This window comes from Carcharodon carcharias, chromosome 2, assembly GCF_017639515.1.
Source record: "Carcharodon carcharias isolate sCarCar2 chromosome 2, sCarCar2.pri, whole genome shotgun sequence".
In the NCBI taxonomy this organism is placed as follows: Eukaryota; Metazoa; Chordata; class Chondrichthyes; order Lamniformes; family Lamnidae; genus Carcharodon; species Carcharodon carcharias.
Window position 1 is genome coordinate 101,963,759 of NC_054468.1, and position 72,089 is coordinate 102,035,847.

At 43.7% G+C, this 72,089-nt stretch overlaps 1 protein-coding gene across 1 annotated transcript; it reads left to right on the forward strand.

Annotated features, from left to right (window-relative positions):
• Window positions 1-19,279: 19,279 nt before the first annotated feature.
• Window positions 19,280-51,259, forward strand: amotl2a (angiomotin like 2a). The gene is made up of 12 exons (XM_041175638.1): window positions 19,280-19,458; window positions 24,070-24,911; window positions 27,988-28,237; window positions 31,050-31,194; window positions 31,878-31,970; window positions 39,474-39,619; window positions 39,718-39,867; window positions 40,566-40,756; window positions 42,001-42,138; window positions 42,934-43,133; window positions 47,841-48,050; window positions 48,418-51,259. The coding sequence occupies exons 2-12, from the start codon at window positions 24,094-24,096 to the stop codon at window positions 48,504-48,506; spliced, it is 2,430 nt and encodes an 809-aa protein (XP_041031572.1). The 5' UTR covers window positions 19,280-19,458; window positions 24,070-24,093; the 3' UTR covers window positions 48,507-51,259.
• Window positions 51,260-72,089: the final 20,830 nt, after the last annotated feature.

Below are 72,089 nucleotides of genomic sequence, written 5' to 3' on the forward strand. Positions count from 1 at the left end.
GTACACACACCGGCATTCTGTGATGGTACACACACCAATGTTCTGTGATGGTACACACATTAGCGTCATGTGATGGTACACACACCAATGTTCTGTGATGGGACACATGCCACCATTGTGTGATGGTACACACACCAGTGTTCTCTGATGGTACACACACTAGAGTTGTGTGCTGGTACACACACAAGCGTTCTGTGATGATACACACATCAGCATTCTGTGATGTTACACACAACAGTGTTGTCTGATGGTACAAACACCAATGTTCTGTGATGGTACACACACCAGCATCACATGATGGTACACACACCAGCGTTCTGTAAAGGTACACACACCAACGTCACGTGATGGTGCATACATCAGTATTATCTGATGGTACACCCACCAACGTGGTACACGAGGATTGCGTGAGGTTACACAAACCGGCAGTGTGTGATGGTACGCACACAAGCATCATGTGATGGTACACATGCCAGCGTCACGTGATGGTGCACGCACCAGTGTTCTCTGATGGTACACACACCAACGTGGTACACATGAGGATTGCGTGAGGTTACACAAACCAGCATCATGTGATGGTACACACACAAGCGTTCTGTAATCGTACACACTCCAGCGTTATGTGATAGCACACACACGAGGGTTGTGTGATGGTACACACAGCAGCATTGTACGATTGTACACAGAGCAGCGTCCTGTGATGGTACACACCAGCGTTGTGCAATGGAACACATACCAGCGCTGTGCCATGCTACACACGGCACATTGTGTTACAGCACACAGACAAGCTTTGTGTGATGTGCCAAACACCAGCGTTCTGTGATTGTACAGACACCGGCATCGTGTGATGGTAAACACACCAGCACCCTGTAATCGTTCAGACACCAGTGTTCTATGATGGCTCACACACTAGCATTCTGTGACGGTACACACATCAGTGTTCTCTGATGTTACACACACCAGGGTTTTGTGATGGTACACACATCAGCGTTGTGCAATAGTACACACACAAATGTTCTGCGATGATACACACATCAGTGTCATGTGATGGTATACACTAAATCGTCTGATGATGCGCACACCAGCGTTCTGTGCTGATACACACCCCAGAATTTTGTGATGGTACACACATGAGGATTGCGTGATGGTACACACAACAGCATCGTGTGATGGTGCACACACCAGGGTTCTGTGATCGTACATACACTGGTGTTCTGTGATAGTCCACACACCTGCATTCTATGATGTTACACACACCGGTGTTCTGTGGTGGTACACACACCAGTGTCTTGTGATGGTACATGCACCAGTGTTCTGTGATGGTGCACACCAGTGTTCTGTGATGGTACACACATCAACATTCTACAGTGGTACACACATAAGCATTCTGTGATGGTACACACACCAATGTTCAGTGATGGTACACACACCAGTGTTCTGTGATGGTATACACACCAGTGTTCTGCGATGGCACACACACCAGTGTTCTATGATGGTACACACACCAAGGTCATGTGATAGTACACAGACCAGAGTTGTGTGATAGTACACACCAGCATTGTGTGATGGTACACAGACAAGCATTCTGTGATGGTACACACACTTACATTCCGTGATGGTACACACACTAATTTTCTGTGATGGTAGCACATCAGCATTATGTGATGGTACACACACATCAGCATTCTGTAATGTTACAGACAACAGTGATCTGTGATGATACACACAACAGCGTTCTGTGATGGTGCACACACTAAGATTCTGTAATGGTACACATGACAGTGCAGTGTGATGATACACATACCAACTTTGTGTGATGATATGCACACCAGCGTTCTGTGATGGTACACACATCAGTGTTCTGTGATGGTACACACATCAGCGTTCTGTGATGCTACACACGCCAGCGTTTGTGATGCTAAACACACCAGCATTCTGTGACATTACACACAACAGTGTTGTGTGATGGTACACACACCAAGTATTCTGTGATGATATGCTCACCAGCGTTCAGTAATGGAACACACACTAACATTTTGTTAAGGTATATTAACCCGCATTGTGTGATTGTACACACACTGGTTTTCTGTGATGGAACACACAATTCTTCTGTGATGGTACACACACCAGCGTTCTGTGATGATATGCACATCGGATTTGTGTGAATGGACACACAACAGCATTGTGTGATGTTACACACAACAGCATTCTGTGATTGTACACACACCAGTGTTCTCTGATGGAACATACACCAACATTCTGCAATGCTACACACATGAGAATCACGAGATGGTACACACTAGCGTTCTGTGATGGTGCACACACCAATGTTCTGTGATGGTACACACACCAGGGTTCTGTGATGGTACACACGTGAGCATCGTTTGATTGTACACACACCAGCATTCTGTAATTTTACACACAACAGTGTTGTGTGATGGTACACTCACCAGTGTCCAGTAATGGTACACACATCAGCATTTTGTTAAGGTACATAAACCAGCGTTGTGTGAATGTACGCACGCCGGTTTTCTGTGATGGTAGACACACCTGCGCTGTCTGATGTTACACACACCGGCATTCTGTGATTGTACACACACCAGAGTTCAGTGCTGGTACACACACCAGTGTTCTGTGGTGGTATACAAACCAGTATTCTGTGATGCTACACACAGCAATATTCTGCGATGGTTCACACACCAGCGTTCTGTGATTGTACACACACTAGTGTTCAGTGATGGTACACACACCAGTTTTCTCTGATGGAACACACACCAACATACTGTGATGGTACATGCATGAGCGTCACAAGATGGTCCACACACTAGCATTATGTGATAGCGCACACATCAATGTTCTGTGATGGTACACACACAAGCATTCTGTGATGGTACACACACGAATGTCATGTGATAGTACACACACCAGTGTTGTGTGATTGTAAATACACAAGCGTTCTGTGATGGCACACGCATAAGTATTCTTTGATGGTACACACACCCACTTTCTGTGATGGTACACACAGCAGTGTTCTGTGATGTTACACACATGAATGTTGTGTGATGGCACACACACCAGTGTTGTGCAATTGTACATACACAAGTGTTCTGTGATGGTATATACATCAAATACATCAGTGTTGTGTTATGGTACACAGACCAGCATTCTGTGATGTTGCACACACCAGCTTTCTGTGATGGTACACACATCAGCATTTTGTGATGGTACACACACCAGCATTGTATGATCGTACACACAACAGCGTCATGTAATGTTACGCACAACAGCATTCTGTGATTGCACACACACCAACATTCTGTGATGGTATACACACCAGTGTTCTGTGGTGGTACACACACCAGCATTCTGTGATTGTACACACACCAGTGCTCAGTGATGGTACACACACCAGTGTTCTGTGATGGTACACACACCAGCGTTGTGTAATGGTACACACTCCAGCATTCTGTGATGTTGCACACACCAGCTTTCTGTGATGGTACACACATCAGCATTTTATGAAGGTATGTACACCAGCATTGTATGACCGTACACACAACAGCATCATGTAATGTTACGCACAACAGCATTCTGTGACGGTACACACACCAGCATTCTGTGATGGTACACACACCAGCACTCAGTGATTGCACACACACCAGCATTCTGTGATGGTATACACACCAGTGTTCTGTGATTGTACACACACCAGTGCTCAGTGATGGTACACACACCAGTGTTCTGTGATGGTACACACACCAGCGTTGTGCAATGGTACACACATCAGCATTGTGCGATGGTACACACACCCGCTTTCTGTGATGGTACACACACCAACATTCTGTGATGGTACACACATGAGCATCACGAGATGGTTCACACACTAGCATTCTGTGACAGTACACACACCAGGTTTCTGTGATGTTACACAACCAGTGTTCTGTGATGATACACACACCAGCGTTTTGTGATGGTACACACAGTGGCGTTGTATGATGGTACTTAACCAGCCTTCTGTGATAGTACACAAACCAATATTTGTGATGGTACACAGACCAGCATTGTGCGATGGTACACACACCAGCATTCCGTGATGTTGCACACACCAGCTTTCTGTCATGGTACACACACAGCATTGTGTGATGGTGCACACACAAGCATTCTGTGATGGTACACACACCAGCGTTCTGTAATGGTACTTTCACAAGCGTCGTGTGATTGTCACACACCAGCGTTCTCTGATGCTTCACACACCAGCATTCTGTGATGGTACACACAACCGTGTTGTGTAATGGTACACACACAAGTGTTCTGCGATGGTACACTCACCAATGTTCAGTAATGGTACACCCTCAGCATTTTGTTAAGGTATATAAACAGCTTTGTGTGATTTTACACATGCCAGTTTTCTGTGATGGTACACACAATTCCTCTGTAATGGTACACACACCAGCATTGTGTGATGGTACGCACACCAGCGTTCTGTGATGGTACATACACCAAGTTCTGTGATGGTACACACACTAGCATTCTATAATGGTACACATTACGGTAATGTGGGTAAAATCAAGTGACGTAGATGTGCGTATCATTGCAGAACACTGCTGTGTGAACCATCACACAATGCCCATGTGTGTACCATCAGAAAAAGCTGGTGTGTGTACCATCACACACGCTGGTGTGTGTACAGTCACTAAACACTGGTGTGTGTATCATCACAGAACAATGGTGTATGCACCGTGACAGAACATTGATTTGTGTACCACCATGTCATGTTCATGTGTGTATCATCACAGAATGTTGGTGCGTGTACCATCAGAGAACACTGGTGTGTGTACCATCACAGAATGCTGCTGTGTGAACCATCACACAACACTGGCATGTGTACCATCAAAGAACGCCAGTGTGTCCTGTGATGCAACACACATGATAGCGTTCTGTAATGGTACACGCCCCAGCGTTCTGTGATGTCAGATGCACCAGTGATGTGTGATGCTACACACACCAGTGTTTTGTTAAGTTACATAAACCAGCGTTCCCTGCTGGTACACACACCAGCATTGTGTTATGGTACACATACCAACGTTCTGTGTTGGTGCACACATCAGTATCGTGTGATGGAACACACACCAGCGTTCTTTGATGGTACATATGCCAGCGTTGTGTGATGGTTCACACAGCAGCATTCTGTGAATGTACACACACCAGCGTTCTGTGGTGGTACACACACCAATGTTCTGTCATGGTGCACACACTAGTGTTGTGTGATGGTTCACACAGCAGTGTTCTGCAATGATACACACACCTACGTCGCTTGATTTTACACATATCACTGTTATCTGATGGTACACCCATCAGCAATGTGTGGTGGTACACACAGTAGCGTTATCTGATGGCACGCACACCAGCTTTCTCTGATGGTACACAGACCGGTGTTGTGTGATGGTTCAAACACCAGCGTTCTATGATTGTACACACACACCAAGTTCTGTGATGGTACGCACACTAGCGTTCTGTAATGGTATACACTCTGGCGTAGTGTGATAGTACACACACCAGTGTTCTGTGATGGTATTCACACCAGCATTCTGTGATGTCACACGCACCAGTGATGTGTGATGCTACGCACACTAGCGTTTTGCTAAGTTACATAAACCAGCGTCCTCTGCTGGTACACACACCAGCATGTGTCATGGTACACACACCAACATTCTGTGACGGTGCGCACATCAGCATCGTCTGATGTAACACACACCAGCATCGTGTGATGGAACACACACCAGTTTTCTCTGATGGTACACACGCCAGCGTTGTGTGATGTTACACACATCAGCATTGTGCGCTGTTACACACACCGGCATTCTTTGATGGTACACACACCTGCATTCTGTAGCGGTACACGTACCGGAGTTCTGTGATGGTTCACACACCATTGTTCAGTGATGGTATACACAACCAGTTTCTGTGATGGTACACACACCAAAATTATGTGATGATACACACATGAATGTGACATGGTGGTACACATACCAGCGTTCTGTGATGGTACACGCACCAATGTTCTGTCATGGTGCACACCCCATTGTTCTGTGATGATATACACACCAGCGTTTTGTGATTGTACACACAGCAGCGTTATGTGATGGCACACACACCAGCTTTCTTTGATGGTACACACAGCGGTGTTGCATGATAGTTCACACACCGGTGTTCTGCATTGATACACACACCTACGTCGCTTGATGGTACACACATCAGTGTTGTCAGATGGTACACTCACCAGCTTTCTCTGATGGTTCACACACCAGCATTATATGAAGCGACACACAGCAGTGTCGGTTGATGGTACACACACTGGAAATAGATGCTTGGATAGGAAGCACCAGTTTGATTTTCTTCCACTAACATAAATGTGAATATATATTTGTATAAAGAGAAAGAGATAATATACATTTATATTAAATATTCCTCACAGCACTTTACAACCAATGAAGTATTGTCCTAATGTTGGCACTGTTGTACTGTATGTAACAAGCAGCTAATATGTACACAACAACTCCCACAAACAGTAAGGTAACAATGACTGGAAAGTATGTTTTTGTGGTGCTGATTGGGGGATAAATATTGGTCAGGCTCTTAGGGAGAATTTGCCTTTATTTTTTGGATAGTGATTTTGGCTTCTTTATTCCACATAAGAGGGCAGATGGGCTCTCAGTTTAACATCTCATGTGAAAGACAGTTCCCTCTCCAGAACGGGCCTTGAAGCCAGATGCTTTCCACTCAGGTGAGAGTGCTACCTGCTGGGGCACAGCTGACACCTACAAACAGAACGGTCAAGCACATTGCTGGCACTAATAGCTTGGAGGAAAAGATCAGGAGCAGCAGAAGTTGACAGATTAATTTGGGAGGTTGCGATGGGGGGGCTAATGGGAACTATAGAGAAAAAGGAATTGAATTTCAACCAGCAGGCAACCATTCAGAATCCAAGCTCGTATTTTACAGAAAGATCAACGACATCTAAAATTGTTTATTCAGCTTCAGCTCAAGTTAAAATAAAAGGGGGAAACAGTACAACGCCCCCTTGGAACCGCTTTAATTAAGCAAAGTGGCTAAATAAATAAAATGTTGAATAGCATTCCTCTTTTTCTCCCCTTGCTACCCAGGCTGCAACACGTGTATTTAAATGAAGGGAGGTCTGGCTGAAGTTTTATATTCTCTCCTTGTGTTAAATAGCTCTAACATTCCTGTCTTTGTGCTGGAGCTGATCTGAAGTGAACAGATGTCCCGGCCTTTGTTTTGACAGTACAATGGTAACTCTTCTCTGGGTAATGAGCCCGCTGCTTGCAGGGCTTGTGCCTAGCCAGCTGGCAGACTGCTCCTCCAACTCCCAAACACACTCGCAGCAATCAGCACACTTCAATTACTCAAATATTTGAAAGTTAAATGCGACCAAATGGTTCCTTAAATCTCCACCACTTTTTTTTCTAACTTGCCTTTTGCAAGTGTCGTCAACTGAATAATACAGCTGGACTGCAGTTGGTGTTTTGTCTGGGTCAACAGAACTTTTTTTAAAACATCACAAAAAGTCTTTTGATATCATGGATGATGTTAGAAAGGATATCATGTTTACTGGGATCAAGACCAGTGCTAATTTCCAAATTAAATTTAACAATATTTATATGGTTGTATGCATTCATGGTTAAACTATGCTTGCTTTGCTGTTATGCACTGCCATCTTCCCTTAACCCTCATCTCAATCCTAACCCTAAAACAAGCCTTAACACTCGCCACAGCCTAATCCTAAACCAAGGTTCTTCTCTGTCTAGCACAACCTTAAACAAAATACTTCTCACAAACCCCAATCCTAATCTTAAAAAAGACACTCCTCTCCCTAATGCAAGAGCAAAATACTGTGGATGCTGGAAGTCTCAAATAAAAGCAGAAAATGCTGGAAATACTCAGCTAATCTGGCAGTGTCTGCGGAGAGAGAAACAGGGTTAACATTTAAGGTCGATGACCTTTCACCAGAACTCCTCTCCCGAACCCCAATGATAACCTTGAACAAGATTCCCCCAAACTCTAACCTTAATACTAAACCTAATCAAGACTAATGGGACCAGATTAAGATGTGTGTTAAGTTGTGTAGATAAAGCCAGGTAGTTACAAAGGAACATCCAGTCTAAGTGAAAGGAAAACTATGACAGATGGAGCTGGATGTCAGGTACAGATGAGTGTCATGGGCAGGAATTATGGGTTTCTTTTTTACTGCCTGTGATCAATATGTTTGCATGTAAGAGGTGTATGTTTTCTTACCCTCAATGTGAGTGTCCCAATTAAATAATTCGAGCAGCAAGCTTTTTTGAGTTTAAAAATAACAAAAGTTATTTATTATCACACATTTATCCCAAATTTAATACAACATTTCATTCACTCATCTCACACACAAAGATTAGGTGCAGATGGAAGTAATATACTGTTAAAGCTTATAAAAATCTCATTCCCTTTTGTGGCAGACCTGTAGTTTCTTAGATGCTGTTGATGCTTGAACATTGTAGTGATGGTCTTGTAAAGCTAAGGCTTCTCAGTAGGCTGTGAGGTTTCTTGTAGTCAAATTTATGGGAGGTTGGCCTTCAGGTGAACTTTAACCAAAAAAGGCTGGTGAGTCCTTCTGTTGGGTGGGGTCTCTCACTTTCAAAGTGCTGTTAATTACCTTGGCCGTTTGTTGACTTGCATCTAGTTTGATGGCTTTCAGTGGAACTCTGTCTGTAGCTTCTTGCTGGTTTTAAAAGCAGACAACAAATATAGTTTCCCCATTGTGTGACTTACACAAGTTCAAAGTCCTTTTTCTAAACAAAGGGTGGTACGTATGTTGATTCCAATCGTCCTGTGTTGCTGTTTGACACCTTGAGATTCACCAGCATAGCTTGGATGAGGGAAACCATCATCATACAGTGGAAGATTGATAGGATCCATTTACATCTGTCTTACACACATTGAATTTCAATGTTGCCTTTTGTCCAGGGTGAAACAGAAAGTCAGGTCAACTGGAATTCTATAGTCCTTTTGTGTTGACCCAACCTTAAACAACGGGATGTGTGAATTCCCTGGATGCCTGTCCATATTTAATGAGGAATTTACTTGAGATTCAGGAATGTCTGAAGTTCAAATTGCCACAGGTCACATGATTTGTAGTGGTCATTTTAATATTCTGTTCGTATCTATTTTTAAAAGTATGGACTGAAAGCTCATAACATACTGGGACTCATGATCTAATTGAATGGTGGAAAAGGCTTCGGGGGGGGTGGCGGGGTGGTCTGAACAACCTCCACCTGTTCCTATGTTCTTTCTGGAGTATATGGGTGTACCCGTTTCAGCTGAGGATAGGATGGATTTGGCTGTCATACCCACTCACCTGTGATTGAATTTACTGATGCTGTGCCAGTATTGTGGGAGAGATGCCAGAGGGATTAGCACCAATGGAATTGTAGGCCAGCTAAGACAAAACAATGACAGGAAGGGAAAAAAATCAAAGAAATCCCATAAATACAATTCCACAATTTCCAAATACTTTTAAAGCTTACTAAATGTTTGTTGCAATAATTTGTCTTAAATAAACTATTAATAGTTTGTGCAGATTATTTTGGAATAAATATTTACTCATCGGATCCAGAGCTATATTTCCACACAAAATATTTATCTGCAAAATGCCATCCGTTTTAGATAATGGATTGTTAATTCATTCTCTCTAATGGGTGAAGATTCAATTTTCTGCTTATAAAAGCTGGAATCGAAGTTTCAGTGACTCTGAGGATGAGTATTGCTAAAGAGACATTTCAAAGCTTTTCGCCTTGCACTCATCAGGACACTTTGCAAAAATACCAACATAGGGGAAAGCAACAATTTATACTGTATGAAAAGAGAGTGCTGATCGGTTGGCAAGTGAACCCTGATTGGTAGAGGTGTGACCATGGATAATGCACCAGTGGTGGTGACTGATAGTTAACTGCCAGGCATTGTTTGAAATTTAAACCAGGAAGCTTGACCCTGATTGGTCAAGGAATTGCCCTGAGGAATGAGTCAGCGAATGGCTGTCACCTATTTTGTTTAGCTGAAACAGACATAACATGTGTACATGTTCTTTCTGTCTGCAAGGAACATTCAAAGTTTATAGGGGGTAGGTGGGAATGTGGATTTAAGACCACAACCGGATCAGCCATGATCTTACTGAATGACAGAGCAGGCTTGAGGGGCCGAATGCCCTACTCCTTCTAATTCATATGTTTGTGTGTAAAGCACTAACTCACCAATCACATAGAAAAAATAATACTTGTTTATTATCAGACAAAGATCAACATGGAACTGAGTTCTGGGGATCAGAGATGGGCCTTGAGCCATGGAAGATCACCGATAGGCATTGAATGGAATGCCAGGACTAAGAGACTAGCATTAGACTGAGTGCTGGGAATCAGCAATGGGCATTGCATGGAATTCTGGGGGTCAGAGATGGGCATTGAATGGAATTCTGGGGGTCAGAGATGGGCATTGAATGGAATTCTGGGGGTCAGAGATGGGCATTGAATGGAATTCTGGGGGTCAGAGATGGGCATTGAATGGAATTCTGAGGATTGAAGATTTTCTTCCCATTTGATGTGGGACATAGAAACACTAAAATTGAAGCAATGTGCAAGGAAAACTCCTCAATTTCGGAGAGTATATGATTAGACAAATTTACTGCATCTTTGGTAGCGTCATTAATTGCGCTGCCAAAACATTTCTGCTTAAGTGAGCTTACACTGTGTGGGTGTTTCCTCTGGGTATTGTTTATGGTGCAGCCATCATTTGAGATAATACAGTGGCACAACTCAGACCAAGTGCAGCATAGGGCACGGTGTGGATTAGTAACCTGAAAACCTAGGAAAACAGGGCGTTTGTCCTCGCACATGGCTTGAATTTTAGTATTCCTATGTCCTACGTCGAAGAAGAAGAGGTATTTCTGGAGCTTGAACTCCTCTATTCTCAGTATCCTGCCACAAACAGCATCCAATGAAAACACTGAGTCCCTGAAAGCATGCTTAGCTGATCTAGCACATGCATATTGGGGGGGTTACCCAAAGACTTGTCTGATTTTCATAAGCAGCATGAATATCTGGTGGCATTGTGAGGCCTCAAACCAACCCAGACATACATATTTACAAGCCAGACAAAGGGACCGAATAGTCAGCCTTAACAAGCATGTCTATATTGACAAAATTCACACCGTTCATAATGACGGACCCACATTCATATTCATTGGACCCACTGCTAAGCATGACCTCACAGCACTGCTCGAAAGCATGTTACAAAAACGCTTGTTAGACTTATGTGAGAGTAACAACCTGCCTTGTGGCATATATGCTAGGATTCATCTTCATAGATGTGCAGGCTGCTCAAGACACACAAAAATGATGTCCCATTGTGCCCTATCTTACCTATGACTGGTCCTGCACAACATGAATTGGCTAAATGGTTGAGTGATTTGCTGCAACCAGTTCTGAGTGAGTATTCCACATACACAGTGAAGGATTCCTTCACTTCTGCGAAGACTACACGTGATCTGTGCATTGACAGCAATGCCATGTCTATGCGCTCAATCAACATTGCGAACCTATTCACTCATGTGCCACCAAGGAAGCCATAGACATTTGCACTGCATCACTATATCACAGCAATCTAGATGTGCTGCCATTGGCTGAATCAGTATTCATTGAGCTTATGAGCTCAGCAACTCGCGCAGTTGAGTTCAGCTTTAATGACACCATGTATGCCCAAATTGATGGTGTAATCATGGGTTTCCCTCTAGGCCCAGATCTCAGTAATATTTTCATCAGTTTCCACAAGAAACATGTTTTTGATGGAATTACCCCTAACCTCCTACCCTTTGCATATTTCCAATGCGCAGGTGACACATTTGCTATATTTGAATCTGCAACTACATTTTAAAATTTCCTTACACACCTTAATGGGCATCCCGCACTCAAATTCAATTTTGAAATGGAGCAAACTAACAAGCTCCCTTTCCTCGACATGCTAGTTGAGAAATCCATTCATGGATTCTCTACTACTATGTACTGCTAGCTTATCTTCACTGGTCAGTGTCCACGTTGGGATTCCTACAGTTCTTCGCACTGCAAGATTGGCCTTATCAGCAATCCCGTAAATAGGAGCCAAGCCATTTGTGCCCAAATCAAGTGCATCAAAGCTATCCTGCAGGGTAATGGCTACCCTGATCAGATCATTGCTCACTGTGTATTGCGCAAACTCACAAATGGGACTAAGACTGCTGGTCTATCACAAATTACCAAGGAAGGATAAGGTATCTCAAAAATTTGAGCAAGAGGTGAATCCAGCTGCTCCTAAACAGTGGAACCCCAATGGTGTTTTCTACTGACAGGATGCTGCCCTCAAGCCAAAAAGACGTTTTGCCTATCAATAAAATGAGTAATGTGGTACATGAATTTCAGTGCCAGTGCAATGCTAGGTACAAAGGCCACACATCCCAATGACCGGTGGATTGTATAAAACAGCATGTCCCTTCAGCTGTTTGCAATGGACAGAGTACTGACCATACTCAACCAGCCCATGATTGCAAAACTCATAACATAACGTATACCGTCAGATGTGATTCTGTGATTGGGCAGCACTTACTGAACACCCTGAGTGTGCTAAGAATTACACTGACAACCAACTTAAGATTATCAGTTAGGCTCACAATGTAGCTCACTTACACCTACTAGAAGCTATGTATATTCATATGCAGGGACCTGTCCTCTGTAGGCAAAAGCAACACGTCCAGACTTTGTACCTTTTTTGAATAAACAAAAGCATGGGGGCACAATGGTTCATTGGTGCATTCACCAGCACAATGTCCAAACCAACCAGAGCCAACTTGCCAACCAATCAGCACCGTTTTCTCATGCTGTATAAGTGCTGCTCCCTTTGAAATTTGACATTCTTGCATCTGTCCTGGTGAAGATGAAAGGCTTTGAAAGCATTTGTCTTTTTTCATCAATACTCAAGAACATAAGAAATAGGAGCAGCATGGCTGAGCTTCAACCTCAACTCCATTTCCCTGCCTGCTCCCCATATCCCTTGATACGCTGAGAATCCAAATTATGTCTATCACAGCCTTAAATATATTCAACCATGGAACATCCACAGCCCTCTGGAGTACAGAATTCCAAAGATTCACATCCCTGTAAGTGAAGAAACTTCTTCTCATCTCAGTCCTAATTGATCGGCCCCTTATCCTGAGACTGGGCCCCCTTGGTCTAGATTCCCCAGAATTTCCCCAGGAAATGAGCTCTCAGTGTCTATCCTGTCAGCTATCTATTTCATAATCCTAGGATGTGGGCCATCAGTTCCTGGGGATTTGTCAGTTTTTAGTCCATTCAGTCTCTGCAATATATTTTCTCCACTGACATTAATTACCTTAAGTTCCTCAGTCTTTTCCATCCCTTGGTCACCTTCTATTTCTGGAATGTAATTGTATCTTCTACTGGGAAGACAGATGCAAAATATTTGTTCAATACCTCTGCCATTTCCTCATTCCCCATGATAATTTCTCCTGTCTCTGACACCAAGAGACCAACATTTACTTTAGTTATCCTCCTCCATTTTAAATACTTGTGAAAGCTCTTGCAATCTGTTTTTATATTCCTAGCTAGTTTTATTATATTTTAACTCTTCTTATCAACTTATGCTGGCCTTTTTGTTGGTGTTTAAAACATTTCCAATCCTCAGGCTTAATACTGTTCTGTGCAACATTATGGGCCTCTTCTTTTCATCCAATACTATCCTTAACTTCCTTAGCAAGTCACAGATGGATCTTCCTTGTTGTTTTTATTTTTCAATGGAATGTATTTTTGTTGAATATTTTCAGTTGTTCCTTTAAATGTTTCCAACTATTTCTTTACCAACATACCTGTTAGGGTACTTACCCAATCAACCTTAGCCAGCTCTCCTCTCATAACTACATAATTGGCTTTTTTTACCATTTAAGATTCTTGTCTGGGACTGGAGTATGTCACTTTCGGACTTATTGGGGAGAATCTTTGGCTCGGCGAGCGGGGGAGGGGCCTGCTCGCCGAGGCATTAAATGACGGTGATGTCACGCGCATCATTTAGATTTTCAGTTCGGCGGGCACGCAGCTGAGTTGGCTGCCTGCCCTCCTATTAAGGCCATTTAACTTTGAATTCAAATAATTAATGGAGCTGCCCATCCAACCTTAAGGTTGTTGGTGGTGAAGAGCCCAGGCGTCCTTTGCATTCTTCATGGAACCTCATCCACGGGCTGGATGAGGTTTCACGAATGATTTTACATTTTCACAAAAAATTTCAACAAAATTAATGCGCATGTCCCAGCTCATGCGACAGTTTCACCTGAGGGGACGTGTCATAAAATATTTCTGCCACTTTATTAAGCTTTTTGCACTTTAAACTTATCTCCCTGAGACACCTCTGTGCCTCAGGGAGATTTCTGCACTCTTTCGTATGCGCACTCCCGGCTCAGGGAACCCCACCCCCGCCCGCACAGGGAGCGCTCAGCACTTCCAGGTGCACATCACGCTGGGCGGGCCTTAATTGGCCCGCCCACATAAAATGGTAGAGCGCACTCAATCAGGGGGTGCCGATTGGGTCCGCGCCCACCCCCACACAACCCCCCACCCCCCCAACAGGGAGAAAATTCCCCCCATTGCGAAATTCATTTGTATTATGATCACTATTTCCCAAAGGATCTTTTACTATGAGATTACTGATTAACTCTGTCTTGGTGCATAATACTGGACCTGCCTATTTGGGTCCACAGTGCATTGTTCCAGGAAACTGTCACAAAAGCATTGAACAAACTTATCTTCCAGACCACCTTTGTTATTTTGATTGGTCCAGTCTATATGAACATTAAAGTCACCCACAATATTACATTGCCTTTGTCAGGAGCTCAAATAATTTCTTGCTCTGTTAAATGGTATAATAACTATTAGGGCGCATATAAATTACTCCCAACAGCGTTTTCTGACCTTTGTTATTCCTAATCTCCACCTATATTGATTCTATTTCCTGATCTTTTGAACCAAGATCCTTTCTCACACGTGTCTTAATGCTATCCTTTATTATCAAGATCACTTCTGCTTCTTATCTATTTTTAAGTAAAAACAGAAGGCGCTGGAAAAGCTCAATAGGTTTGGCAGCATCTGTGGAGAGAGAAACAGAATGTGAATCTTCTTCAGAACTGAGGTCCTCCTCTTGCTGCCGTTGGTATTTTACCAGAAGTGGGAGGGCCCATGCCACGTGGTGAGGCAGTCAGATATACACTGGTGGGCTTGGGGTATGGATTGCTCCTGTTCTGGTAACCTCTCCCCCTGGGAGAGCTCCCGCAGCAGCAAGGGCCTCCACCACTGGAAGACTCCACCCCTGCCTTTAACTTCGACACCCCACACCCACTCCCACTCCCCACTCATCAGGCCCTGCCTCACTGGCCCTGTGGAGCCTGCCTCTTGCAGGTCTCCAACACCGCTTTGTCCGTGTCCTGCTGCATTCCCAGCAGAGACCATTGCTCCTGATGGCACTGCTGGGAATAAAGAACTGTCAACCCTTGGATTGGCCAGCAGCTCTTGGAGGCAGCGCATTCTGTCTCCAGGAAGTGGAAACCATGGTCTCAGGCAACGAAAAAAAAATTAGAGCCAGAGCTTCGAGTGCCACTGGAAATGGGCTCCCTTTGACTTTCTGATCAGTGGCTGGAGCTGCCATTTCTGTGCTAAGTCTCAGCATCTAATAAAGTCTCTAATGATGATTAGATCTAAACTATTTATATCTGTTTGAGCTACTAATTTATCTATTTTATTGCAAATGCTTCACACATTCCGATAAAAAGCCTTCATTTTTTAAATACCTTTATTTGCGGGAAATTTTCTCGCTGATGCCCTATTACCATTGAACTCTCTGTCCCTTCATGTTCCACTTTGTCTTTATCCCAATCACTACAGTGTTCCACTGTTTCAACTTTTCTCTAAATTTATAATCTCCCTTCACCTGAACCCTCCCACACCTCTTTTTAGTTTTAAAGCTCCATCCACAGCCACTTTGACAGTTTCAGGTATCTAGTTGCATGGCTGCTCTTTGTGATGGTAGCCAAGTGGCTATGGCATTGCCAGGAGAGGGTTCAACAGGCCAGAGTGTGAGGGACAATGACCCAACAGAGTGTAATTCTCAGCTAGCACCCACCAATATAGTGAGACCCTCCTTCATAAGGTCAGAAGTGAGGATGGTCACTGGTGTTTGCACAATGTTCAGCACCATTCGCGACTCCTCAGATACTGAAGCAGTCCATGTCCAAATGCAGCAAGACCTGGACAATATCCAGGCTTGGGCTGACAAGTGGCAAGTAACATTCACACCACACAAGTGTCAGGCAATGATCATCTCCAACAAGAGTGAATCCAACCATCATCCCTTGATGTTCAATGGCATTACCATCACTGAATCCCCCACTATCAACATCTTGGGGGTTACCATTAACCAGAAACTGAACTGGACTAGACATATAAATACTGTGGCTACAATAACAGGTCAGAGGCTAGGAATCCTGCATCAAGTAACATACCTCCTGATTCCCCAAAGCCTGTCCACCATCTACAAGGACAAGTCAGGAGTGTGATAGAATAGTCCCCACTTGCCTGGATGAGTGCAACTCCCACAACATTCAAGAAGCTTGACATCATCCAGGACAAAGCAGCCCACTTGATTGGCACCCCATCCACAAACATTCACTCCCTCCACCACTGACACACAGTAGCAGCAGTGTGTACCATCCACAAGATGTACTGCAGCATCTCACCAAGGCTCATTCAACAGCACCTTCCAAACCCATGACATCCAGCATCTAGAAGGACAAGGGCAGCAGACACATGGGAACACCACCACTTGCAAGTTCCCCTCCAAGTAACTCACCATCCTGACTTGGAAATATATTGCCGTTCCTTCACTGTCACTAGGTCAAATTCCTGGAACTCCCTCCCTAAAAGCACTGTGGATGTACCTACACCACATGGACTGCAGCGGTTCAAGGAGTTGGCTCACCACCACCTTCTTGAGGGCAATTAGGAATGGGCAACAAATGCTGGCCTTGGCGGTGACAGTTGCATCCACAAAATAATTAGGAATAAAATATGCCTTTAAGGGATATCAGCATGTCATCACTCGTAGTGGTGTGTCATGTGATCCAGTCTCAGTTTCACTTTTGCACACACGCACGGCTCTGATGTCTTCGAGCTTTATACCTCTGCATAACTGTTCTGATGTACCGAGTATTCATTAGTAAACCCACAACGGGTTTGCTCAATCCTTTATGAGTGATTGGTGTTGATATCATTATACTATCAAGACACATAATTCCCATTTCCAGTGCTTGTTGATCTATATTGGCTCCCACTTGAGCTATGCCTCAATATGAAAACTCTCATGTTTGTATTCAAATTTCTCCCTACCTCACCCCTCCCTTTCTCCGTTATCTCCCTAGCCCCGCAATCCTGTTTTATCTGCACTCCTCCAATGCTGATCTTTTGAGCATCACTGATATTAATGGCCCGTAATTTCTGTTCTCCGGGGTTTCATAACTGGGAGGGTACCCCAAAGATGCAATGGGGAACTCCCCCTCACTCCTCCCCAACCCCCCAAAGGTGCCCAGGTAAGGAATGCACAGCAATTGCCCGGGAAGCTCCAACTTCTGTTAAGCACTTGCCCTACGATGGGAACCATCAAGAAGTACGGTACAAATCGCAGACTTCGATGGTTCCAACTGCCTTACATCAATTGTTACCCAGAAAAACTTAGAAGAGTTAAAACTACTTCCAGCTTCTGGATAACTATAGTACTGACCGACACCGATCCCTCACACCCATGGAATTCCCCCCAAACCCCCCTGGCTACCCCCTCAATCCCCCCCATGGGACTCCCCCCATCCTCTTGGGACCCCACTGCCCACCTGATTTCCCCCCCCCTCCCCCCCCACTGAGCACCCCTAAGCACTTGCCCCATTCTCCCACTGACCACCTGACCCTCCCAACTGACCACCCCAACCCCCACCCTTTCCATTGATCATCCGACCTCACATCCCCACCCCCTGTACTGACAACCTGACCCCCCTGACCACCCACTGACCAGCCAACCTCCACCCCTTGGCCAAATGAATCCGCACAATGAAAACCTGATGCCCCCGACCCCCCACCCTTTCCACTGACCATCTGAACCTTCAACCCCCCCGCCCTTTCCACTGACCATCCGAACCTCCAACCCCCCCACCCTTTCCACTGACCATCCGAACCTCCAACCCCCCCACCCTTTCCACTGACCATCCGAACCTCCAGCCTCCCCACTCTTTCCACTAACCATCCGAACCTCCAAACTACGCCCCCCTCCCACCCTTTCCACTAACCATCCGACCCAGAATAACCTGACTCACGCTTCTATTTTCACAAGTATATCTCTTAATCATTGAATTTATGATGTTTGAATTTCCTGCGTTTGCTACTTTGCAAAAAGTGCTTCTTACTGTTTTGCGCCATGAATGGGTTAATCTTGAATCAGGATTCCTGGTACATGCAGTCTGAGATTTAGAGATGTCAAAGGGAGAGAGGATTTAAACATATGTTTGCACAGTTCTGATGGGAGAATCTGCAGTGACAAATGGATAATATGAAATGCAAAACAAATTTACTCTGCATGAAATCACATTAATATTTCTGCACAAGTGAAAACAACTGTATACACAGAAACTGGAGGAGGCCATCCAACCCTTCAATCCCTTGGATTGCCTGAAGGGACTTTATATCACTTTATATTCTTAGATACCCTCGGTAAAATAAATATCTATCCATCTCAGGGCTGAAATATCCAGTTGATTCCAGCCTTTTAAGGGAGAAAATTTCAGATTTCCAGGCCCCTTTACGTGAAGAAACGCTCCTGGAAATCCCTCCCGCTTGTTCCAGAGTCCTGGCTGGATTTTACTGTTTTAAGTTACTTTTTTTGTGGATATTCATTTCTGTGAAACTGAGTGTGTGTGTGCTCTGCTTTGGAGGCTGTTGGGCTGTTAACTGCCCTCTGCAGGCTGAGTCTTGCTGTGCTTCAGTGAGAACGGATCCCTGGCTGCTGGCTGCCTTTGATAAACCGAGGAACACGCAGATCAGCATTCCTAACATTCCTGTCGCTGCTCCATCGCTCGCCGCTGCTAGGATCCAGCCATTCCACAGCAGGCAGACAGGCAAACAGGCAGCAAGGGCGCTCCAGCTCCAGCTCACAGCCCCTAGCTACAGATTCTGGATACTGGGGGGATATCGAACACGGAATCCGGAGCTGAGGATTATTCGGTGCTTTCACACACACATACACCTCGACTCGCTTCATGATATGAAATTATAATTTCAGGTCAGTTTCATATTTATTATTATTATTGTGTACCATTCAGCCTTGTGCACGGATTTCACTCTCTTCATTAACTATCATTCCAATGCCGAATTACTTTAAAGAATTCACATTGTACTTGGAGAAGATTCAAACTGTTACAAATATTACATATGGTTTCTTGGGTTAATTTCCTGAATGCAATAGAAATGATTTACACCTTGTGCAGATGGAAATAGCTTTCAAAGATTTTAGCTTGATATTATCCGTGGTTAATCCCCCTTGCCCCGGCTCCCCGGATCGCTCCTTCATACTGCCTTCTGGTGAATGATGTCACTCAAGAAGAATGTGCGAACAAAAAGGAGCCAGTGAAGGAAATATTCCCCGTGTTAGTAAAGATTACAAATTGTAATATTCCCGTATTAGTAAAAATTACAGATTGTAATATTCCCTCTGTATTCCTAAAGATTACACATGGTAATATTCCTCCTGTGTTAGTAAAGATTACATATTGTACTATTCCCCTGTGTTAGTAAAGATTACAGATTGTAATATTCTTCCTGTGTTAGTAAAGATTACATATTGTAATCCCGTGTTAGTAAAAATTACAGATTGTAACATTTCCTCTGTGTTAGTAAAGATTACAGATTGTAATATTCCCCATGTTAAAGATTACATATTATAGTATTCCCCCTGTGTTAGTAAAGACTACAGATTATAATATTTCCATGTTAGTAAAGATTACACATTATAGTATTCCCCCTGTGTTAGTGAAGATTACAGATTGTAATATTCACCCTATTTGTAAACACTACAGATTATAAAATACTCACTATTAGTAAACAACACAGATTCTAAATTATCCACCTTGTATTAGTGAAGGTTATAGATTATGAAATATACAGTGAACCTTATAAAATATGTAGTGTACCTGTGGGTTAATATGGTTCACAAGAGAAAACCTAACAATGAACCATAATTTAATGTAAACTTACAGAGGGGCTGATAACCCTATTTATAATAATTATACCTTTTGATAACTAGACTCTTTGTCCTGTTGCATCTCTGATACATTTATAACATAGAAATTCTTCAATAATCCTTACAGATATTAATGGAAAGAACTCTTTTGCTACAATACACATGAAACATGTATTTTAAATCCAAAGAAATTTGGATTAGTCTGGACATTTAAATTGGCAGGTTCTCAGGTTGAGGAGTAGTGCAAGGGGAGATGTTTTCACATGTCTGTTTGGAATGCACGCTTTTCCCCAGGATGTTGCAGGTAGGTGAATGAGCTATTGTTTTGGAAACCTTTAGGAATGTAGTTCCATTTGTAAGTCTGTTGTGTTTTATCAGTGGGTTCCATTCAGGGATAATCAGACTCCACTGAGAAGGAATGCTCGCCTACCATCAAATAACATATTTTTATTTGTGTATCTAATGTTATTAGCTGGAGATGTGTCTTTTCCCTTCTGCAGATGTATTTTGGAACAGATTCTGCTCCCTGCCAATGTATATTTGGGTGGTTAGAAATAGTCGTTCTTTAAATTTAGCTGTAAAACACATGCCATTTTGCAAGATAATGGGAGAAATGCCTTAAGTGTTGTCAATCCGCAGTAATATCAGAACCACACATAAATCAAAGCATTTGTCAGGAATAAAGGGGAGCTGGATCTTTTCTCCTCAGGAACATTCTCTGAATGTTTTCCTTGATGATTCATGCTTTCATTTGTGCCAGCTTTCCCTCATAGTATCTGCAGTCCTGGGGCAGTGTGATCGCTATTTGCAGTCCTGTGTGTGGTTTCTGAAATAATCTATCAAAATAACAAAAAAATTGTTTCAATGCACACTTCCTGAGGGTCCCTGATAAATGAGATTTCAAAGTCCACAGCTAACTTCCCACCAACTTACTGTCTGTCATGATTTTTATTAAAAGTTGCTATATATAGTTAAAGTGATCCGAGATAAAATGCAGATGGTTTTAATCACAGGAACAATACACTATCTTTAGTTTCACGGTTTATTGTAGAAATTTCATGTAGAATATTCAGGCTAATCTGTGCTCAGCTTCCCAACTGCCAAACTCTCTGAGACCCTCCTTCACTAGTCATTTCATACTTGCAGTTTAATGCCTAACATTCCTCAAATTCATGCCATTATCTTGTGATTATTGAAACACCTACCCCAGGCCTGCAGGGCTGTTATTTCAGCCTGACGTGCTGTCTCTAAGGAGATAGGGCAGTTACTGAGCTGGGGGAGACTCAGGACGTGATAGGCTTGAGTGCTGCTAAGTCGTATCCTCTGTAATTTTCTAGGTAGGTTCAGGATCTGCACCAAGGAATAGGGAGGGAGGAATGAGTGTTGGCAGATTGTGCATAAACTGTCTGGGCTTGGAGAAACACTGTACAATACTGTGTACTGAACTCAGGTGTAAATCACTCATTTCACTGTGTGGACTTCACAGACTTTGCTCTCTCTCAGGGTTTAACGAGCATATTTAATTTTGCAATGTTGCTAATGTTTTCTATAGATTTCAAAAATTAAATGAAATGTATTGAATTAAGGATATTAAGGCCATGGAAAGGATAGAACGATTGACTAGATTATGGTAACAAGGATGAAGAACTTCAGTTATGTGGAGAGATTGAGGAAGCTGGAATTGTTTGTTCTGAGGATTAAGAGGAGATTTGGTAGGCTGTTCAAACTCATGAAGGGTTTTGTTGAGGTAGATATGGAATTTCCAGTGGTGGGAGGGTTGATGACCAGAGAACACAGAGGGATAAAAACAAAAATTGCTGGAAAAAACTCAGCAGGTCTGACAGCATCTGTGGAGAGATAAGAGTTAATATTTTGAGTCCAGATGACTCTTCTTCAGAACTAAAGAGAAGTAGAAATGTGGTGAAATATATACTGTATAAGGGGGGCGTGAGACAGGTGAAGCTGGATAGAAGGCCAGTGATAGGTGGAGGCAAAGGAGAGATTGCAAAAGATGTCATGAACAAAAGGTGGAAGGGGTGTTGATGGTGGTTGATACTGGCTGAAGGAAGTGCTAATGGTGACATTAAGAGTAGAAAGCAGGATGGGTAAGTGACTGATGGCCCTTGTGGGGGTGGGGAGAGGGGATGGTGTGGGAGCAAGGATCAAAATAGGCTAAGAGGTGGGGATAAAACAATGAATGGAAATAAATTTAAAAAAAATAATAATAGAAATAGGTGGTAAAAAATGTATATGTAAAAATTAAAAAATAAATATTTGAAAAAAAGGGATCAAAAAGGCAGAGAGGATGGAGGACAGGGTTCATGATCTGAAGTTGCCAAACTCAATGTTAAGTCCAGAAGGCTGTAAAGTGCCTAATCGGAAGATGAGGTGCTGCTCCTCCAGTCTGTGTTGAGCTTCACTGGAACATTGCAGCAGGCCAAGGACGGACATGTGGGCATGAGAGCAGGATGGTGTGTTGAAATGGCAAGCGACAGGGAGGTCTGGGTCATGCTTGTGGACAGACTGAAGGTGTTCCACAAAGCGGTCACCCAGTCTGCGTTTGGTCTCTCCAATGTAGAGGAAACCGCATTGGTAGCAGCGAATGCAGTAGACCAAATTAAGGGAAGTGCATGTGAAATGCTGCTTCACTTGAAAGGGGTGTTTGGGCCCTTGGATGGTGGGGAGGGGAGAAGTAAAGGGGCAGGTGTTACACCTTCTGCGATTGCATGGGAAGGTGCTGTGGGAGGGGGTTGAGGTGTAGGGGGTGATGGAGAAGTGGATCAGGGTGTCCCAGAGGGTACAGTCCCTACGGAATGCCAACGGGGGGCGTGGGGGGTGAGGCGAAGATGTGTTTGGTGGCGGCATCAGGCTGGAGTTGGCGGAAATAGCATAGGGATAGTATTTAGAAAGTGGTGAACTGTTATTATCTGCCTGAAAGATAAGCAGCTTCAATAATAACTTGCAAAAGGGAATTGGATAAATAATTGAAATAAATAAAAAGAACCAGGGAAATGAGGAAAGAGTGGGGCGTGTGAGAGCAGGCACAGGTATCATTGGCTGAATGGCTGCCTTATTCTGATCTGTAAGATTCTATGAAATATATAACTATTCAACTGAATGATTTTACTCTTTATCTCTATACCTGTGTGAGTGTGGGTGTGTGTGTCTCTGTGTGTGTCTGTGAGTGCGCGTCTGTGTGTGTGTGAGTGTGTGTCTGTGAGGTTGGGTGTGTGTGTCTCTGTATGTGTGAGTGTGTATGTCTGTGTGTGTGTGTCTGTGAGTGAGTGTGTGTGTCTGTGAGGTTGGGTGTCTGTAAGGCTGGGTGTGAGTGAGTGTGTGTCTGTGAATGTGTGTGTGATTGTGTATGTCTGTGTATGCATATGTGTCTGTGTGTCTGTGAGTGTGTATGTCTGTGAGTGTGTGTGTATATGTGTGTGTGTATATGTGAGTGTGTATGTGTGAACGTGTGTAAGTTTGCCGGTGTCTGTGTGAGTGTGTCTGTAGCTGTGTGAATATGTGCTGGGGGTGTGTGTGTCTGTGTGAGTGTGCGTCTGTGTGAGTGTGTCTGTATCTGTGTGTGTGTTGGTGTGCTTGTCTGTGTTTGTGTGAGTGTGCGCGAGTGTCTGATTCTCATTGCCCTGTTTTGTGTTTTAGGATCTATCGGTTAACTGAGCCACAATGAGAACAGCAGAAGACTCATCAGGTACAGTCCTCCACAGACTGATCCAAGAGCAGCTGCGTTATGGGAATCTTACAGATAACCGCACACTGCTGGCTATCCAGCAACAGGCAATGAGGGGAGGGATGGGCAGCCCTCGCTCCTCTTTGGAGAGCCTCACTCAGGAGGAGTGTCAAATTGTACAGCATTCCACACGGCAGGAACCGCAGGGACAAGAGCATCAGGGCGACCACACACATTCGGAAAACTTGCTGCATCGCCTGCACCAACTTCAGTTCAATGGAGAAGAACTTCCTTCCTATGAAGAAGCCAAAGCCCAGTCTCAGTTCCTGGCAGTGCAGAGGAACCAGCAGGCTGGGGGTATGGGGTCTTACATGGTTTCTGGAACAAACCAGAATGCCTCCACTGAAGACAAGTCAGTGACACATGATGTTTGTCCAGACCATGGCCTTCATGATGATGTCCTCAAGGAGTTGAAACATGGGCATGTGCGGTCTCTCAGCGAGAGACTCATGCAGCTTTCTCTGGAGAGGAATGGAGCCAAAGGCCAGATGACAATGAGCTCCTCACAGAGTTTCCCTCAGCTATCCAAGCATCAGAAGCAGCCAGTTCTTCCAGGGTATCAAGTGCCCTGTCACTCCACAGAACCTCGTGGCCCTCCCCCAGAATACCCTTTCCATGTGAAGTCAGCAGCTCCTATGCTCAGCCATTCCCAGCAGCATGGCTACTTTTACAATGAATCTGCTGTGCCATACTTCAACTGTCAGCAGGAGGTGCCTGGTGGCTTTGGGTACTGCAACCAAATACAAGCAGACAGGTAAATTTACTCCATACAGTCTCAAACTTCAAACCATCTAAGATTCTTCAACTCCCTCCTTCAACGTTTAAAAATTGGCTTGTGATTACCTGTGCTGTGTCAATTGGCAACTACACCACAGTTACACTGATTTGTGGGGATCCGGAGGGGCCTTGCTTTGATCCCTGATATCTGCTGAATTAGCAGGCCTAAGCTGGGTGATGCAATGCTGTTCAGGGAAGACAGTATGGCACTATAGGAATCAGCCTTCACTCCTATCCCTCATTGCTACCCAGATCTATGAGATGGAGTGTGTGCATGTTTATGGGCAATGGGCGAGAGCTCATCAGCCTCAGCCATGATCTTATTAAATGGTGGAGCAGGCTCAAGGGGCTGAATGACCTACTCCTGCTCCTATTAATGTCTCAACTCTGACATCTTCACAGTCAAATAGCTTCTGACCACCAGTTAAGACTCTCACCTGAAGAATGCCCATGGGTGAAGCTCTGAAGGGTTATCCGTGTCTAGGAAACTGCACTGCAGCCCAATCATTGGCTCCAACAGCAAAGAGAAATAGAGGGTGAGATACAATTGTTAGCCTTTATATGGGAGAGTCTAGCTTCAGTGAAGAAGTTCAGTCTCCTCAAAGTGATTGCTTGCTGGTTTGATTTCACAATCGGCATTTTTCTTTAGCTATGAGCTTGAATAGAGAAGGTAAAATCAAATGAGAACATTTTCAGCATCAGAATCAGTAAGTGAGTAGGGCGATCCCACAGGTAGAATAATTACAAATTATCAGTCACCAATCTATGAACAATCATTTTAGGAATGTTTGGTATAGTCAATTTCAGTACTAGTACTCTAGATATTAATTACTAATAATTCTTAATTACTTATCCTCCATGCCCAGCCTCAATCGACTTGCAAGAACATTCATGCAGAGGTCAGGAGGCAGACACAGCATCATTTGTTTGCAAGATCTGTTTTCATTGTTTCATATAGAAGGATTTGAAGGGGAGGCGATCATTACACTGACAGATTTGCAGCCTAACCATTGAATGACCCATTTATTTAACTAATCATGTAGCACAACCTTGACAAAAAACTGAGAGTATTGGCTTGTGTTTTTCCTTTCACTAATCTCCTTCCTGCCATACTCTTCCTTGCTTTGGTCACAAATTGCTTGTTTGGGTGAATACATTGAGAGCTGAAGTAGTGTTAAGCCAGTCCCCTTCACCCAGTGCCCAAATGAGATAACTTCAGACGGGAAATCTGGGCTTCCTGTGTAGAATAAGTCAGCACCTTTAATGACCTACATTGTGCATTCCATGGCCCTTGTCAAAAGTTGCCATTTTTTGTTTGAGGAATTTGTTCAGAGTTCCTTTGTGACCTCTATTATTGTCAATTAGTTATCGTAAAGTCATCTTAAGTACAGAACCACACCCAGGAAGAAAAAATAATCTTACCTGTTTATTGTAGACTGGGAATGCCTTGTGTATGAGGTATTGGTATTGGACCAATGGTGAACATCCATTACCATATCACATCCTTTTACAAAGATTTACCTTACTTATTCTAATTAGAATTAGCAACACAGATCCTTTCTGCTAGCATTCCTACTCTGTTGATTTAAATTAAATAAATGTATTAGTTCACCTTGGTTGTTTTTTTCTTGCGTTTTAAATATGTTGATGAGATTTGAAAGCAACTTGAAAGTATTGCTATAGTGGAACAAGCAGCAATGTGAAGGTGTGTCCTGTCACATTCCAGGGAGGTATGTAATTCACATCTTGTTCACCAACAGGAATCTGTGACATTGACAATTGAGAATTGTTAGGAGTGCGACTTGATCAACAAGACTGAGAGGTCGTAAACCTATTTCAACACAAGCAGTGTTTTTATTTTGTGTTCCAAAAAATGTGTACCGTGGGTCCATCTTCTGCCTTCAGGCTGAGAGTCTGGCACCTGCTTGGTTGTGATGGAGAGCTGCAGGGGTGGAGGGAACATGGGATGTGTCTTTTGTTCATTGACAGAAACCAGTTCTGTTGACCTGATGGGATATTGATAAACCCATAATTCTTAAGACTCTGAATACTCTCATTACCTTACAGGGATGGCAGCTATAGGTTGTTGGAAGAAAGCCTGAGATGTCAGCTGGGAAGATCACATCCCAAGAGAGATAGTGTATACACAGACTTTAACAGAACAACAAGTGTTAATGCACAGAGTTCTGAATTTTATTCATCATTCCCTCAGGACAAAGTGGGAACAGTTTCAGAACTATTATTTAAGAACCAAAACACGAAATGAGAAGAGAGGTCAGCCTAGAATTCAGTAGAATACTCAACTTGTACAAAAGACAGAAATTCTCATTGACAAATTACCATCATTCATAATAAATAAAGAGGTTTGAAGGGGGGTGTGTGGCGTTAGTCCATCGATGGTGATCTGATGATTGGCGTGCTCCTAGCTGACAGTCTAATGCTCCATAGCTTAAAATTCCTCTGCAGATGTGACTTTTATTGAGCTTCAGTCAGAGTGACAGAGAGTTGAACGGTCTGGGACAGTGTGATCCCATCATTTGAATATCAGACAATGCAAGGCCTTGTATTTGAGACCTCTGCTTTACAGCTTTAAAAGAGCTTGTAGGACATAGTCCACTTGTAAGGACAGTATATTGCTTTAAATTTGCAAACAAATTAAGAAAGTCATTGCTACTAGTGATGTAAGAGTCTCTGATTTTTCTAGAAGTGATTCAAGGAATGTTTGTTGGAATATTGAGAATTTTGATCCATTCTATTTTCTCAGTGGTTGTATAAATTTATTTGATTTGATTCAATAAATTTGGACAGAATTTGAGCATTCCTATTCAGGTTTCTTCCTGGGTTTTAAACAATATGATTCATTTTTCTTGTTCAATCAAATCTTCCTTTTAAAATGAGGCTTTTTGCCTGCCCCTGAGCCAGTAGTGACATAGAAACCTAGAGCTTACAGTTAAATACTAAAGCAAACAGTAGGCAGTTCGACAGCAAGGTTACATTCCAGACAACTGAACCTGTCATGACGTCTGGTCCATTTGTGTCATTGTTTTGTTCAGGATGAGTCAAGCTCAAACTCTGCACCCTGCCCAGCAGCAGAGACACAGCCTCCTGTCCTCTCCAACCTCTTCACAAATGGAAGCAGTGATGGTTCCTGAGGAGCCTCATGGCAGCAGCCAGATGGTGACAGTTGATCATGTGGCACTCATAAACCGTGCCCAGCAAATGGTTGAGATGCTGTTGAAGGAGAATGAAAACCTGAGGAAGGAACTTGATGGCCACAATGAAAAATCGGCTAAAATCCAAAAGGTATGAAGGAATATTTTTGTAAACTGCCTCTTTTCGAGTTAGCGCTGACCAATTGGGGTGTATACACTAGCCACTGACAGTATAGCTCAGTGCCAATGGTTCCAGTTTGAAAGTTTTTGAATTTAAAACCAAATGCAATGCAAGTTGTAGAACGGTAGAAAAGTTAGGAGTGATGAATGGTGAGGCAGTGGAAGCTGATTACTGCAAATATTCTGTCATTTGGAAATATCAGACTTCCATTTCCTACTATATCCTTGCTGTCCTTGGATTAGATAGTTATGAACAGTTTCAGATGGACTAAATAATCTAGACTACTAGATTACTGCTGCCTACAGAAATTGGTTGGATGTACAGCTGGTAACTGCAAGCTCTTCTGTAGCTTTCCAAGAACCACCAGTACCTGACAGCGATGGTCATACTGTCCAACCAGGTGTGGCTTCACCTATTATTTTTCTGTGTACTCTGAATAGGTTCTTGCTTTTATGACCATCTGTTATTTCCCACTGCTGAAACTGTAATGATATCTGTTACATTGCTGATTTGATTGCATCTAATATGTTCATCAATTTTCATTGACAAATTGCCACTCATAATAGGAATGCTCTGCAGGCTCTTAGAAGGCTAGATTTGTGCAATACTTCCCTCGTTCCCACACTTTAAAGACGTGAATTGCGATAGCTTATAATCAGTGCATGACTCACCCTCCACTAAACCCTGTTTATTAAAACAAAAGATTGGGTTTTTACTTGGGTAGTTAATGAGCAGTTAAAACCATTTATTTCACAGCAGACTTTTAGTTTCTGAAAATACAATAATCGCTTACTTTTGGGAGCACCTTAAACTGAAAGGCCAGAGAAAGAGGCAGCAGATTGAGCAATATCTCATTCCAGTGTTCACTGTGTGTGTGTGTGTGTGTGTGGGTGTGGGTGTGTGCACGTGTGTGTGCATGTGTGTATGCGTGTGTGTGTGTGGGTGTGTGCGTGCGTGTGTGTGTATGTGTGTGTGTGTGTTCCGAGGGGAGGGACCATTCCTGCTGTGGGCCAACCTATAGTTTAGATACAGAAGGTTTCGCTGAGCAAAGTCTGTAAACAACATCAAGAATCAAGTAATTCCAAAGTAAGTGACTGGGAATGTTCTTCATAACCCTGGAGAGACTTTTTGCTGGATCTCATTCTTAAAGACTTGTAAGTCCATTGCTTTACTTTGATAACTCCCTGGAGGGTTTCCAGTCCCACCGAAATTTAGGAGACACTATACGTCTGACAAACAATGCGTGATAACAACTGAGTTAAAAAATGATTTGAGCTATGGAACTATCTAGTGCATTATATGAGTGCCATTGCCGTGACCATAAGTTAGCAGAAGCTCAGTGAATTTAAGCTTGTGCCGCTCCCCATCTGACCTCAGCTGTAATGGTTAAGGAATGAAATTTACGGAGACTTGTAGAGAGACAAAGCAGTTTTTTTTTCATATGAAAGACCCTCTTTCATTTGCTTCTCAGTCAGGTGCACAGAGGCTTGTCCTTCTCTCTAACCCTTGTTGAGTTAGAAATAGAAGGCCTTTGTGAAAGTAGGGCTCCAAATGTAAGCTTGTCCAGGCTTTGCCCGTTTAGGAATGTTTTGGGATTGTGTGTAGATGGGGATTACCAGTATTGAACAAGCTCAGTCAGTTCTAAGAAGAAACTCCAGTGAGTAACCAAACTGGGAATGTCCCAACTTTGATTGTTGTTTTGTGTTGGGTTAGCTGATTTTAGTCAGAGCCTGGAGGGTTGCGGAGGGGGGGCGTGGGGGGGTGGGTGTTAGTGGTGGTGAGGTGCGGTGGTGCCAGGAAGGCTGCCATTGACCAAATCCTGCTGGGTAGCTATATGTGAGGATGTCAGATGAGCCCAGGGGGGATTTCAGTTCTGAAGTACCCACATCATTTAACAGTCTGCAATACTCTCAGCTAAGGGTTGTTACCTGGGTGAAATTCAGGAGGGTTAACTTACACAAATCCTTACCACAGCAGTAGAGGGATGTCAGAGTCAGTGGAACTGATGAGGAAAAATTCTGTTCATGAAAGCATTTAATGCCAGACAAGTTGAGGGGAAATTCCTCATTGTCCCAGAGAGAGCGTAGCTCAGTGAATCACTGTTGTGAGCCTACCCCTGACCTACTGCCCCCTTGAGTGTGGTCTCTTGCCTATGTATCTGTATATTGACCCTTCAGCTACTGGCTTTTGCTTGGGCACTGTGCGCACACATCACAGTTATTTAAAAATGTATCATTTATGGAAGCTTTGCCCATTACTTCCTTAAACTTTGCATCGCAGGTTGTGAAATTATTGCCTGAGTCCTGGTTTTGATTAATTTTGCCAGCTATTTCCATGAACTCTAACCATCTGGTCTTGAGTGCAAGAATTGATATTTTCTCAAAGGTAACCCTGCTGAATCCAGCATTTCATGGTCTTCTAAAACAGATAATGTTCTTAAACTAGCCAATTATTGAAAGGCTCATTTAAGGAATCCATTGTAGTAAGATGGAAAGACGAATTAGATTGCTCTCAAAGGGCCATCAGAAGCAACACTGGCTGAATGGCCACCTTCTGTGATGTATCATTCTATGAAAATTTGAATAAAATATAATAGAACATCTAAGGACTTTTGGATTGATTTCAACCAAACATTTCTTCTCAGATAACCATTGCATCTTACTATTCATGTTGTTGTTGTGTAAGGGGCCAAGTCATCTGACTGAATTTAGTGTCACACAAACTGCTATGTCCCATTTTATCATCCTTCACTATCCAACCTGCCCCTTTGCTTACCCTGCAGCTCGAGAGAGAGATCCAGCGAATTTCTGAAGCCTATGACAACCTAATGAAGGCATCTTCCAAACGGGAGGCACTGGAAAAAACAATGAGAAACAAAATGGAAGGAGAGATCAGGAGGCTTCACGACTTCAATCGTGATCTGAAAGGTAAGCTTAGAAATCAGACCCCAACTGTACCCCAGAAATTGGTGGCAGACATCTCCCAAGTTTCCCTTTTCACCACTTTGCTAAGATAAAGATTGTCATAAATGGAAACGACTAAAAGATTTAGGAGAATTGCTCACATTTAAGCTAAGCTAAAATTGCCAGGGAGCTGCATCTTTAAAGGGTTAATGGAGTTCATTTCGGTTAAGTATTGCTTGACATATATACCCTTAATATATTTCCAAAAATCTATTGCACCATACATTCGAACTTCATAATTTATGCATCTCCATGTGTGGAGCCCAAATGGCTGGAGCCTATCACACTGGGGCCTACAGCACTGGGGCCTATCGCACCGGGGCCTACTGCACTGAGGCCTACCGCACTGGAGCACATTGAGGAAATCAGTGGGAGAAAAAATGACATTGAAACATGATCAAATTTGACAGAATGGGAACACAGAAACTATAATGGAGGAACCTGATAGCTATTTCACATGGACTTCATAGAAATAATTAAACTAAAATATTATAAGAAGGAGACGAAGGTTTGAAAAGAGCTGTAGATACAAGGCAGTTTGATTGATGGCTTTTGACTGTTCTCAGTGGAGCTAGGTACTTTGAACTTACAATTCGATTGGCTGCTCAATTCACAATGTTATTTTCCCCACAATGATTTATTTGCAGAAAAGCTGGACTCTGCCAATAAACTGTTGACCAGCAAAGAATGTGTGATCTCAGAAGATGGACAAAGCATTGTCAGCAGGCTGATTACTCAAAGTAAGTTCATCATCCGTTAAAATTATACAACTGACTTCAATCCAGAAACACATATCTGAGCAAAATAAGGTTCTTCTGGCTGTTGTTTTTAAAAGGAAAAATCAGTTGATTTTTCTTAAACTGTTCCTAGAGTTTTCAGACAGATTGAAGATCATTTCAAGTGACTTATCCAATGAAATAGTTTTTATTTGTTGTCCATATATTGAGGGAAGGTTAGAATTCTTCCAGCACTTCCTACTCCCATCATTTTTCTCAGCTTGTCTTCTCCCTATCCCTGCCCCTCCTTCTGACTCAGTCAGTGGGGAGCATTTGGTGAACGCTGTACCTCACTGCTCGCAGCCTTCATTCACATACAAGTAAATGCCCTGGTCTAGTAAGAACCTTTCTAGCCAGGAAAGGGAACCCTGATCAGTTTTTCCACTGCCTTTCTCAAGTGCTAATGGCTAATGTTAGTCCCCATTCTTCTTCCTGGACTCCGCCAAGTTAACACAGCACTAGATTGATTCTGGGACCCTCCTGGTTTGTGCAGATCAACCAATCACTAGATTGACTTGGTGGACCCTGGTTTATGTAGTGGTTTCACCCAGCATCAGCATGGTGCTTTGTCACCTTTGATTTTACGATGCATGCTGGAGGTGGGTGCTGTACCTCATGGCCAACTTGCTCTAGGAAAATGTTGACCACTGCACCACTGATGGGTGTCAGCAGTCAGGCCATTGGAGGGCCAGAAATATGAATGCCTACCTCCCTGGGTGCCAGCATTAGTGGGAGCACTGTGCGGTTTCCCCCAGCAACCAGTGTGCAAAGTGGAACTGTCATTAAAGACACCCTCACAGCTCCAAGTATAATGCAATCAAACAATAGCCTCGCCATCCCTTCCTGCTATCCCCTACCACTCTACTCCACTTTGATGAGATTTAGCACTTCAAATGTACGCAAATTTGATAAATTCTTCAGGGTTTAGTTCAGTTGTACAAAGACAGTGAAAAGCTTAAGGAGAGGGAAACTTGAGGGCTAAACAAACTGCTCTTGGCACTGGAACACTTATCCCCTGTGATAATAAAGGCAGTTTAAATTCCTCGCATACCTCAGGTGATTCTGGCTGTTGTGTACCTCCCTCCGCCAATCCTCAAACACCAGTAATTTGCTCTTAAGTAACACGGACAGAACTAATGGACAGGTTAAGTTTTGTGCAGCATTATTAACACGCCACTCACAGGTACTGTATCGCAGGCAGACATGTTTGCTCTTGCCCTTGCTAATGTGTCCTTGTGGTAAGGTCAGGAGGGAGGCAGAGAGCCGGCACTGCTCACTGGCTGATTGAAATCTTTCAAAAGCTGCTGTTCTCCTGAGAGCTGAGTTTGAGCCTGTGGCTGCTGCACTTTCCAAAACAAACAGCAAGGCAGATATAATGCATAACCTGAAACATAGAACCCAATCTGCTCAAAAGGCTGATTATTAAATTAAATTATTAAATTAATGTTGAGGTTCTAACCTGTGCACTCAGAATCTATCACATCTTTTGTTGGTTAATTTAACACACAAATCAGTAGTGACTGTGGAGCTGATTGGTCAGTTATAATAAACAGATATGAATGGCACTTTGACCATAAAATGTTACTTGCTGAATGCATGCAGCCTCTTTTTACTGAGATAGGTGCAGGCTGGAGGGGGAGGTGGGGGGGGCTTTGATTTGTCAAGAAAGATTCCTATGTCAGACACTTGCACATTACAGAATGTCAGATGTTTGTGTCTCACAGCCTCACCTTGTCTTTTCCCAATGGCACAGGTTACAAATACACTGCCAGGCCCAGGGCACCAGTAGGACTTGTACAATCAGTTTCAGTGTTTCTGGGCTAGGGTAAAGCCCAGGCCTCATCTCTGTCTAGTCACTGCTGTTGGAACGTGTGTGTGCCCAGATGAATGCTATGGGGTATTCATGTCCTTCTGTGATGCATTCCTCACTGTGATGAACTCCTCGCTCACTCCTCACTCACTTTTGCTCATTCACTTCTCATTCCTTGCTCATTGCTTACTCATCCTCCTTCACTCCTTGCTCACTTCTCTTTGCGATGCACTCCTGGGTCAAATAGGCTGCCTGTACTCACAATCCCGAACTATCCCCATATCCCTTGATATCTTTACAATCTAGAAATCTATCAATCTCTTATCTTGAACATACTCAATGACTGAGATTCCACAGCCCTCTGGGGTAGAGAATTCCAACTCTTCACTATTCCTTCAGGGAAGGAAAACTTGCTGCCCTTACCTGATCTGCACCATGTGACTCCAGACCCACACCCATGTGCCCTCCAAGGTGCTAAGAAAGTCACCGTTGTTAGGACTACTTGGGGTGGATGATAAAAGTCAGCCTTGCCATTGATACCCACACCCTGAGAATGAAGATAAAAAGCAGGAAACTGAACAAGCAGCATTACTCTGAAACTGTGTGTGTGAAAACAATTTTTTGGGTTGGTGAATTATTAAAGGCAGTTGATGAGAATGTTTGGCATTTTGGGCTGAGTGTGTTAGGCACCTTCTGTTCTAAGGCAACAATGCAGTCAGATAGGTTGGAATTGTAGCAAGGTTTGCTAGGCATTCTCACTGAACAGACTTATTACTCTGAGCTAGCTGATGGCACAGCACGCCACAGAATACAGCAACTCCTGCAGTTACTGTTCTACTGCCATGGAATTGTTGGAACAGCTGCCACCACTTTATGTACAAGACCTTATGTAATGATTTTCCCACACCACTGCCAGGCTCCAGGAACAAGACCTTGGGTCTTATTTTTCCCTCCATCCCCACCCAACACTGACTGAAGACCCTAATTTAGTTCCTGCTCCCAGCCTTTGGGAGGCTGTCCAAATATGTTGTGACTCTGTTGTGCAATGTTGGTTGTAACCAGCACAGTGTGCTATTCTGTTAGTTACAGTTGAACGATTGCCATGCTCAGTGAGTGGAGCATAGCCATTAACCCTGATCCAACTGCATTCCTTCTCTGCCCCACTGAAGACTCATCTTTCTTCTGACCAGTGAACAACTAGTCAATGATATAAGGAAGGATATGAACACATTGGAGAGAGTGCAGAAGAGGTTTACAAGAATGATTCCAGGGATGAGAAACATAAGTTATTTTGGAAAGATTGGAGAGATTGGGACTGTTTTCCTTGGAGAGAAAAGGCTGAAAGGAGATTTGATAGAGGTGTTCAAAATCATGAGAGGGCTGGACAGAGTACATAGGGAGAAAATGTTCCCGCTTGTAAAAGGATCCAGAACAAGAGGGCACAGATTTAAAGTGATTTGCAAAAGAAGCAAATGTAATGTGCGAAAAATCTTCCTCATACAGCGAGTGGTTCGAGTCTGGAATGCACTGCTTGGAAGTGTGGTGGAGGCAGGTTCAATTGAGGAATTCAAGAGGGCTTTAGATAATAATTTAAATAGAAACAATATGCAGGGTTATGGGGAAAGGGTAGGAGAATGGCACTTAGTCATAATGCTCATTCGGAGAGTCAGTGCAGATATGATGGGCTAAATGGCCTCCTTCTGCATTGTAACAATTCTGTGAACCCGTTGTGCAATTGAGTGTGACTCTGTGTGAGTGTGAGTGAATGCGTGCGTGTGTGTGTGTATATATGTGTTTGTGTGTTTTTGCATGTGTGAGTGAATGCATGGGCATATGTGGGCAGGGGATCAGCAAAGTTTATGTCTTGGAACAAGGCAATAGGTTTGGCTACATTGAGTGTGCAAAAATAATACCAGCAATTTGGTTAAGACACAATCTCAGGGAAAGTGCTGAGATGTTGTAAGACTATGGACATAGGAACAAAGAGGGGCAGGCTATACTTGTACAGTCCCAGTAATCCTAAACATGGTCAGGTATGTATCTGTCTGGATCTGTTGAAATCACAATAAGCTAAAACATTAAAAATGAGAGAGGTGTAAATCAGACTGCAGAGTGAAACAAATAAACATTGAAAAGATCACTTTGCCATTACTGCCACCTCACTTCACAGAAACACTTCATTGAATGCAGAGCTGGTGGAACACAGGCCGTGATCTGCTCATGGTCTCTTCACTTCACCCCTACCCAGCCTGAGAGTAGGATTTCTGGGTTGCTCATTGCAACCCTCTTGTGGCCTTAGCCTATACTGTACATCTTTCACATTCTTCTGAGGGTGTAAATCACACCCTCCCGTGGTCAGGAAAGTGTTAACTTGGGTTTGCTGTGGGAGGTATTGCTGTTGGAATGTATGTGATTGTTAAGTATGTAGGTCAGGAGGGATGTGTCCCATGACTTGCATCAACAGCCGAACTTCCCCTCCTCCTGCCTTCCCGCCCTGAAGCACATTCTTTGTTGAATGCTCAAACTTTATAGCAGGAAGTTAGGAGCCTACCCAGATCTTGCAGTCATTCCCTTGAGGGTAGGGGAGGGGAGAGGAATGTGGAATGCGGCTTTCTGTTGATATTAATACATAGGGCTTTTACTGGAACAGTTAAGTTAAACAAGAAAGAATGTCAGGATTTGTGATGCTTTAGCACAATTATTTGCAAACTTGCTAAAGGAGGATTGTGAGCTAGAACATAAAGCAGAGCCTTTACTTTCTCCAGAAAACTGTTTTGTGTTGTTGAGTAATGTCTCCAGTCTGTTCAGCAATTAGCAACCCTGGACTTGATGCTATTTCCTTAACTATTGAATGCACAAATACATTTTCTTTCTCAATGTTGGTTAGACAAGGTTCTCAACATTTGTTTTATCTACGACTGTGTTCTGTGAACAGTCAGTGAGAAACACTGCTCGAGCAGGGGTCTTTGTACTGCTATGTGAATCATGAAGAACTTGGCTGACAATGTCCAGCCAGAGATGGGTTTGTGAACGGCTAGTTGGTCTCTCATGACTGTTGCCCATCAAGCAGATATGGAATGAGGAGATTTCCTTTATTGTAATTCCCCAGTTGTCCTGATAATAACAACTTGTCTTTGTATAGCACCTTTAAAGTAATACTGAAGTGTTTCATAGGAGTAGCATCAGACATCAGTTAACACCAAGCTAAAGAAGGAGACATGATTAAAGGCTTGTCAAAAATGTGGGTTTCTGGAGCATTTTAAAGCAGGAAAGTTTTAGGGACAGAATTTAAGAGTTTTGGACTGTGATGTTGAAGGCACAGGCGCTTGTTCTGGGGTATATGTAGAGGTTAGAAAGTGGTGATGAGCCACTTTCTAGAACCGTTGCAGTTCATGTGGTGTAGGTACACCCACAGTGCTGTTAGGGAGGGAGTTCCAGGATTTTGACCCAGCGACAGTGAAGGAACGGTGATATATTTCCAAGTTGGGATGGTGAGTGACTTGGAGATGATGGTGCTCCCATGATGTTGTTCTTCTGGGTGGTAGAACTCTCAGGGGAGGGAAGTGCTGTTGAAGTAAACTTGGGGAGCTGCTAGAGTGCATCGTGTAGATCACACATTACTGTTTGATGTTGTCAACCTTTGAATGTTTGAAAACTGATTAGGGACCAAACCATAGAAAAGTTACAGCACAGAAAGGAGGCCATTCATCCCATCTTGTCTATGCCAGCCCGAGGACACCCAGGTACCCTTTCTAATCCCACTTTCCTGCACCTAGCCCAAAGCCCTGCAGCTTGCAGCACATTAGGTGCAGATCCAGGTACTTTTTAATAGAGTTTAGAGTTTCTGCCTCTAACACCAACTTGGGCAGCGAATTCCAGACACCCACTACCCTCTGTGTAAAAAAAGTTGTTCCTCATGTCCCCCCTACACCTTCTGCCACTTATCTTGAATCTATGTCCCCTGGTTCTAGAATTCTCCACCAAGGGAAACAATTTTATCCTGTCCACTCTTATCTATTCCCCTCATAATTTTGTATACCTCAATCAATTCACCTCTCAGCCTTCTTTGTTCTAAGGAAAATAACCCCAACCTATCCAAGCTCTCCTCGTAGCTACACTTTTCTAACCCTGGTAACATTCTTGTAAACCTCCTCTGCACTCTCTCCAGAGCTATTACGTCCTTCCTGTAATGTGATGACCAGAACTGCACACAATACTCCAGTTGTGGCCTCACCAGTTTTTATGCAATTCCAACATTATATCCTTACTTTTATATTCTATACCTCTGCCAATGAAGGAGAGCATTCCATATGCCATAAGGGGACAGAAATGGGATAGAGCAGTACAGAGGACAGCAAAATCACATCAGGTGTGGTGACAGCAAGAGGTAGGGGTAGTGAGGGATGGAGTTTGAGTTATTTTGATAAAATATATCACTGAGAACAGGCAGCTGTTCCAAGGGGAATGGAAGTCTCCTGTGAAGGACAGCTCTGATCACAGGCCACACAAAATGTCAATAAAAGACAAAAATAATTTTGTATTAATTATTAAAATGCAAGAAATACAAGTACTGAAATTAAAGGCCTCAAATTTGGCATTCTCTCCTCTGAGTCAGGTGGTTGCAGATTCCAATCCCACTCCAGAGACCTGAGTACATGATTTAGGCTGACACTCCAATGTAGTACAGAGGGAGTGCTGCATTGTCAGAGGTGCCATCTTGGATGAGACATTAAACCGAGAGTGCATGTGTGTCTCAGGTGGCTGTAAGAGAACCCATGACACTATTTTGAAGGAGAGATGGGAGGTGTACTGGCCAATATTTATCCCTCAATAGTACCACTAGATTATCTGGTCAATATTTCATGCACAGCAAGATCCCACTAACAGCAATAAATTGATGGCCATGTTTCCTACACTACAGCAGTAGCTACAATTCCAAAGCATTTCATTGGCTGCAACTATCACATAACACTGGAAAGCCCTGGTCAGCGAGTGTTACCCCCAAGTGTCCTAGGGCAGTGGGTAGACATAGACATTGTAATAAGATATTGATATAGACACTGTAATTTGGAGCTGGACTCCTTGTCCTAGGATGCAGCAGTCAGTCACAATGAGCCAGATCTGACATCAATGTGGTCAGGACTTCCTGTGGTACCATGGGGCCCTTGTCTGTTGGCGGGTTTCACCTCCATAACTCAGCCTGGGCTCAATGGAGCACCCCATCCCTCCACCCTGTGCAGATAGTCATGGTCAGTGTTTGGTGCTAGGCTGTGGTCTATTTACACCCACTGAAGGAACTAAGGGATGAATCCTCCCCCATGCACTCCCCAGCCCAGCACAGTGCTGTAGTCATAACTCCAGCCTCTGCTTCCTTTCATGGCACTGGGCAACTCACCTTCTTAACATTCAGAAAAGAAAAACTCTTGTTGGGATTGTGGGAGTTTTATACCTATGCAGCCATCCCCAACACTTGCTACAGTCCATTAACTTGTCTTCAAGAGGATGTCTATTTTGAGTCACTATCTGTGCTGGTTTTTTTGAAGGTGTTTGATTTTTTAAAAAAGAATAAATTGCCAGGCGACAATTGCATTAAAATCTTCTTCTAAACTGGGAAAGGAGCTGGGAATGATTGTTCTGCTCTGTTTGTGTGCTGACAGATCGAGAACAACAGCAAGAAAAGGAGCAGCTTCGAAGGGAACTAACCCTGTCTCGCAACAGGAGTGAAGAGCAGCACAAACAAATGGAGCTTCTTGACCAGGCGCTCAACAGTACACAGTCCAAAGTAGTACGGCTGGAAGACGAGGTATTTAGCACAAGTTCTATCCAAATTCCAAGTTGAAGACCAATGTGAAAACATGGGGACACTAAACATCAGGCATGTTTCTTTTATCTCTCTTTCAGCTTCGGAAGAAAAGAGCTTATGTAGAAAAGGTCGAGAAACTGCAGCATGCGCTGACTCAGCTACAGGCAGCATGTGAGAAACGAGAACAGCTCGAACTGCGACTGAGGAACCGATTGGAGCAGGAGTTAAAGAGTCTGCGAACACAACAGGTAATTGAAGAGCCTGAACCTTTCAGGTGGTTGCACAGAGCTCATTGTGCCTGTGCCTTTACACTTTGACATCCCTGCTCAGTGAACCAGTGTATAAGTAGATGGATATACTGATGAAAACTGGATTGTCATTGATTAACAAGGTGAGGGCAGTTCTGCCCTTCAGTGGTGTTCCCTTGATTTATGGGCAAAAAAGTCTTGAATCTTCAGATCATGGAATCACCCCAAAGTAACATTGAGTCTTACAAAGTAGCAAGTAGCTTGAAGAGATTTAAAATGAAAATTCATGCAAATCATCTCTTTGTCGCATGGACTATGAACAACTTGCATTTATATAGCGCCATTCTCATCCTCAGAACATCCCAAATGTGCTTTGCAGAGGTGCTTTTGAAGTGTAGTCACTGTTGTAATCAAGCAAGTGCAGCAGCCAAGTTGTGCACAGCAAGCTCCCACAAACAGCAATGTGATAATGATCAGTTCTCTGTTTTAGTGAATGTTAGCCAAGATACCAGGAAAGCTCCCCTTGCTGTTCTTCAAAATAGTGCCATGTGATCTTTTACATCCACCTAAGAGTTTAACATCTTACCTGAAGGACGGCAGTGTAGCACTCCCTCAGTGACACTGGAGTGTCAGCTTATAGTGACAATTGTTTTGTTGTTTATTTGTATAAAAAGTTAACACTGTTGTTTCCCCGGCAGCGTCAGGCAATGATCCAGAATCCCGGAACCTCGGAATACAGTGCTCCAGCACTGATGGAGCTGCTCCGGGAGAAAGAAGAGCGAATCCTAGCTCTGGAAGCTGATATGACCAAATGGGAACAGAAGTATCTGGAAGAGAGTACCATGCGGCAGTTTGCAATGGATGCAGCTGCCACTGCAGCTACCCAGAGGTACGTGCCATGTTCAGACAACTCTTTCTATTTAATCCTCCCCATCACTGACTCTCCTCACTTGAGATCCTTCCATCTCAAATACTTTGGGATATTTTGTACTGATAGTTGGATAGCGTGTGTATTTAACTCTATCTTCTCAATTTTTCCATTAACTTTTACACTGTCCCAATTTTCAAAACAATTTTTCCTTTTTTAAGAAAATATAAATGCTAAAACTGAGAATATTTTACTCGGAATGACAGAGTTTTACAGCACAGAAACAGGCCATTCGGCCCAGCAGTCTTTACTCCACATGAGCCTCCACCCACCTTATTTAATCTCATCCTATCACCTTATCTTCCTATTCCTTTCACTCTCATAATCAATTTATACTATTCATCACAGCCACTCCCTGCTTTAGCCAGGGTGGAATTTTCTGCTCTCGCTGGTGGTGAAGGGTAGGTAATTAGGTGGGATGGTGAAGTACTGGATTCCCACATCTGCCAGAATTAAGTTTTGGGTGGGAAGGCTCATGGCCAACCTTGCTGCCCCATTGCCAATTGAGGCCCTTAAGTGGCCAATTAACGACCACTTAAGGGCCTTCTCCCACTTTCAGTGGTATTAACCCAGCTGCAGGCAGGGCTTTCGACATGTAGAGTACACAACAGCTAAAAATGTGTGGCCAGCTTGCCACCTCAGGGAGGTCCCTCGATCAAAGGCACTCAGTGCCTGATCAAGGGACTCAATAATGGGAAGGGGAGTCTGCTGACAGCCAGCCCCTTCCCCTCCTGCCAATCTCCTTACATCCACCTCCATTCGACCCTCACACCATGAAACTGCACCCCTCCCCCACTACTCCCCAGCCCCTGGCACAAGAGCTGTCGGCCTCTGATTGGGTGGCATCTCTCGGTAGGCAAGCCTTCTTCTAGGGGTAGGCCCACTGCTGGCCTCACCTCTGCCTGAGGTGGGGCTTCCCGAAAAGAGGCAGTGCAGCTCTTCAGCCGACAGGTGAGGCCCCCAACATCTCAACAAGATTCTGCCCCGGGTTCCATATTCTCTCTACTCTCTGAGTAAAAACATTTGGCCTGAATTCGCTGTTGGATTTATTAGTGACTATATTATATTGCTGACACTTGGTTTTGGATTCCCCCACAAGAGGCAATATCTTCTCTCTGTTTACCCTGTCAGACCTTTATAAAGACTTCCATCACATCACCTCTCAGCCTTCTTAAGAGTAATGAATGATTTCTTTATTTCTGCAGAGACACCACGATCATCAATCACTCACCTCGTCATTCCCCCAACAGTAGCTTCAATGATGGCTCCTTTGGGAAGCATGTTTACTATGAGAATGGAGAGGTAATCGTGAGCAGTCATCGTCATCAAGAGATGGAGAGCAGGTAGAGCTTTTTACTTCTGAGTTTAATTCAAAATGTATTGAAGTGATATATTTATTAATTTCTTCAGAACTGAGTATCTATTTCACCATTGACCGCACTGATAAAGACGAGCTTGGGGTAGTTATTTCCTAACAGTCAATAGTTAGTGAGTTCTGATCAGTGTTGACTGAGCTGGTGTCAGTTAAGGTAGGACTGGACTATTGCTGACCCTGGGTAAGAGAGGCTAAAGTAGGGATTCGTCTGGTGACCACCACCCTGGACACAGGTAGGCTGAGACATTGACAGACTAATGACTGTCCAATCTGGTCGAATCAAAAAGCTCAGCCAGAACACACAGCCTTGGTTCACACATGTACAGCCATCACGGGAGGTTCAAGAAAGCTGCTGGTGCTCTAGTACCAGGGCCCCAATCAAAAGCTGGGCCCAGATGTGTGTACCGCAGACAGAGTGTTTACCCCAGAGTATGTAACTCAGACAGGAATGGAAAGCAGTTGCTACTAATGAAGAATTGACAATTGAATTGATTGCCAAAGAGCCATACACGTTGTTGGGTTAATGTTGATGTATCAACTTAAAACCTCTGATAATTCGGAAGGTGATGTAAGCGATGCTCCTCATAGCTACACGATGGCTCAGCAACCTGAAAGTACATGTACACGATTCGGTCCCCTTAGATTACCATGGCCAGACAAAAAAAGTTGAAGTGCAGCTAAAGATATCACCTGTGCACATGAACTAAATGCCAAAAGGAATGTTGACTTTAAGTAAAGGTGTGTGTGCTTCTCTTGCTTTTAGGATTAAAGCCTTGCACGCACAAATCCTGGAGAAGGATGCCATCATCAAGGTCCTCCAGCAGCGCTCGAGAAGGGACCAGGTAAAAGCCGAACAGCCTGCTCTCCGGCCTGCAAGATCAGTTCCATCCATCACAATGGCCAGTTCCATTAACCAAGTGAGCAATGAGAAGTTCCTCGACAAAGCAACGAGAGGCACAACAGGTAAATAAATGATCTTAGTTGCTCCAACATGAAAGTCTTCTCATTTCATAAGATCATAAGAAATAGGAGCAGGAGTAGGCCATTCAGCCCATCGAGCTTGCTCCACTGTCCAATAGGATCATCACTGATCTGATTGTGGCCTTAACTCCATTTTCCTGCCTGTCCCTCATGACCTTTGACTCCCTTGTGGATCAAAAATCTGTCTTAACTCAGCCTTGAATATTTTAATGACCCAGCCTCCACTGCTCCCTGAGGAAGAAAATTCCATAGACTAACGACCCTCTGAGGGAAGAAATTCCTCCTCATTACCGACTTAAACAGGAGACCATTTATTTTGAAACTGTGCCCCCTAGTTCTGGATTCTCTCCTGAGGGAAACATTATAACTGCATCTACTCTGTCAAGCCCCCTTAGGATCTTAAATGTTTCAATAAGATCACCTCTCATTTTCCTAAACTCTAATGAATATAGGACCAACCTGCCCAACCTTTCCTTAAGAGACAAACCTCTCATCCAGTGAACCATCTCTGAACTGCTGCCAATGTAAGTGTGTTCCTTCTTAAGTAAACTGAACAAAACTGCACACAGTACTTTTAAGTGTGATCTTACTACTGCCCTGTATAGTTGAAGCAAAACTTCCTGACTTTCATATTCCATTCCCAAATAAAGACCAACATTCCATTTGGCTTCCTAATTACTTGCTGCATCTGCATGTTAACTTTTTGTGATTCATGTACCAGGACACCCAGATCCCTCTGTACCTTTGAGTTCTGCAATCTCTCTCCATTTAAGTAATTTGCTGCTTTTCTATTCTTCCTGCCAAAGTGCACAAGTTCACATTTTCTCACATTATTCTCCATCTTCCAAATTTTTGCCCACTCACTTAGCCTGTCTCTATCCCTTTGCATCTTTTGTGTCCTCGTCATAGCTTGCTCTCCTATCTGTCTTCATATTGTCAGCAAATTTGGCTACACACATTCTGTCCCTTCAAAAGTCATTAATATAGCTTGTAAATAGTTGAGGTCCCAGCAGTGATCCCTGTGGCACTCCGCAGGATACAATTTGCCGACCTGAAAATGGTCCATTCATCCCAACTCTGTTTTCTGTTAGTTAGCCAGTCCTCTATCCATGCTAATATATTACTCCCATCACCATGAGCTCTTTTTTTTATTCGTTCATGGGATGTGGGCATAGCTGACTTAGCCAACATTTATTGCCCATCCCTTGTTGCCCTTGAGAAGGTGGTGTGGCTGCCTGCTTGAACCGCTGCAGTCCATGTGGTGTAGGTACACCCACAGTGCTGTTAGGAAGGGAGTTCCAGGACTTTGACCCAGCGACGGTGAAGGAACGGCGATATATTTCCAAGTCAGGATGATGAGTGGCTTGGAGGGGAACTTCCAGGTGGTGGTGATCCCATCTATCTGTTGTCCTTGTCCTTCGAGATGGTAGCGGTCGTTGATTTGGAAGGTGCTGCCTCAGGAGCCTTGGTGAACTCCTGCAGTGCACCTTGTAGATGGTACTTATTATTGCCACTGTGTGTCGGTGATGGAGGAAGTGAATGTTTGTGGATGGGATGCCAATCAAGTGGGCTGCTTTGTCCTGGATGGTATCGAGCTTCTTGAGTATTGTTGCAGCTGCACTCATCCGTACAGATGGGGAGTATTCCATCACACTCCTGACATGTGCCTTATAGATGGTGGACAGGCTTTGGAGAGTCAGGAGGAGAGTTACTTGCTGCAGGATTCCTAGCCTCTGAGATGCTCTTGTAGCCACAGTGTTTATATGGCTAGTCCAGTTCAGATTCTGGTCAATGGTAACCACCCCGCCCCCCCCTCCCCCCGCCACCCCCTGGCAGTGGGTGGGGGGGTTTGATAGTTGGGGATTCAGCGATTGGAATGCCATTGAATGTGAAGAGGTGATGGTTAGATTCTCTCTTGTTGGAGATGGTCATTGCCTGGCACTTGTGCGATGTGAATGTTACTTGTCACTTGTTAGCCCAATCCTGGATGTTGTCCAGGTCCTGCTGTATTTGGACATAGACTGCTTCAGTATCTTAGGAGTCGTGAATGGTGAACTTTGTGCAATCATCAGCAAACACCCCCACTTCTGACCTTATAATAGAAGGAAGGTCATTGGTGAAGCAGCTGAAGGTGGCTAGACCGAGGACATTACCCTGAGGAACTCCTGCAATGATGTCCTGGAGCTGAGATGATTGACCTCCAACAACCACAACCATCTTCCTTTATACTCTTTATGATTCCAACTTGTGGAAATTTCTCCCCTGATTCCCATTGACTCCAGTTTTACTAGGGCTCCTTGATGCCACACTCGGTCAAATGCTGCCTTGATGTCAAAAGCAGTCACTCTCACCTTGCCTCTGCAGTTCAGCTCTGTTGTCTATGTTTCGACCAAGGCTATAACGAGGTCAGGAGCTGAGTGATACTGAGTGTCAGTGATCAGGTTGTTGCTATTTTATTGTTATCTTAGGCAGTAACCTTTTATGTCGCACCTTATCAAATGCCTTTTGGAAATCTAAATACACACCTACTGATTCCCCTTAATCCATCCTGCTTGTTACATCCTCAAGGAACTCTAATAAATTTGTCAAACATGATTTCTCTTTCACAATACCATGTTGACTCTGCCTGATTGTAATATGATTTTCTAAATGTCCTGCCACTACTTCTTTAATAATGGATCTTAGCATTTCCCCAATGACAGATGTCAGCTACTTATGGTGCAGTTAAAGCAGTATCCTTGGTTTAGTGGGTAGCATACTCACCTCTGAGCTGGAGGGTTGTGGATTCAAGCCACATTCCAGAGACTTGAGCACAAAATTCAGGCTAAAGAGATGCTACACTGTTGGAGGTCTTCAAGTGAAAGATTAGTCCGAGACCTTATCTGTCCATTTAGTGGATGTCCTCTGGCCCTATTTAGTGAAGAGTGGACATTATTTATTGCTCCTTTATCTTATTGATCTTTGTGGAATCTTGCTGTGTACCAGTTCGTTCCCTACATCACAACAGTAATGACACTTCAAAACAACATATTGCCCGTGAAGCATTTTGGGAGAGCTCATAAAGCTCTGGCGAAATAGTAAGGCATTCAAGAGAACATTAGATGATTATTTGAATAGAAACAATGTGCAGGGGTACAGGGAAAAGACAGGACAATGGTACTAGGTCATAATGCTCATTTGGAGAGCCAGTGCAGACATGATGGGCCGAATGGCCTCCTTCTGTGCAGGGCTAATTTAGTCTCATTTCCTGTAGTGCAGAGTAAATGAGAAAATGATGCAGCACAGGAGGCCATTGAGCCCATTGTGCCTGTGCTGGCTCTTTGAATGAGATATCTAAGTAGTTTCATTCTCCTGCTGTATCCCCTGCACTTTTGTCCTCTTTTCCTTTTCTCGAAGCTGTTTTTCACCACCTTTTTCAGGCAGTGCATTCCAGATCATAATAACTCGCTGAGTATAAAAACAGTTTTCCTCATCTCTCTGCCAGTTGTTTTGCCAATTACTTTAAATCAGTATGTACTGGTTATACTGACTCTCCAGTCGTGGGAAACAATTTCTCCCTATCTTCTTTCAAAACTTCTCAAAATATCGAACACCTTGATGAAATGGTGGCAGATAATTCCTCACATGTCAATCATTAATCTTGATTATTTTTATGCATCACTGGGAACAGGTCATCCAACAGCTCACTCTGTTACAAAATACTGTGCCTCAAAGGAAAGGTTCAGTGTGAAGTATCAGGCTGTGTGGGGTTGAATGAGTATAATTACATACAGTTTTGGTTTCCTTATCTAAGGAAGGATATACTTGCCATAGAGGGAGTGCAACGGGGGTTCACGAGACTGATTTCTGGGATGGTGAGACTGTCTTATGAAGAGGGGCAACTGGGTCTGTATTCTCTACAGTTTCAAAGAATGAGAGATGATCTCATTGAAACTTACTAAATTCTTACAGGGCGTGACAGGGTAGTTGTAGATAGGATGTTTCCCCTGTCTTGGTGGGGGGAGCTCTAAAACTAGAAAATACAGTCTCAGAAAAAGGGGTAGGCATTTAGGACTGAGATGAGGAGGAATTTCTTCACTCAGAGGGTGGTGAATCTTTGGAATTCTGTACCCCAGAGAAGCTTAATCATTGAGGGTGTTCAGGACAGAAATCACTAAGTTTCTGGATACTAATGACATCATGGGATATGGGGATAGTGGGAGGTAGATGATCATCCGTGACCTGTCTAAATGGTGGAGCAGGCTCAGTGGGCTGAATGGCCTATTCTTGCTCCTATTTCCTGTGTTCTGAGACAATGGCAAACTTACCAGCTTCAAAAAACTACTACCAGTAACAATAAGCCAAAAGATCTGGGAAGTTTGCCTGATGTCTTGAGCCAGCTTTTAAGAGCAAGGTATCAGCACCTATGGAAGGTATCAGCACCTATGGAAGGTATCAGCACCTATGGAAGGTATCAGCACCTATGGAAGCATTCTGTTGCCCTGCAGCTTCGTACATCTGTTTGGACCTTGTTAATGAGTTTGTTTCGTGTGACCAGCAAAAAGCTACATAGAAACAGACAGCAAAGATATTATCAGTGAAGAAAAGGGGACATTAATTTACTGAAGACATGGTTTAAATTATATGAGTTTTACAGTGTAATAAAATGAAGAACTGTGTTCAGTGCTTAAAATCTCTTCCTCTTTCCAGGTGCTTTGAACAAAAGCCTCGCAGAGGATCAGGCAGCCTCTTTCACATCACATCCTGTGACATCCCACGCCAAACATGGGAGCAGAGACGGCAGCACGCAGACTGAGAAACTAGCAGAGATTGAGCCTGCAGCCTCAGCCCAGGGAAACTCACAGAACAGTGAGGCTGCAGTCAGCTTGCGGGTCATCAAACCTCCAGCGGCTTCATCAGGTGAGTGCCTGTATGGTTGCTCATGATGCCGAGTCAGGGCAGGCCAGACAGGAGAGAATGTGTGTTTTGGAGAGGCACACATGGGTATGAGCAAATTGGCTTGTGATTCATTGCCCAGTAACCTAGCCATATGTTGTAAACTTGGAGGTTGTATTGATTCCCATTTCTGGCCTCTTCATATTAGAACCCTGCAGATTGAGCTAATCTCAAGGAATTCCAGCTATGCAGTTTAGATGGGATGCAGGTGATTCTGAAGCCCTGGGGGGGGTGGTGGGGGTGAGGCCAGGGGAGAAGAATCTTTGTTAGTATTGGGTTTGAAGAGAAGAAAATTTGACTAGGAATGTTCTTTTGCTTTTCACCTTCACAGATACTTCTCAGCCAGTGGCTCAGATGGTCCCCAGCAATACCAGGAACCAAGAACCTTCAGACAGTGAAATGGTTGAAATTCTTATCTGAAAAATACTCTTGTGGCAGGAAACGAAGGACTTCTGTGAAACATAAACATCTCCTTCTTTACAAAGCCTTTTTCTCCCCTCTACCCAGATGTCTAAACAACAGAAACAAGAAGAAAATTGAGAGTTCAATTCCCAAAAGATTTTGAGATGGAACTTTATGTTTGGGGAAAAGCAGGGGAGATGTAGCCTAAGTGACCATATCCATAAGCTGCTATAAAGACTTGTACACATGGGAAGAGCTGAGCTATTCTTTGTGCCAAGTGTGTACCACTCATGAACCTAACTCAAACTATTCAAACTGCTGTGAAGCTGAATTCTGTGATGGACAAGAAGGTCTCGTAGGAGGTGTCAGTATTTTTCACACAACTGCCAAGCATAAAAGCTTCACAGCAGCATAAATATATATAAATACAAATACATAGCACTAGACGGTGCTGTGCATAATATATACTGTACATAATGCTATAAATCCAACCTTTTTAGCACCTTTTTCGTTTCGGCTTTAGACTCTGTGTAATCCTTTGCTGTTGCTAAAACATCTTTTAAAAACTAACTTCAGTTTCCTGCTGGCAGCAGACACTTTGCCCAGATATATGTTTTCTATTTTCTAATGTTGTCAACATATTCCATGGAACTATTGCTCAATATTGTTATATTTGGAGTGCATAAATTCCGTCTTAATTTGAACAGCTCCCAAGATTTCCATTTGTGACTGGGAGATTCTTGCATTCAGTTTTTACTGGACATGAATCATAGCAGCTTTTTCAGGCGGTATACACTGTCTGTGACAGAACGGATTGCTGCTGTATCTCAACACTGTCACAATCAGGCTTCATTGGGTAGCCTTCCACAAAGGGAGGACCGCCGCAACTGAGCATCTGTTGGGCAAGCATTCTGCCTGCGGCGATTTGTGTGTGTGCAACAGGGCGGCATCACTCAGTGATACAGTCTACACTTTCCTCAATAAGGCAAACCTTCTTAAAAGAGAAAAATGAAATGGCTGCTGCCAAATGATGCCATCTGCAAGGGCCTCCACAATAACTGCAAGCTGGTTTCATGCCAAGCTTCGCATAGAACTGACTTTGCTTTGTAAACTCTCCAAAGATGCACCTTAACTGCCAATGCATGTTCCCAACAACATGAAACCGTTTGTCAGTGAGGGTTTCCTCCAGTTCAGTGAGCAGGATCAGAGCCACTGTATTTACATCTCACCTTCAGCTTCCATCATACCTCTGCAATAAGATATAAACAGTTATTTCAAAGCACCATAATGGGAACATGTCAGGACACAGATTGCCCCACACTCCTTTTAATCAAACAAAATGCTGTTGGGTGTTTGACCATCTGTTTCTCAAATATTCCTGTACCAGTACAACAATGGAGATGTGTCCTAGTCTGCCTGCCCTGATTGTTTTAGAGAAACACTGCTTCTTACAGTGGGAGATCCCAGCCTGAGGTTTTCAGATTGAAATCAATGGGTGGAGGTGCTACTTCTGTGTTCCTGAGGCCCTATCATTCCCACCCCCTTGCTCTGCCATCCTACATGGTTGGGAATGGATGGGAGTGGAAGCTACTGGTGGAGGTCTGATTCATGAGGTGATGACATCATTGAGTATGTGACTGGTCACTATTTCATGCATAAGTCACTGGAAACGTGAATGATATTTTCAAAGGGGATCCTTTCCCCTGTAACTTTTATAGTTTTGCCTGTCCATACAGCTCCAGTTCATTATTGGATTTGACAAGAGCATATATTGATTTGCAGTGTTCCATGGCCACGAGCTGTGAATTACTCTGGTGTTTATTCCACGTTCTCCTTACCCTGATGATATAGCAGACTTCATGTGTTCCAGTTCAGGAGGATGCAGAGCACTAGTGAGAGGCAGAGGGTTTACCTAAGGTGGAGAGTGGCAGCTGGTTTCTGCCACAATGACTAGTATGGGTCATTTACAAAACTAAGAAGCCTGGAGTGTAGACCAAGTGGATCCAAAGTTTGATTATCCAATTATCCCTTTGTCAGCCATCGGGCCTGGGCTAGGGCCAAAAACAATCCAGCATGATCCTGGTGGCTGCCCAATGGCACATTCCGGGATGTATGTGGCTGTAGCTGTCAGTGGGAATGGGACTGTGATACCACACATGGCCAGATAGCTAGCTGGCAAAACATCTAGACTTATAAAGGAATTTGCTAGAATCTTTATCCAAGCGAGAACCAAGACTGCATGAAGGGGTGTGGGTTGGGATATCAATTTCCACCATACATTTCAGTGTGTGAGGGGTGCAAGGCTCTCAGAAGTGACTGGGAACTGAACAGCAGAGGGGAGTTCACTTAGTTCTGGAGTTGGAATTGCTAAGCTTTTTAGATTGTGATCTTTCTCAGATAATGTGCAATTGCTGGCCATTGCCTTTACTTTGTGACAGCATTCACACCGTTTACAAAAAATATTGTGAAGCAAAAAAAAAGAAAAAAATGTTAATATATTTTGTATGGATATTTGTACCTGACACCGGCTGTATTCTAGTGCCATTGAACTTCATGCCAAAGATGACAAACTGCATTATTATTGAGTAACTTATATAAGTATTTAAATGTAAACTCTAGGGTTTGTGTCAAGGCACCATATCCTGAGATTGCTGCAGCATTCTGTATGATATTCAGTTGTTTGAAATTATTGTTGTGAACTCTCAGACACGGGGATTTTTGTATTGGAATGTCAGCACACATTTCAGTAATAAAATCAAAAGTAAATATCACTCCATCCCTTTCTGTCTAATTCTTGACTTTATTGTTAATTGAATTTAAATTCCACTAGCTGGCATGGTGGGATTTGAACCCTTGTTGCAGAGCAGCAGCCTGGACCTCAGGGTTATTAGTCCAGTGACATTACCAGTATGCCACAGCATCACAAATGCACATCCAAATACTTCTTAAATGTTATGAAGATTTCTGCCTCTACCACCCTTTCAAGCAATGGGTTCCAGGTTCCCACCACCCTCTGGGTGAAAAAAATCTTCCTCACATACCCTCTAAACCTCCTGCCCCTTAACTTAAATCTAAGCTCCCTGGTTATTGATCCCTCCACCAAGGGGAAAAGTTACTTCCTGTCCACCCTATCTATGCACCTCATAATTTTATACACCTCAATCATGTCCCCCCTCAATCTCCTCTGCTCCAGGGAAAATAACCCCATTCTATCCAATCTCTCCTCATAACTAAAACTCTCCAGCCCAGGCAACATCCTGGTAAATCTCCTCTGCACTCTCTCGAGTGTAATCACATCCTTCCAATAATAAGGATTCCAGAACTGCACTCAATACTCTAGTTGTGGCCTAACTACCGTTTTATACAGTTCCAGCATAACCTCACTGCTCTTATATTCTGCGCCTCAGCTAATAAAGGCAAGTATTCTATATACCTTCTTAACCACTTTATCTACCTGTCCCACTACCTTAAGGGACCAGTGGTCATGCACACAAAGGTCCGTCTGATCCTCGGTACTTCCCAGGGTCCTACCATTCATTGTGTATTCCCGTGCCTTGTTTGTTTGTCCTGCCCAAGTGCATCACCTCATACTTATCCAGATTAAATTCCATTTGCCACTGATCAGCTATCTGACCAGCCCATCTAAATCCTTCTGTAATCTTAGGCCTATTTATCACCCCACCAATTTTCGTGTCATCCATGAACTTGAATGTAGAAGGATTGATCAGTAAGTCTAAATTGTTTATATATACCACAAACGGCAAGGGACCCAACACCAATCCCTGTGGAACCCCACTGGACACAGGCATCCAGTCACAAAAACACCATTCAACCATCACCCTCTGTTTCCTGCCACTCAGCCAATTCTGGATCCAATTTGCCAAGTTGCCTTGGATCCCATGGATAACATTCGTTATCAGTGATCCATACGGGACCTTATCAAAAGTCTTGCTGAAGTCCATGCAGACTATGTCAAATGCATTGCACTCATCCACACACCTGGTCACCGCTTCAAAAAATTCAAATTGGTCAGACATGACCGTCCCTTAACAGAACCATGCTGACTGTCCTTGGTTAATCCCTGCCTCTCCAAGTGTAGATTAATTCTGTACCTCAAAATTGCTTCCAATAGTTTCCCCACCACTGAGGTTAGACTGACTGGCCTGTAGGTCCCTTCCTCCCTTCTTGAATAACGGTACCACGTTGGCTGTCCTCTGGCACCTCTCCTGTGGCCAGTGATGTATTGAAAATTATTGCCAGCACCCCTGCTATCTCCTCCGTTGCCTCACTCAACAGGCTGGGATACATTTTATCCGGGCCTGGAGATTTGTCTACTTTTAAGTCTGCCAGATCACTTAGAACCTCCTCCCTTTCTATGCTAATTTATTTAATTATATCAAAGACCTTCTGCCCGATTTCCATACCCATGTCCCTCTCACTTGTGAACACTGACACAAAGTATTCATTTAGAACCCGACCTACGTTTTCCGGCTCCACACACAAATTACCACTATGCTCCTTAATGGGCCCTACTCTTTCCCTAGTTATCCTCTTACTCTTAATGTACTTGTAGAATAACTTTGGAATTTCCTTTATTTTACCTGCCAATGTTTCTTCATGCCCCCTTTTTGCTCTCCTAATTTCAAGTCCCCCCCTGCACATTCTATACTCCTCTGGGGTTTCTGCAGTTTTGAGCCCTGCAATAAGCCTCCCTTTTTCTCTTTATCCAATCCTGTATATCCCACGACATCCAGGATTCCCTGGATTTGTTGGTCCCACCCTTTGTCTTTACTGGCCCTGTACTCTTCCTATTTCCTTCTTGAATGAGTCCCACTGCTCTGACGCAGATTTACCTAGAAGTAGCTGCTCCCAGTCCACTCTGGCCAAATCATATCTGATCTTATTAAAATCGGCATTACCCCAATTTAGAACTCTGATTTCTGGCCCATCCTTGTCCTTTTCCATAACAACCTTGAATCTTACAGAGTTATGATCACTATCTGCAAAATGTTCCCCACTGATACCTCTACCACTTACCCAGCTTCATTCCCTAAAATTAAAATCTCTTGTAGGACCTTCTACATAATGGCTTAAAAAGTTCTCCTGGATGCATTTTTAAGAATTTTGCTTCCTCTAAACCTATCACACTATGACTAACCCAGTTAATGTTGGGGAAGTTGAAATCCCCCACTGTTACTACCCTATTACTTTACACTTTTCTGAAATTTGCCTTACATTTCTGCTCTTCTATTTCTCTCTGACTGTTTGGGAGCCTATAGTACACTCCCAGCAATGTGATTGCTCCTTTTTATTTTTCAGTTCTAACTATATGGCTTCATTTGAGGAGCCTTCTAAGATGTCATCCCTTCTTACTGCTGTAATTGATTCCTTGATCAATATTGCGATATCCCCTCCTCTTTTACCTCCTTCCCTGTCTTGCCTGAAGACCCTATATCCTGGAATATTGAGCTGCCAATCCTGCTCCTCTTTCAACCATGTCTCTGTGACAGCAATGACATCATAATTCCATGTGTTAATTTGTGCCCTCAACTCGTCTGCCTTATTTGTCAGACTCCTTGCGTTAAAATAAATACCAACCAAACTAGCCAAACTCCCTTGTGCCTTAACTGGCCTATAATTTCTATGCCTTCCAGACTCACTTGCTCTCTCTTCTAATTTTGGTTGTGCATCTTCCCCTGCTAAACCTCCTCTCAGTGTCCCATCCCCCTGCCAAGTTAGTTTAAATCTTTCCCAACAGCACCAGCAAACAGCACCAGCAAACTTCCCCGCAAGGATGTTGGTCCCATTCTGGTTCAGGTGCAACTCGTCTACCTTGTACAGGTCCCACTGCTCCCAGAAATGGTCTCACTTTCCCAGAAATCTAAATCCCTCCCTCCTGCACCATCTCTCCAACCACACATTCATCTGGACTAACAAATTTCTATATTCACCAGTGCGTTGCACCGGAAGTAATCCAGAGATTACTACCTTTGAGGTCCTGTTTTTTAATGTTTTCTAGCTCCCTAATTCTGCTTGCAGGACCTCATCCCTCTTTCTACCTATGTCGTTGGTGCTTATTTTTCCTTGTATCTTGCCCAAGGTCTGGGTGTAGATGGACTGATGGCAGCAAAAGCTTCACATAGACTGCATACTAAACAGGGCAGGTAAAGTTCATCTCAGGCCTTCCCAGTAAGAGTTCATTGAAACTTTTGGCCGGTGATTATTAAAATTCAGGACTTGAGGCTGTAACTTCACTTTAACTATTTAAATTCCTATTTCCTACACACCACAAACATGGAAGAGGGGGAGACCATTCAGCCCCTTGAATCTGCTGTACCATATAGCCAGAGTATGGTTGATGTGCACCTTACCGCCATTTACCCAATGTTGCTCTATATTCCCCAATCTCCTTACCAACAAACATCTATCAATCTCAGTCTTTAAAGCTCCAATTGTCTCCCAGCAACTACAGCATTTTGGGGCAAAGAGTTCCACATATCCACCACCCTATATGTATAAAAGCTTTTCAGGATTCACTCTTGAACAATCTAGCTGTAGTTTAGGATGATGCTCCCCTACCCTTCTGTCAATAATATTCTAGCTGCAAAACTAAATAGCCCTGAAAATGGGTGCCTGTTAATTGAAATGATTGCAGCCAATGCTCAAGGTGCAGTTAAGTGGTTGTACGCCTGGGCAGGGGGTCCAAAAACATGTGAGACAAAGCACCAATTCAAGCTAGCCTGCAGCTAGGAAAGAGTAGTACATTGTGGTTAGAGCTGGTGTTGGAAGTAGAGTTAAAAGTGATTTGACTTTCAAAAGACACAAGAATGGTACAACATGACAGAGAACAGCCTGCAAGATTTTCCAACACTGCACTGGAGGCCTTGGTGCAGGTTGTGGAGAGCAGAAGAGATCTATCTGTAGGGGCCAGCATGCCGTGCAGACAAACTGAAGGCAGTGGGAGCAGAAAGCCATGCAGTCCTGAGTACTGGTTGCAGTACCACAAGTTCAATCACTTCACACAAGTGCATTTTCAAATTCCATATCCTACCAAATACACCACTCACCACATACACTGCTCATTGCAGCATACCCTCAACACTCACCTACCAACAATCTTTCTCAATCAGGCTGCAGACCTGACATTCATATTTTCACCTTACCCTTACACACTTAGCATTGCTGCAAACCTTACACCCACATTTCACCATTTCTATTCAACTCTGATGGGAAGATCATCCAGACACATTGCACCACACATAGTGACACACTTCCCTCTCTCCTGCAGGACAAGATGGCACACAACCACAGGCAGCAGCACTTAACCAGGCTGCCTGTCCTCACTGCCAGTGAAGGAGACAATGCTGACCATCAATGAAGCAGCCTTGACTGAGGCTGTGGCCAATGGTGAAGCTGAAATCTGTAAAGGGTTATTGGTTATGTTAATGAGATAGTGATGTTAACGCTGATGTAAGCATGACATCAAAAGTCAAATGACCAAGAGACTCTAAGAGATCAAGACACAGAATAGTGTGTCCAGAAAACCATGAACTTACCATGAAGTCTTCAAGTCACTCACAGAAAAGTAAAAGTAGGGGGTAACATATTAACTACCATAGAGAATTGGCTGGCTGGCAATAAACAGAAAATATGCATAAATAGGTCTTTGACTGGCAGAATGTGACTCGTGGACCCACAGGGGTCTGTGCTGTGCTCAAATTTTTACAATGACCTAGATGAGTGGCACAAAGGCTTGGTAGCTAAATTTTCAGGCAACAAAGATAGGTAGAAAAGTATGTTGTGAAGAAGACAAAAGAAGTTTGCAGACAGGTATAGATAAGTTGAGTAAGTGGGCAAAAATCTGGCAGATGGAGTATAATGTGGGAAAAAATGAAGTTATTCACTTTGGCAAGAAGAATAAAAAAACACAGTATCACTTAAACAGAGAACAACTGTTGAGGTACAAAGGGATCTAGGTGTTTTGTGCATGTCACAGAAAACTTAGTTTACAGGTGCAGCAAGTAATTAAGAAGGCTAATAGAATGTTATCCTTTATTATGAGAGGAATTGAACATAAAAGTAAGGATGTTATGCTTCAGTTATACAGGGCATTGGTGAGACCGCACCTTGAATACTGTGTGCAGTTTTGGTCTCCTTATTTAAGGAAGGATGTAAATACATTACATGAAGATAAAGAAATTAATCAAACTCTTCAGCCTTACAGAACCAGCAAATTTCTCTCTCAGCCGAGCAGTATGACTAAGACTTGATCTTCTACGAAAGGTCAATGTGGTTATAATAGAGGACAATGGAGAAATACTCAGGGGTGAATTTCCAAAGGTGTTCTAAGGACTGGAAAAGCTCAACACCACAGTAGAAATTGGAGTCCATCCATTACACAGTGAGCTGGTCTTTATCGCAGAAACACCATCCATTGGACAGGAGGGAATTGCAGATCCCTCACTTCTCTTTGCAGACAGGCTGAACGAGGCGGAAACCACAGGCACTAAACAAGACAGTGAAAATCCAATAGAGGAGCTTCTAGGCCTTGGTTGGTTCTTTCCAGATAGAGTTCAGGAGAATGAAGCCATTGAAGAAGCAAAGCTTCTGTTGGAAGAAGAGATTGTTATGGACCAAAGGAGGTTTAATTTAAACAGCCCTGATTTGTCCACTCCCTACCCATCCGTAAACAGGAAGATGTTTTTGAGTTCTGATTTCCCCCTTTATAAGTGGTGATGTGTTTTCCCCAACTCTTCAGTTGGAGTTATTCAATCCTCTATCAATAACCCCACAGCAAATTCGAGATAAGGAAAAATAAGAGGGTTGGTTTATTTTACACACACATACAAAACATGGGAAAGAGGTTTCACAACATTTGCCCCCTTTTTTTACTCATACAATAAATGAGGGATAAGGGAAAGAAAAGGGTACAGGGCAAGGCCACGATAAAAATAAGAGTTATGGTTTCATGTGAGTCCAGAGTCAGTGGTGTATTCCTTCAGAGGTTAGCAGGCTGAAACTGTTACAGGGTGATCCGACTTTCTAAAAGCGAGTTCTTCCACGATGGGAGGAGACACGTGGAGGTGAATTAGTCTTGAAGGCACAGAAACAGGAGTCCCACTGTTTCAGTTGTTCACAGTGTAGATGAGGATCAGGCATTTCACCTGAACAGAGCTCTGTTTGCTGCTGTTAGATGGTAAAATGAAGACTGCTTGGGTTCAGTTCCACACAGCAATATTACGGATTCTAGCAACTTGAGGGAATTCATGACATACCTCCCTCTTCTTCTCCTGGGTGTTGGACAAAAGATGTATTTTCCCATGCCTGGAATCTTGAGGTGTCTAATAGAAGAATCCTTTGCAGACATACCGTCTCCATTGGCTGGAGCTCTGCCTTAGAAATGTAAAAGGGTGTTGATGCATTTTTTTTTGGAATTTGATTGTCAGTCATCACAGAGGGCATTAGCACCTCTTTAAAGATAAGAAGGTCCCTGCTGGTTTCTGAAAGTAGAAATTCCCTAGTATGAGTCATGGTTAGAGGGTAAAACCTTGTAGATGGTATAAGCATGCACACCTCATACCAAAGAACTGCAACCTGGCCAGACAAAGTCAGGAATTCAGGAAGACTCTGATGAGGAAGAAACGCTTGTCATTCACTCTTGCACTCGCAGACACAAGTATAGATACTGACACTGCATGTACTTTAGAGGCAGGCACTCAACATTGTGAGAAACCAGGCATGGGTGCCCTCCAGCCAAGGATAGCATAGGTGCCAGCTCTGTTGCAGGGAACTCAAATGAAGACCTCGATGGGTGACCTACTGGGAATACACAAAGGCATGGTGCATTTCACATACTCCAGCCATTCTCACTCAGGCCCCCCCACCCTGTGGTGCTCATCCCTTTTCTGCTGTAGACATCTTTCCTCATCAGCTGAGGAGGGCAATAGGATTGCCAAACTGTCCATTAAGTTTTGCTTTTATCTTAGTGTCCATTAAGTTCGCCTGATCCTTACTAAACCTCTCCACTTCTGTCTCGTCCTTTAAGGCACAGAATACCTCTTCAGCAAGTTTTTGGTCACTTGCCCTAATATCCTCCTGTGCAACTTGATGTTTTTTTTTGCTTGACAATACTCCAGTGAAGCACCACATTAAAGGCACTGTATAAATACAGGTTGTTCTTGTTGCTTTGGCTAATTTTCCCCCTAACCTTGCTCTAGCAGGAATGAACAATTATTATTCTAGGCTGGGCTTGCCTTAGAAAATGGGAGCCAGTTAGTGTCTAACAACATTGGCAGCATCACCTGACCCACATGATCCATCATATGGTTCTCTGACAAGTATGTTCACGTATTAAGACAGGACACACCATTGGCCTGAGCATACTTTGAATGCTATTCAGTTACTCTGAAGCCTGCTGCCAAGTGTTTGGATCTACCTGCTGCACTGTTGTGGTAAAATGTGATAATAACATTGTACTTTGCAATGAGCATGCTATCGTCCCTCCTCCGTGCAATGCATCCTGGAGGGGAGATGGTAACCATGTTGTATCTTTATAGCTGCGTTACCTTAAACAGGATTTCTGGCTCAAAACCATAGATATTTATTACTTTTATTTCTGAAAACGATGTGGGAATTTTTACAGTGTGGCGAGAGAACTTTACAACAGTGGAGATTTATAGCACAGCTTCTGAGCAGAAGCCAATCTCAATGACATCAGATCAATGTTACAATGGCACATACTCAGAGCAGGCTCACTTGTGTCAGTCTTGGCTGTGGGCATTAGTGAAAATCAGGTGATAGCCTGTTTTATCTCTCTCCCGATGCAGGTCAGTGGAAATAAAAATGAAAGATGTAATCAAGCTGCCAAGAAAAATAATTTTTAATGAACGTGCAAGTTTCAAAAGACATTTGGGACTCAGAAAGGTTAATCTGCTCTCTTTCATTCCTATGATGTGTGCCAGAAGCAAAACACTTGCTTTGACTGTTTTTTATTGTGGTTCACTATCACTGGATTTACACTATGACACAATATCACAGATTTACACAGCTAACTCTATAAATATGGTAAAGAGACTTATGTGGATCATAAACATCAGCATGGGCCTGTTGGGCTAAATGGTTTGTCTCTGTGCTTTACATTTTATATAATTCTGTGTAAAATCTCCTTCTATAGCTCAGCCATCCCACTGACCTTTTAAAAAATTTCTTGCTGCTATTGTGTGAATATATGAGAACTGAAAGACATAAGAAATAAGAGCAGGAGTAGGCCATTCAGCCCTTTGAACCCGTTCTGCCATTCAATACGATCATGACTTCAACTCCACTTTCCCACCTGCTCTCCATATCCCTTGATTTCCTGAGAGACCAAAAACCTGCCTGTCCCAACCTTAAGTATATTCGATGATGGAGCATCCACAACCCTCTGGGGTAGAGAATATAAATCCAATTTACTCAGCCTCTCAACATAGATCAACCCTCTCATCCCAGGAACCATTCTAGTAAATCTTTGCTGCACCACCTCCAAAGCAAGAATGCCTTCCTTAAATATGGAGACCAGAACTCTACTCTGTACTCCAGATGTGGTCTCACTAAAGCCCTGTGACAATTACAGCAAGCCACCTTTACTGCTGCACACCAATCCCCTTGCAATAAAGGCTAATATGCAATCACCATCTCAATTGCTTGTTGTGCTTGATGCTAACACAGTGGATTTTTGGGTGATTTTCATTCTCCCTGCCCACACCTAGGGAGGGGTGGCATCTCAACCATTCACTAATATCCAAGACTCACCCAATGCCAGTTTCAGGCGGGCCTAGAAGTGGGCTTTCCAAACAGAAATGAATGTTGCTTGCATAGGTACATGAGAGCAGAATTGGAGGAATGCAGAGATCTCAGAGGCATGTAGTGTTGTGGAAGTTACAGAAATAGAGAGATGCAGAGCTGTGAACAGATTTGAAAATAAGGATGGAAATTTTAAAATTGGGCCAGGAACCGATAGGGGTCAGCAATCAGAATTGGGCTGAATGGGATTTGATGCGAGTTACGATACGGCAGCAGTTTTGAAAGAGCTCAAATTTATAGAGGGTTGAAGATGGGAGGCTGGTCAGGGAAGCATTGGAGTAATCAAGTCAAGAGATAACAAAGGCATGACTAAACTATTGTCTGAATGATGGAACAGATATGTGGATGGAAGCTGACTCTCCACCCTCCCCATTGGTTCTTCTGTTGAAATGAATGAACAATTGAGCCATGCTGTCACCAGTGCGAGACACCAGACATTAGAAAGGATGTTAAGGCATCATTGAATGTGTAGTGGAGATTTAGTGGAATTGTATCAGAGATGAGGGATCTCAACTATGTGGAGAGAATGGAGAAGCAGAGATTCTTTTCCTTAGAACAGAGGAGGTGAAGGGGGAATATGATACAGCTTTTGATAGAGTAGTTGGGCAGTCTGGTCAGTACCAACAGAACCAAAGATGAGGAGAATGTTTTCTACACAGTAAATTGTTGTGGTCAGGAATGCACTGCCTAAAAGGGTGTTGAAAGCAGATTAAATCATAAATTTCAAAAGGGAATTGGGTAAACACATGGTGGGAGTAAAACTAACAGGGCTATGGCGAAAGAGCAGTGGAGAGGGAGATTGGATAGCTGTCAAAGGCCCAGCACAGGCATGATGGGTCAAGTGGCCTCTTTCTGTGCTATAAGATTCTATAATTCAATAGTGACCAGGAAGGTACATGATCTTTGCTGATTTACTGATTTCAGGCCAAGAATATTGGGCATCAGGATGAACTGGCTCAGCTTCCTGGGCTACGGAAAGGAGAAAATACTTCTGATTACCTTAGAAAGTAGTCGTTGTCCTTGAAGAACAGTAGTGAGCGGGAGGAAATTGGTAAAATGGGAAATAAATTGAGTTAATTGTCACTTGTGGCTCAGTTGTAGAACTCTGTGTCGGAATATCATGGGTTCAAGTCCCACTCCAGAGATGTGAGCTCGTAATCCAGCTTGAACAGTCCAGTGTAGCACTGTCAGAGGTGCCATCCTTCAGATGAGACATTAAACAGAGTCTGTCCCCTCTGGCGGATAGAAAATTTTATGTCTTATGGTTCGAAGAAGTTCAAGATAATCACATTTTTAGGCACAAAATCTGGAATTTTATTCAGAAGTATTTCACAGATCTTTTCCCAGTAATTGGGCTTTCCACGAGCTCTGCAGTTTGATTCATATGCAGGACATTTCCTTCTTTCTGTGAACTCATGTGATCACACACAGCTCTTACACATCTTTCTCTCTGTCTGCTCTGCATTCTTTGGTTACTGTTTCATTGCATCAACCCTGCAGCCTTTCTCTTGACTTAACTGAAAAAAGGTCATTTGGGTAGTCAGCGTCTTCATCTGTTTACTTGTGGCTTCATGTGCTCTGGCGGTGTCCACAGTCTATGATAGTGGGAGCTTGTCCTGTCCAATCAGATCTTTTTGTACATTAGGGTATGTAGAACCCCAAATGAACCGAGTTACCAGCAGTTTTTGTCCCTTACCTTAGGAGGGATATTATTGCCATAGAGGGAGTGTAACAAAGGTTTGCCAGACTTATTCCTGGGATGACAGAACTGTTCTGTGAAGAGGCATTGGGGAAACTGGGCTTGTATTCTCTAGAGTTTCAAAAAATCTCAGGTGACTTAATTGAAACCGACAAAATACTTAAAGAGATAGACAGGGTAGGCGCAGGTAGTTTCTCCTGGTTGGGAGTTTAGAACCAGGAGACACAATTTCAAAATTAGGGGAAGTCACTTAGGACCGAGATGAGAATTTTTTTTTTACTCAGAGCATTGTGAATTTTTGGAATTTTTTACTCGAGAGGGTTGTGGCAGCTCAGTCATTGAGTACGTTTAAAGTCAAGATTGACAGATTTCTAAATACTAATGACATAAAGGGATATGGGGGAGGCGGTCGCAGAGTAGTATTGTCACTGGACTAGAGTTCCAGGGACCTGGGTTCAAATCCCACAATGGCAGATGGCAAAATTCAAATCCAATAAAAAATATGGAATTAAAAGTCTGATGATAACCAAGAAACATCGCTGGTTGTTGTAAAAACCCATCTGGTTCACTGCTGTCCTTACCTGATCTGGCCTACATGTGACCCACAGCAATGCGGTTATCTCTTAAATGCTCCCTGGAAAAGGTCAATTAAGGATGGGCTTTAAATGCTGGCCTAGCCAATGCTGCCCACATCCCAGGAACAAATATTAAAAAAAGTGTGGGGGAAAAGGCGTTGAAGTGGGTGATCAGTCATGAATGTATTGAATGGTGGAGCAGACTTGATGGGCTGAATGGCCTACTCCTGTATCTAAGTTCCTTGAATTTACATCTGCTGGCAATGTTTCTCAACCTTGTTAAGAAATTTTCAACAGGTTCACCTGCTTCTTGCCTCAGACTTTGAAAGTCATTTTGGTAAATCTGATGTTGGACCATATGTACTGAATTTCTTAAAGTTTTGTCTGGGTTTTTACTTTTGCCTCCACTGATCTCCCAGCTACTAAACAAATAGCTTTCTCTTCTGCTCATAAAACGATGTATCTGATCCTTTCTTCCTCACTATTGCCTTTTAGAAGCTACTGAATGTCAGCTTACACTTTTGTTTAAACTTCTCAAAAGCCTCGATGACATTCATTATGGGCTGGAGCTGTGCATTTTTTGGTGTTGCAGTAGCCATTTCATTTTCGCACAAATCACTCAATTTCCCTCTTTCTCTCTCTGGCATTAGATTTTTCAATATAATTCAGCATTAAATCCATTTAAGATGTTTGGGTTTTTATTCATAGGCAACCACGGAGATTCAACAACTAGGAATGACCCAGATCAGAGGGACACACAAAGAAAAAGACATTAACTGTTTGTTCTACATCACTGAAACAGATAGTGCTGCAAAGACCTGCAGCTGATCTCAGTTAACCATCGGATGAAGGAGGCATCATTGAGGGTTGATGGTAGAGCATCCATTGAAAAGTGCCCTCCAATCAGAAGCAAGAAAGTGATTGCCAGAGAAACAGAAACTGCAGATTGGTGAATTGCATCGTTATGAGACATAACATGCAAAGCCAAATGAATGGGTTGCTGTTAGATATTGAAATCCTCAAGGCAAATGTTGAAAGACATGAAGAGCTCTTGACAGAAAAGAAAAGCGAGATAATTCAGAAAGTTCAGAAAGCTAATGAAGAAGATTCCCAGAAACTTGTAGCACTCCAAGATAAAAAGTTAGAACTGGAGAATAAAGTTACTGACCTGGCAAGACTGAAGGCTGAGCAGGATATAACATGGCATGTGAATAGGAGCGAACGGAATAGAAAGTTCAAGCTGCACAGTATATCCCAGTCTGAGAATGATTAACAAACTGTGAGAATGCTTCCTTCAAATGTATTTCACAATCTTGCTATGTACTGTGGACTGATACATTTTCGCTACAGTGCAATAGTGGGTGAAGTAAAATTTTGGATATACAAATGCATAACAATATAATTCCTAACTCTGTACAAATAATATAACAATATGACATTGCAATACTTGAAAAAGACTCTGATATCCTGGCCAAAATTTACCCCTCGACCAATCACTAAATCAGATTACCTGGTTCTTCTTTCATTACCAATTGTGGGAGCTTCCTGTGTGCAAATTGGAACATTGCCATGTTCCCTACATTACATAGAAATTAGGAACAGGAGTAGGCCATTCGGCCCTTCGAGCCTGCTCCGCCATTCATTATGATCATGGCTGATCATCCAACTCAATAGCCTGCTCCCGCTTTCTCCTCATACCCTTTGATCCCTTTCGCCCCAAGAACTATATCTAACTCCTTCTTGAAAGCATACAACATTTTGGTCTCAACTACTTTCTGTGGTAATGAATTCCACAGGCTCACCACTCTCTGGGTGAAGAAATTTCTCCTTATCTCAGTCCTAAATGGTCTGTCCCGCATCTTCAGACTGTAACCCCTGGTTCTGGACTCCCCCACCATCGGGAACATCCTTCCTGCATCTACCCTGTCTAGTCCTGCTAGAATTTTATAAGTTTCTATGAGATCCCCCCTCATTCTTCTGAACTCCAGCGAATATAATCCTAATCGGCTCAATCTCTCCTCATATGTCAGTCCCGCCATCCCAGGAATCAGTTGGGTAAACCTTCGCTGCACTCCCTCTATAGCAAGTACATCCTTCCTCAGATAAGGAGACCGAAACTGCACACAATATTCCAGGTGTGGTCTCACCAAGGCCCTGTATAATTACAGCAAGACATCCCTGTTCCTGTACTCGAATCCTCTCGCTATGAAGGCCAACATACCATTTGCCTTCTTTACCGCCTGCTGCACCTGCATGCTTACCTTCAGCTACTGGTGCACAAGGACACCCAGGCCTCGTTGCACATTCCCCTCTCTCAATTTATAGCCATTCAGATAATAATCTGCCTTCCTGTTTTTGCCTCACATTTATCCATGTTATACTGCATCTGCCATGCATTTGCCCACTCACTCAGCTTGTCCAAATCACACTGAAGCATCTCTGCATCCTCCTCACAGCTCACCCTCCCACCCATCTTTGTGTCATCTGCAAATTTGGAGATATTACATTTAATTCCCTCATCTAAATCATTAATTTATATTGTGAGTAACTGGTGTCCCAGCAAGGATTCCTGCTGTACCCCACTAGTCACTGCCTGCCATTTGGAAAAAGGCCCGTTTATTCCTACTCTTTGTTTCCTGTCTGCCAACCAGTTTTCTATCCATCTCAATACACTACCCCCAATCCCATGCCCTTTAATTTTACACACCAATCTCTTATGTGGAACTTTATCAAAAGCCTTCTGAAAGTCCAAATAAACCACATCCACTGGCTCCCCCTCATCAACTCTACTCGTTACATCCTCGAAAAATTCTGGCAGATTTGTCAAGCATGATTTCCCTTTCATAAATCCATGCTGACTCTGTCTGATTCTGCCACTGTTTTCCACGTGCTCAGCTATTACATCTTTTATAATGCACTCTAGAATTTTCCCCACTACCAATGTCAGGCTGACTGGTCTATAATTCCCTGTTTTCTCTCTGCCTCCCTTTCGAAATAGTGGGGTTACATTAGCTACCCTCCAATCTGTAGGAACTGTTCCAGAGTCAATAGAATCTCGTGGTTACATTTCAAAAGTACTTCATTGACTGGAAATCACATTGGGACACACTGAGGTTGTGGAAAGTGCTATAAAAAAAAACAGTATATTTCTCTTTCTTGACACAGAAAAGAGAACTAAATAGTTATAGATAGTTTGTTACTATTTTCCTGCTAAGTCACAACGCACACATTTTGTAAATAAAAAAAGTGTAGCATGTTCGAGTTGAAAATGACTTTGGACATATGTTCCCAAATCTGTGCACCACTGAGGATTTTCCTCACCTCATGTCAGGGTCTATTGTAGATCCATTGATAAAAAATTAATGCTATGATTAGTCAACAACTCCATTACCATTGAATCATGTGACTACTAGGATGGGAGAAGATGGAACTTGGTCTTTTTAGGACTAGCTATTCTGATGTTCCTATGCTAACTGTTAAAGTCCTGGATATGCAGTCTGGAATCAATAGGGCCACAATTTTAGATTTTGGCTCAAGTTATGGCAGTCTTGTCCCTGAGTCAGACTGTTATAGGCTCAAGTCCAGCTCCAGACCTTGAGTACAGGTACAGATACAATGCTAAAGGATGCTGCTTTTGAATAAAGAATTAAACTGTGGCCCTGCCTGTCCTGCTATACACAAACTGGCTGTTGCATTTGGCAACATAACAACAGTGGCTGAATTTCAAAAGTCATTTTATTTGCTGCAACGTATTTTGTGTGTCTCTGGGGATGTAAATAAATGTTAGATAATTGTGAACTCTTATATAGTATACTTTCAGATCACAGTCAGGTTTAGACCCAGCTTGCCAGTCACTGGCATTTTGTCATCATCAGCTCAGGTTGCCAACTCTGGTTGGATACATTCCAGGAGGATTCATTACATGACCACCCACTCTTCTGCCATTGCTCGGGCAAAATGCAAATCCTCATCGTGTACTGGCTTCCTGCACCAGGAGAGCAGTCTCTTCACTACCTGATTGTCTTACAGCCAAGAGTTATCCAAAGGAAAATATTGTCCTATCCTCAGTTTCGCATACAATTAATGAATGAGCCAAAGAAGATGAAAAAAAGCAGCTTATTTTTTAAATTCCCTCATGATTTTTCCCCTGGTTGGACAGCAGCAGTGTGTAATTGATCAAACCTGTGGCCACAGAGCAGCTCCAGTCTGCAGATACCACATGCTTGTTGTGGTGAGACTTCAGGGGATGCCTGTCCATGATCACACACCCCACATCAAACTGGGTGTCAGTGAGCAGGTTATTACTGACTAAAAATAAAAACAAAAAAACTGCGGATGCTGGAAATCCAAAACAAAAACAGAATTACCTGGAAAAACTCAGCAGGTCTGGCAGCATCGGCGGAGAAGAAAAGAGTTGACGTTTCGAGTCCTCATGACCCTTCGACAGAACTTGAGTTCGAGTCCAGGAAAGAGCTGAAATATAAGCTGGTTTAAGGTGTGTGTGTGGGGGGCGGAGAGATAGAGAGACAGAGAGGTGGAGGGGGTTGGTGTGGTTGTAGCGACAAACAAGCAGTGATAGAAGCAGATCATCAAAAGATGTCAACAACAATAGTACAATAGAACACATAGGTGTTAAAGTTAAAGTTGGTGATATTATCTAAACGAATGTGCTAATTAAGAATGGATGGTAGGGCACTCAAGGTATAGCTCTAGTGGGTTTTTTTTTTATATAATGGAAATAGGTGGGAAAAGGAAAATCTTTATAATTTATTGGGAAAAAAAAAAGAAGGGGGAAACAGAAAGGGGGTGGGGATGGGGGAGGGGACTCACGACCTAAAGTTGTTGAATTCAATATTCAGTCCGGAAGGCTGTAAAGTCCCTAGTCGGAAGATGAGGTGTTGTTCCTCCAGTTTGCGTTGGGCTTCACTGGAACAATGCAGCAAGCCAAGGACAGACATGTGGGCAAGAGAGCAGGGTGGAGTGTTAAAATGGCAAGCGACAGGGAGGTTTGGGTCATTCTTGCGGACAGACCGCAGGTGTTCTGCAAAGCGGTCGCCCAGTTTACGTTTGGTCTCTCCAATGTAGAGGAGACCACATTGGGAGCAACGAATGCAGTAGACTAAGTTGGGGGAAATGCAAGTGAAATGCTGCTTCACTTGAAAGGAGTGTTTGGGTCCTTGGACGGTGAGGAGAGAGGAAGTGAAGGGGCAGGTGTTGCATCTTTTGCGTGGGCAAGGGGTTGTGCCATAGGAGGGGGTTGAGGAGTAGGGGGTGATGGAGGAGTGGACCAGGGTGTCCCGGAGGGAGCGATCCCTATGGAATGCCGATAAGGGGGGTGAAGGGAAGATGTGTTTGGTAGTGGCATCATGCTGGAGTTGGCGGAAATGGGGGAGGATGATCCTTTGAATGCGGAGGCTGGTGTGGTGATAAGTGAGGACAAGGGGGACCCTATCATGTTTCTGGGAGGGAGGAGAAGGAGTGAGGGCGGATGCGCGGGAGATGGGCCGGACACGGTTGAGGGCCCTGTCAACGACCGTGGGTGGAAAACCTCGGTTAAGGAAGAAGGAGGACATGTCAGAGGAACTGTTTTTGAATGTAGCATCATCGAAACAGATGCGACGGAGGCGAAGGAACTGAGAGAATGGGATGGAGTCCTTACAGGAAGTGGGGTGTGAGGAGCTGTAGTCGAGATAGCTGTGGGTGTCGGTGGGTTTGTAATGGATATTGGTGGACAGTCTATCACCAGAGATTGAGACAGAGAGGTCAAGGAAGGGAAGGGAAGTGTCAGAGATGGACCACGTGAAAATGATGGAGGGGTGGAGATTGGAAGTAAAATTAATAAATTTTTTTTTTTTAAATTTTTTTTTTTTCAATCTCTGGTGATAGACTGTCCACCAATATCCATTACAAACCCACCGACACCCACAGCTATCTCGACTACAGCTCCTCACACCCCACTTCCTGTAAGGACTCCATCCCATTCTCTCAGTTCCTTCGCCTCCGTCGCATCTGTTCCGATGATGCTACATTCAAAAACAGTTCCTCTGACATGTCCTCCTTCTTCCTTAACCGAGGTTTTCCACCCACGGTCGTTGACAGGGCCCTCAACCGTGTCCGGCCCATCTCCCGCGCATCCGCCCTCACTCCTTCTCCTCCCTCCCAGAAACATGATAGGGTCCCCCTTGTCCTCACTTATCACCACACCAGCCTCCGCATTCAAAGGATCATCCTCCGCCATTTCCGCCAACTCCAGCATGATGCCACTACCAAACACATCTTCCCTTCACCCCCCTTATCGGCATTCCGTAGGGATCGCTCCCTCCGGGACACCCTGGTCCACTCCTCCATCACCCCCTACTCCTCACCCCCCTCCTATGGCACAACCCCTTGCCCACGCAAAAGATGCAACACCTGCCCCTTCACTTCCTCTCTCCTCACCGTCCAAGGACCCAAACATTCCTTTCAAGTGAAGCAGCATTTCACTTGCATTTCCCCCAACTTAGTCTACTGCATTCGTTGCTCCCAATGTGGTCTCCTCTACATTGGAGAGACCAAACGTAAACTGGGCGACCGCTTTGCAGAACACCTGCGGTCTGTCCGCAAGAATGACCCAAACCTCCCTGTCGCTTGCCATTTTAACACTCCACCCTGCTCTCTTGCCCACATGTCTGTCCTTGGCTTGCTGCATTGTTCCAGTGAAGCCCAACGCAAACTGGAGGAACAACACCTCATCTTCCGACTAGGGACTTTACAGCCTTCCGGACTGAATATTGAATTCAACAACTTTAGGTCGTGAGTCCCCTCCCCCATCCCCACCCCCTTTCTGTTTCCCCCTTCTTTTTTTTTTCCCAATAAATTATAAAGATTTTCCTTTTCCCACCTATTTCCATTATATAAAAAAAAAACCCACTAGAGCTATACCTTGAGTGCCCTACCATCCATTCTTAATTAGCACATTCGTTTAGATAATATCACCAACTTTAACTTTAACACCTATGTGTTCTATTGTACTATTGTTGTTGACATCTTTTGATGATCTGCTTCTATCACTGCTTGTTTGTCGCTACAACCACACCAACCCCCTCCACCTCTCTGTCTCTCTATCTCTCCGCCCCCCACACACACACCTTAAACCAGCTTATATTTCAGCTCTTTCCTGGACTCGAACTCAAGTTCTGTCGAAGGGTCATGAGGACTCGAAACGTCAACTCTTTTCTTCTCCGCCGATGCTGCCAGACCTGCTGAGTTATTACTGACTAAGATCAACCTGGATCAGGAGAAGGCCTTTGACAGAATATCACACACCTACATGGATGTGCTCTCCAAAATGCGGTTTGGGGAGGGAATCCGCAACTAGATCTAACTGCTCTACACTAACATCAGTAGCACAGTCTCAATCAAAGGGTGGGAATCAGATAGCTTTCCTAAAAAATCTGGAGTCAGGCAGGGCTGTCCTCTCTCGCCTGTCCTGTTTACGTGTTGCATAGAACCTTTTGCTGAGTCCATCAGGAAGGATCTGGGCATAAGAGGAGTGACAATCCCAGGCAGTGGAAGCACTCAGCTCAAAGCCTCCCTGTACATGGACGATGTTGACGTCTTCTGCTCGGATCCGCTGTCGGTGCGCAGACTGATCCACATCTGTGACCAGTTCGAACTGGCCTCCGGAGCCAAGGTAAATCGTGGGAAGAGCGAGGCCTTGTTCTTTGGGAACTGGGCTGACCGACCCTTTGTCCCCTTCACCGTCAGGGCTGACGGCCTGAAGGTGCTGGGGATATGGTTCAGAGGGACCTGGACATGTGTTAGAAACTGGAAAGAGTGAATACCTATGGTGAAAAGGAAACTGGGCATGTGGGAGCGACACTCCCTCTCCATTGTGGGTAAGAGCCTGGTCATCAGGTGTGAGGCACTCTCGCTGTTGCTGTATGTGGCTCAGGTCTGGCCCATTCCACACTCCTGCATGGTGGCGATCACTCAAGCCATCTTTCACTTTATCTGGAGATCGAAAATGGATCGTGTTCACAGGTACGCAATGTAAAAGCCACTAGATACAGGGGGCAAAAACCAAGTGTCACTACATGCTGAGGTTCTACCTGTCCCTGGTGCTGCGAAGGATGGGTCTGGCCACGCTGCTGTGGAACGCTCCAAGTAGTTGGACCGTGCCATACCACCTGTCCCTCATGGAAAAATTTATGCAGAGAAACATCTTTGACCACAAGTCCATCAGGCAGTGGTCGGCACGTAACGTCTTAGAGGCCCTGAAGGAAAAGGAGAGGGGATCCTGTGGGATGGTTCCCCGAGCAGACTGTCAAAGTCCTTTGGCAGAATGCCTCATCGCCAGAACTTTGCAATAAGCACCAAGATGTAGCTTGGCTGGTGGTGAGAAAGGCCCTCCCCTTCCTACATGGCACCAGTCTCACCCCCTCTGCATGTTGCCCTTGAGGTGGCTGTGGTGGGGACAAGACCATTGTTCACCTCCTTGTGGATTGTGCCTTTGCAAAGAAAGTTTGGAGAGAAATGCAGTGGTTTCTGTCGAGGTTCATCCCGAGCAGTTCTGTGACACAGGACTCTGTGCTCTACTGGCTGTTCCCAGGGACACACACCGAGACAAACATCAACTGCAGCTGGAGGATCATCAACTTGATGAAAGACGCTCTTTGGTCTGCCCGAAACTTGTTGGTCTTCCAGTGCAAAGAGTTGTCCTGAGTGTTGCAGACTGGCACATTCCAAGGTCCAGGACTACATGCTGAGGGACGCACTAAAGCCTGGGACAGCCACTGCAAAGGCACAATGGGGAAGGGTCGCTGTCTAAGACCTTTCTGCCACAGTGCACCGAGCGGCTGGGAACTGTTGAGAGCCCCTCGGGCTGTACAGCTCAAAATGAATGTATGTAGTGAATACTAAGTGTATTATAATTGTATTGAAGCACCTCAGAGAGCAACATGATGCATGCTGATAACTCCAATACCATTGCACTGTCTGACTGACTGTATTGGCCGTATTGAAATGACTGTAATATTCATTGATTGTATTGATGCACCTCGTGATCCATGCGTAAAAGTTGAATCTGATTGTACTTTTTGTGATGGCGATTTAAAAATGTTTTGTAATGTTCTTCCTGATATTTTATGAATAAAGTATATTTTTCCAAAAAAAAAGTGCTGCTTGATAGCACAGTCGATGACCTCTTGCATCACTTTGCTGATATCTAGGAGTAGACTGATGGGACGGTAATTGGCTGGGCTGGATTTGCCCTGCTTTTTTGTGAACAGGACATAGCTAGGCAATTCTCCACTTTTTCAGGTAGATGCCAGTATTCTAGCTTTACAGGGACTGTTTGGCTAAGGGTGCAGCTAGTTGTCAAGCACAAGTCTTCTGTACTATAACTTAGATATTGTCAGACCCATCCAGTGTCTTCAGCTTTTCTTGATATCACGTGGAGTGAGTTGAATTGGCTGAAGACTGGCATCTGTGATGCTGGGGACCTCC

Excerpts from the sequence above, each read along its gene's own strand:
- amotl2a (XM_041175638.1), top strand. The coding sequence starts at position 24,094 with ATGAGAACAGCAGAAGACTCATCAGGTACAGTCCTCCACAGACTGATC. Across the intron at positions 24,912-27,987 it reads AACCAAATACAAGCAGACAG|GATGAGTCAAGCTCAAACTC; the intron begins GTAAATTTACTC and ends TGTTTTGTTCAG. Across the intron at positions 31,971-39,473 it reads CAGCAGGCTGATTACTCAAA|ATCGAGAACAACAGCAAGAA; the intron begins GTAAGTTCATCA and ends GTGTGCTGACAG.